Genomic DNA, 70484 nt, shown 5'->3' on the forward strand with positions numbered 1-70484 from the left:
AAACAATTTAAGGCCAAAATGGTCATATATCACTGTTTGGAAAAATATATATAGATCTACCACTGTTTGTGAAAAATTTAGCAATCTACCACTTTTTTGAAACTTGAGTTTGTGAAACTCGAGTTTGCCATGTAACTCGAGTTCCAGAAACTCGAGTTCTTTGAAAAATTAGCCTTCAAATTTGCCGTACTATTTTTTATAGAACTCGAGTTCCTAAAACTGAAATTACATAAAAAAAATTCAAAAATTTTCCATGGAACTTGAGTACCATGGAAAACTCGAGTTCCCTAAACTTGAGTTTCCAATTAGTGGCAGATCCCTATATATTTCAAAAATAGTGATAAATTATAAAATATTTTTAAAAACAGTGATATTGCCATTTTGGCCAACAATCAATATATATATATATATATATATATATATATAAAAGTTTAAACGTATCATTTATTGTTGCTACGCTCCAATTAAGCCACATCAGTGCCATCATTTATTTTCTTTCTTTCTTTCTTTTTATTTTTTGTTTTACTGATTGCCATTTATTGAGTCTCTTCTTAAATTTAGGTGTTACTTTATCTCCAAATCTATCGTGTGTCTCTCCATTAACCCAAACTTTTGAGATGCCACTATTATATGGAATTCTTAAAGTCACTTATCTCCAAATCTATTGCGCGCCTCTCTATTAACCCAAACTCTTGAGATGCCGCTATTATAAGGAATTCCTATAATCACCGATAGATTGCAACCTCCTCACCTCGTCATCTCTCATTTTTTTTTCCCTATAAATTTTTATTTGTTCTCTCTTTACAAATTGATTGGTATGGCCTTCAATGGGATAGTTTCTTGAGTGTTTTTTCTATTCTTTCAGTCATGGCTCAAGTCTGTCTACCAAAACCCAATCAAATGAGTGCAAAAGACAAATAGTGACTCTAGAGCTTGCAGACGAAACTAAAGCAAATGAGAGGTGAACATTAATACCCCAAGTCCAAAGGGTATAAACTCAAAATGAGTTCTGCTATTTATATTATTCTTTTTTTTTTTTTTTTATTCCCATCTCATTAAAATATTTTTTTTTCTCAAAATTAGTTTTGCTATTTTTTTTCTTTTTTTTTTTTTTTTATGGTTGCCTTCTTTAGATTGTGGGAATGTTACTCTCAATATGTTTGCTATAATGTATGATAATTAAATTCAATGTGATGTTTTATTTTGGTCTTTGTTTTATAGTAAGAGTGTTATTCATTTTCATCAAAGAGAAATTGCTTTTTTCTTTTTCCAGTTGTCTTTTATGTTGAACTAAATTTCATTTTTATCTCTATTTCGTTTGTCAATTCCTCGACAGATGTCAATGATCAAGGCTCGCTATCATTGGAGGCTTTTTAATCTATTGAAGGTCATACTAATCAATTGGTAACCATTCTTTTCTTAGAACCTTTTGAAGGAAAAAGGAATGAATTTGTTGCTTTTCTTGGGTGGTGCTTGATAATTTGCTTTTATGGTTCAATACACATCAGCTATAATAGATTTTCATTTCCTTATACTAATAATTTGTTTTATTGTTTAATTTGACTTTTTGGTGTCCCAAAAATTGTGGGAAAATGGAAGAGAAAAGAGAGTAGAGTTTGAATCTTCTTCTCTCTTTTTTTTTTTTTTTTTTTTTTGTTTAATCTTAAATTTTTAAAGGAAATTCTAATTCTTCAAAGTACATCAACTTAAGTAGACTATTGTGTTGTGGCTAGAATTTTTGTGTTTGGGACCTTATAAGTTGGCCTGTTTGGTAGATGAATAACTGTGGGGATTGTTTAACTTATGAGAAAATTTTTGGTATTTTAGGAGTGAGGAAATTCAAAGAACTGAATTATTTTAAATTCTATTAGTACCTAACTTTATGCTAATTGTTGTGTGGATAGAAAAACTAATTGGTTCTTGATTTTTGAATACCTATCTACAATACTGTGTACATGAACAATAATTGGGTTTTTAGTTTTAGAATTTGAATTATGCTATTTTTTCAACAACTTGATTTTATTTTTAGAATTTTCTCTTCTTGAATATGTAGAATATTATGTACATGAGTTTTAGACAAAACTTAACAATACTATTTCTTTTGGATTTTTCTATTTCTTTCCTTATCAAACACAATATGATATAGCCGATGTGTTCCAATGAAGGTAGAAGCAATTGCTATTTTTGGTGCATAGCAACTGATACAATATGATAACTTCCTGTAGCCATTTGAAATTCATAACCTGGAATGCTAATATACATATTCTCCGAGGCAAGAACAATTGGCTGAGTTTAGCAAGTTTTCCATCAACTTTGACCATGTTATGGCAATACAGGTGACTCACTTACTTACAATTTGTATACGTTCTATTTTGATTTTTTGTGGGAATTCAGAACAATGACAATTGAGTGATTTGTACATGGACACATTGGTAAAAGTCTATAGTGGACATGGGTGGAATCAATGGCACATTACAATTTGAAAATTTTGTTTTTGATGGAAATTGATTTAAGTGAGTGTCAATTAAATTTGATCATTTTGCTAAAGTAAGGTTTGTTTAATATGTATTTTATTTATTTACCTTATTGTAAATAAGTTTTTGTACATGATGATTCTAACCTATAAAACTTCACTTTACTTTCTTTTTTTATGGTCTTATTCTTTTCTGTTGGCAACTAATTAGACATCACTTTTAGGAATTATGGATTTAGCAACTGATATGAAGGTTGCACCTCAAAATTTAGAAGAATTAAAATATGATACAATCTCATCATGGGAAGAAAAATAGGAAATCGAATGTTGTGTTGGCATGTCCCTCCATTATTGGGTTACAAATATCATATCTAAAAAAAAAAAACCAAAATAATATAATGATATATTTGTAGAGATAGAGAGTTGGAAAATACTTTTAGAAATAGTTCAATTTTTTAGGAGAAAACTATCTTCAATAAATTTTAGAAAATAAATTATGGATTATATCATATTACAAAATAATTATATATTCTCACGCATCGCGTGGGTCTGCGATTAGTATATATATAAAAGCAGAGGCATCATGCGGGAGAGTTTGAGGTCCTGCCATGTGACGCTCTATTTGAGCTCTATTAGAGCAATTATTGCATTTGACCTTCCAAATCACCTTCACTTGAAAAATAAATTATAACTTCCTTTTAGAAATTGAAAAAACACATTACTTATTGCTTCAGCAAAATCTAACTTAACATAAAGGCTTTTGTCCATGAAATGAAGTGTGAGAGAGAGAGAGAGAGAGAGAGTCATGTTTGTTTTCATCATGTTCTCTCTGTTGCTCGCCAACCTGGCCCATCATAGAGACTTTTCTTTGAATCCAAGTGTGACACACTCAATATTCTGATATCCTTTTTTGGCAATGTACTCAATGTTCTGATTTGAGTGCCACAGAATACGACCAACCTAATATGTTGTGCATGTTTCTTAAAGCTGCTGTCATTTTCCACCCACTCTCACTCGCATAAAGCATCCCACACTTTCTTAAAAGTTGTGGAAACACATCAAATATTCCTCTCGGAAAAGAAAAACAAAGAAGGAAAACATTTAGCATTAGCAACACTTTAAAGACTTCATTCAGTACCCACAAATAGCAAATACAAGGAGTAGCAACCAAACTCCATGAGAAGAAAATTCATTAGCTCATCTACAGAATTACCATGTTCGTTTTTTTCATCCACTATGTTTAGAAATTGTACCATGTTGATCTTTTCATACCATGTTCTATTCTCTCTTAGGTTCATGTTAGCTTTGTCCGTCTCATTAGCTCCATCAACCATATACCTTCTCGAATTCCGTGATAGCCTTCCCAAACATTCTCAGAATCTCTTGCCATGGAACAAGTCCCATTCACCTTCTTCACCTTGCAAATGGCCAGGAGTTTATTGCTACCACAACAATGGCTTTCAAGTCAAGGCCTTAAACCTCTCAGGCTTTGGACTTTCTGGTGTCTTAAACCATTCCATTTCCTATCTCTGCCTTCATAAAAATTTGCTCTCTCTTGACCTCAATGGCAACAATTTTACTGGTGGCATCCCTCAGTTGCTTGGAAACTGTGGCCAACTGAATACTATTCTTCTCAATGACAATGGCTTCCAAGGACCAATCCCTCCTGAGATTTTCCAATCAAAGAGACTTTTACAGCTTGATTTGGGCTATAATTCTCTCTCTGGTAATATTCCTCCTGAGGTAAGCCTCTGCATCAACCTTGAATATATTGGATTGTACAATAATTATTTGAATGGAGAGCCTCCAAGTGAACTGTTCTATCTACCAAAACTGAAGCATCTTTATTTGAACACAAACAACTTTACTGGATCTTTACCAGATTTTTCACCTTTATGTGCAATATCTAATCTTTGGATTCATGAAAATGCATTTTCTGGATCTTTACCTCATACTTTGAGCAACTGTCACAACCTCACTATGTTTATGGCATCCAATAACAAGTTTGGAGGTGTCATTCCACCAGAGATCTTCAAGGGTCTTTTGCAACTTGAAGTTCTCCATCTTAATGAAAACAATATTGAAGGGGAAATACCAGAGACTTTGTGGGGTCTTGAAAGATTGCAAGAGCTTGTTCTTGCAAGCAACAAGCTAAATGGAACTTTATCTGAAAGAATTGCTCAATGCCAATGGCTAAAAACTATTGCTCTCTCTGATAATAAGCTGGTGGGTCAGATTCCTCCTTCAATTGGAAACTTAAAAGATTTGAACAATCTGTTTCTCTTTGATAACATGCTTGATGGCTCATTACCTCCTCAGCTTGGAAACTGTTCTTCACTTGTTGAACTTAGGCTTCAAAATAACTTAATCAGAGGAACAATTCCTCAGGAAATTTGCAACCTTGAGAATCTTGAGGTCCTCCTTCTGTTCAATAATCATATTGAAGGCCATATTCCACTACAGATTGGTAGAATGAGTAGTCTTGTGGAGTTGGCTCTGTATAACAATAGCTTGACTGGTAGAATCCCATCTGGAATTATCCATTTGAAAAAGCTCACATTCCTGTCCTTAGCTCATAATAGTCTCGTTGGACAGGTGCCATCCAAGCTTGGGAAGAACAACTCTCCTGGTCTAATTAAATTGGATTTAACTGGGAACAATCTATTTGGACCAATCCCTTCTAGTATATGTACTGGCAATCGTCTTTCGGTTTTGGCACTGGGAAACAACCAGTTTAATGGAAGTTTTCCAATTGGCATTGAAAAATGTTCATCTCTTAGGAGGGTGATTCTTAGAAACAATCTTTTACAAGGAAATATACAAGCTGATTTGAGTAAGAACTCTGGAATATCTTTCTTAGAAGTTCGAAATAACTTGCTCGTAGGAACAATACCTCCAGTATTAGGTTATTGGAGCAATTTAACAATGCTTGATCTTTCAGAAAATGGTCTATCTGGCACCATACCTCCAGAGCTCAGTAAACTCGAGGATCTTCAAATCTTGAGACTTTCTTCCAATGGACTAGCTGGAAGTATCCCTTCTGAGTTGGGACATTGTAAAAGATTGATCAAACTGGACCTGAGCAAGAATTATCTTTCAGGAAGCATTCCGTTGGAGATCACCTCTCTTACAAAACTGCAAAACCTTCACCTTGAAGAGAACAAATTCAGTGGAGCTATTCCTGACACTTTCTCTTCCCTACATAGTCTGTTTGAATTGCAACTTGGAAGCAACATGCTAGAAGGCACTATTCCTTGCAGTTTGGCTAAACTTCATCATTTCAGTTCAGTTCTCAATTTAAGCAACAATAGGCTCTCTGGTAGTATCCCAGCATGTCTTGGCAATCTAGACAAGTTACAAATTCTTGACCTATCAGGTAACAGTTTCTCTGGTGAGATACCAACTGAACTAAACAACATGATCTCCCTTACATTTGTGAACATATCATTCAATAATATCTCAGGAAAACTCCCTTCTACTTGGTTAAAATTGGTGGCTTCATATCCAGGATCTTTCCTTGGAAACACAGGACTTTGCTTGCTTGGTATTGAAGAGAAATATTGTGTTGAAGCTAGAAATATTCATAAAAGGGGGCAAGTGTTGGCTGGTGTGATTATTGGTGTTGTAATCTCAGTGACACTACTCTGTGCTCTAATTTACATATTAATGGTTAGAGGCCTTGGGAAGAAACTTACTCCTGATCAATCTCTTCTTCATCATTGTCGATCAATGACCGAAGATTTACCTGATGATCTAAAATTTGAAGACATTATGCGTGCCACAGAAGGCTTGAGTGACAAATATGTGATTGGGAGAGGCAAACATGGGACTGTTTACCGCACAGAATCTGCAAACTCCAGAAAGCACTGGGCAGTCAAGAGGGTGGACTTGTCCAAGTCAAGCTTTAGACATGAACTGAGGACATTAAGCTTAATTAGGCACCGGAATGTGGTAAGAATGGCAGGGTATTGCATCAAAGATGGATATGGCTACATTGTCACCAAGTACATGCCAGGAGGAACCCTTTCTGATGTACTACACCAGAGTGAACCCTGCTTGGCTTTAGACTGGGACACTAGATATCAAATTGCTTTTGGTATTGCACAAGGTCTTTCCTACCTTCACCATGATTGTGTGGTACAAATTATCCATAGAGATATCAAATCAGATAACATTCTAATGGATTCTGAATTGGAACCAAAGATCGGAGATTTTGGGATGGCAAAATTGGTTAATGATTCTGATTCAAGCTCCACAACCACAAGGTCTGTAATTGTAGGAACCTTAGGCTACATGGCACCAGGTTGGTCACAAATCAGTATAACGACTTACATTTTATTGTCAACATTGATACATTGATAATAGAAGCTAACATTCTGTCTTCTTTGCCTTTGTGCTTTTCATTTACATTTTAGAGAATGCATACTCCACTCGGTTGACAGAGAAATGTGATGTATATAGCTATGGAGTCATTCTACTAGAGCTTCTTTGCCGAAAATTGCCAGTGGACCCTTGCTTTGAAGAAGGCCTAGATATTGTCTCCTGGACAAGGAAGAACCTGCAGGAAAATGATGAGTGCATTTGCTTCCTTGATGAGGAAATCAGTTACTGGGATGGAGATGAACAACAGAAGGCATTGAAGCTGTTAGACTTGGCGCTTGAGTGCACTGAACAAATGGCAGAGAGAAGACCCTCCATGAGAGATGTAGTAGCATTCCTTATCAAGATGAACGATAAGCATGAAAGAACCATACATGATAGACAGAGTTCAAGGGTTTAGAATGGAGTTTGATACAAAATCTTCTACAGCTTTCACGTTGCTTTTTATGTGAAGAAAATTATAATATTAAAAAAACAGTGAATTCACTAATAAATTGTGCCTTTCTGCAGCGCACGCGAATCTGAGCTTCTTAGAATAGAAAGATAGCTTTGACACGCATCATGCACTCAGGCCTTTGCTCCTGAAATTTTCCATGGATTTGTATGGTGACTTCCTATATATAAAGTTGAAGGTTTAAGATTCCATCATTCACATATTCTATCATTTTCACTAGAAATCTTCACAAACAAATTCACCATTAGCTTTCAAGGGTTATAAGATATTGAGGTGTACCCTCCCTTAAGCATGAACAAATTCGCCATCAGCTTTTAGGGTCATTTCCTACGTGACTATGCTTCTAACCCAAGAGATACATGTTAATAGCATACCCCGTCAAATAATGCAAAGATAAGGTTTGTCATTCAATACATTTCCAGCTTAATTTCCCCATAATCTAGAATGGAGGTGTACGCAATCCAGATACTACCACTTTATAACCAAAAGGTGTGCAATTTGATACCACAATAGTGTAGGGAGACAACTTTTGCCACAACTTGATAAAGTGATGGAATGTGAGCATTAGAAAATAAATTATGTTCATGTCAAAGCAATTGTTAACCACTCATAGACACTGCTTTAACAAGTTGTGACAAAAATTGTCTTTAGAAGAACTGAGCGCAATTAGCCCCCAAGTGGATACATCATCTGCACCCAAAACTGTGCATCAAATGGCATTAAGGAAGCCACACTTTTTTTAAAGAAGCATTTGACATCACTACATGATTAAACTCTAGATATTTACAGATTATTTGCAAGGATTCATAAAATCAGGCTGCTGAATATTTCTACATCTTATTTATACATTGCCATTCTCAGGGATGTCTTGCTCATTCAGATGCTGCAGTTAACTTTATAGTGCAATTTCGTTATCATTAAACAACTCCTCAACCACAAATAAAATAACTAATGGAGATGGTGCATCACTTCTTGCAGATAGCTGCTGAGAACAAAAGCTACAACAAACACAATTTGAATGCCATGAACATCGCGATTCAAATTCAGCAGAAGTTTTCATCCAATACAAACACAAGAACTCAAGTTTTTAATTAGATCGAGTATGCCAAAAGACAAGTAATTATTCCTCAAGAGAGGGAGAGGAGAAAAAGGGGGTGGCGGGATGTTAACTACTCTGCAACCATTTGCATACTAAGAAAAATAATGCTGGGAGCCATAACATCAAACTGCAAAAGCGGGCCTCAATACACCTATTCTGTTGCTTCCACGCTTTGTGAAGTTTCATTTTCTTTCAACTTTTCCAATGCTGAAATCCGTCTATCCAGTGACTCAGTGAGGCCTTTCACCTGAAGAGAGAGAGAGAGTCATAATTAAGGATCATACAAATATGTTCTCAGAGGAGCAAAAGACGAGAACAAAGGCCATTTTTATTCAGGCCACCCAATGAAATGCCTAAAATAAATTTCAGTATAGTTCATATAGCCAAAAAAAAATACAAGAGACCTTACTGCTATGTTTTCTCAGAGAAAAGCAAAAGACAAAAGAACAAAGGTCATTTTTATTCAGGCCACCCATTGAAATGCCTAAGGGCCTGTTTGGTAAGCGATTCCAAACAACAGTTTTCAGTGTTTAAACACCGAAAATTGTGGAGCCAAAAAAAAAAACATGTTCGGTAAGAGTGTTTATTTTGGAGTGTTTAGTCACATTTCTCAATTTAGGGTGTTTAAACACTGTATTTAGAGAACTCATCCATACCAATTTTTAGTTTTCAAGTAACATTGTTCACTGGCATTTTTGTAAATATTTAGAAAAGTGTGGGACCCACAAACTGACTTGATTTTGACTTTAACGCAAACGTCTCTCTCTCACAAACTCATACTCATATCTCTTTCTCTCTCTTCACTCAGACCCCTCTCTCTCTTTTCTCTTCAATCGGCTCCCTCTCTCTCAACAGTCCTGGGCTTCGCCTTCATGCAAAACTGTCGAATAAGGGTCACTGGCAATGACCACAACCATGCCACTGCTAGCCAAGATCCTTAAGCATTGGACAAGGAAGCATAAATTTTGGGGCTATGGTTGAAATTTCTTTGGGTCTCTGATCTAACATGGGTCATTGATTTTGTGTGTGTGTGTGTGTGTGTGTGTGTGTGTGTGTGTGTGTGTGGGGCTATGGTTGAAATTTCTCTTGTTTTGCTGCTGCTGTGTTTTGGCCTTGTAGGTTGTGTTAATTTGATATGTGGTATATAATTGTGGGTTGCGTTGTAGTTTGGATTGTTTTTGGAAGATCAGAGAGGGAGATGGGATGAGCTAGACGAAGAGGAAGCAGAGAAAGGAAGGAGAGAGAGGGAGGAGCTGCTGTCTTGTCTTTGAGTGGAATAAATAAATAGTTATTTTACTATTCATGTCAGAAAAGTACTTACTTTTTCTTAAAAATATATGCACATACCAAACACACAATTATATTTTTTTCATTTTTGAAAAGGCATTATTAGAAATATAGTACCAAACACATTTTTTGCATTATAAGTACTTTAAATACGTGTTTTCATAACAATTTTTAAACCACAATTTTCACATCATTTTGAACAACAATACTCAAACACCTCTACCAAACAGCTCCTAAATAATTTTCAGTATGGTTCATATAGCCTGAAAATACAGGAGACCTTACTGACCTAAAATGGAAACAATCCCTCTTTGTACCACATGCTTTAGGCCGTGACAAAAGATGCAAAATGAACCTATCTAATGCACAAATTTTTTTTTTCATTTTTTACTCCAAATACAATCTTACTCAAAATCATTATAAACCAAAAAAAAAAGGACATCCAATACAGTTTCATATGAAGACTAATAATTTTTGGCAGTTTGTCATTATATCGCAGAGCCTCTTTCAGTAATCTACTCCTGTTTTGTTTTTCCAGAAGTAATTGGATTCTTACAGGTTACATTGCTGCATACATGCATGTCTCCATATATGCATTAAATGGTTTCGTGTCATAGGCACTGGCATGCTTTGATGAATCATTTCAGTCACATCTTATTAAAAGCACAGTCATGCATTGCCTAATCACATTAGCACCAAATTTGAATTTGGAAATGCTTTCTAATGGCTTTACACAACCTGGAAACACAGGTAGTTCAGGTGGAGTACATGAAATTTTTTAATAAAAAGTAAGCACTTCTATAGTCCAAGGATGAATATAGGTATAGGGTTGAAAACACATCGGGAACATGGCTTAACAATACCAGTTAAATCTCATTGCATCTCTCAGTTTTAGTGAGCCTCTTAGTGTACTCATTTACTACTACCGACATGGCTTGGTTTTAATTGCCCCAAATCCCTACTTTTCCAAGCCAATGAACTCTAACTCAAATTGCACCTCGTTCCCCAATAAGAGCAAGGTGTAAGGTGAGGACATAAGTTCAAAATCCACCGGGTGCACATGGAATCCACCAATTAAAAATCCATAATTTTTCAAATCCATACTATTCAATCCAAAATGGTGTTTTATCATGCACCAGAGGAAGATCCCAATCCTATTCCATTGGTTAATTGTGCAGTGTACACCACAAACCAATGCCATAAACACCTAAAGGAATTCTAAACCCCAAACTCAACCAAACAAAAGCAACTCACTGTACAGCTCATTAGAACTCATAAACACGAAGATCAAACCAAAATGGTAAGAATTTTACGCAGTTATCAGAATCCACATCACATATTCGCCTTTACTGAACCATGACAAGCAAACATTCACCACCTCCAATACTTCTACCAAATTAAACAAACATGAAATACACACAACTTCTCCCATATACTTCTAGTTTCACAAAAAGGCAAAAAGCCCACAAATAAACTAACAAAGCCTATCTGGAAGGAAGCCAAAATGTTTGTTATCTCAAACTCTCAACAATCATTCTCCTCCAAAACCCCAATTATCCAGTCTATCTAGCTTGCTTCAAAATAAAGCATACCATTTATCCACACATTCATACAACTTTTTACATATAAAAACTTGCTAAGCATCAAGCATAGTCTCCTATTATTTGCAAATTCATGATTTATCAATCAACTAATTATCAACCTAGTTTCTAGCTTCACTTCTTGATATATATTTCTATTCTTCCCAAATGTTAGAATTCCCGTAATCCACGAAATGGGTTTTGTGAAATACTACAAAATGAGTAAAAATTTTGAAAACCCACATTCAGAAATCGAAAATTTCATTCATACAAGCAAAATTCAACGATACTCACCAACAAATATCAAAAAAGTTTTGATCTTTCGGGGTTTTGCTTATACCTGTTGGGAAATGGAGTCATGGGCAACCTTGTAATCATTGTGAAGAATGTAAAGCCCCAGAAACGACGCCACTGCAGCTCCTGTGAAGAACGATGCCAATCTCACTCGAAGAACAAAACCCATTTTTTCTTTTTCGTTTTTCTCTCTCTCTCTCTCTCTGAGTTTCTGACCTGATAGTTATAAAATGGGTAATAGCACTCGTAAAGTCGTACCAACCAAAACGACAGCACAACAAGTTTTTAGTCTTATATAGTACAGTACATTCTATATAGTAGGGTTGTGAATAGCTCGGAGGATTTTTTGACCCAACCTATCATGGTGGGTCAAAAAAATTTAACCCAACCCAACCCAATTCAAGGGTCGGGTTTAACCTTAGGTTGGACAATTTTTTTATTACTATTATTATTAAATTGAGCAGAAAAAATATATCACACTTGTCACCTGAATTAATAAACAAAATATATATTAATATATAAACTAATATTTCAACTTAGTTGTAAACAAAATATGTTTAAGTATCCAACTGTGATTCTCAAAAAAAAAAAAAAAGTATCCAACTGAGTTAATCAACAAAATATAAATGAACTAGTATCCTAATTTATTTATAAACAAAATATACACGAGTTCCTAACTCAGTTATAAACAAAATATATCTAAAATTTTTAAATTTTTTTAATTATATAATATATTTAAATACATATTAAAAGAATTAATAGGATTTTATATTATATATGATAGTAGGAACCGAGGAAGTGCTCTATAGCTTGTTTCTTAAAAAAATTTATTAAATATATAATATATTTTAAACATATATTAAAATATAGGTGGGTCGGGTCAGGTTTGTAATTTTATGACCCAAACCCAACACAACCCGACCCGCTATATAAAAAAATTTATAACCCAACCCGACGGGTTGAGTTGGATCAGATCGGATTTAGCGGCTTGGCGTCTAGCATATAGTCACTAAAACGACACCGTGTCTTCAAAGGGAGGGTGTGTTTGTCTACTTGTCTTGGAAGTAGTAAATATTGCCTTTTTTTTTGAGAAACGTAGTAATAAATATTGCCTTGGCAACACTGTTTTATGGGTATATTCACTATTGTTATTGTCACTGCCTGTCAGGAGAGTTTTAATAGATGAAATAATAGTAGAGTACGGCGACTATGTAGTAGTATATGCTATATGGTACTAATACCACAATACAAACAGTTTTACCTGTGGGCTCTGGGTGTGCGTGAGGGTCCCATTGAAGTAAACAAGGTCTAGGGTTGGTTTTTTTGTTTTTTTTGGGTAGTCAAAGATTATAGAGGACAGAAATGCAGCAGCAATCACCAGATATGTTGAATAATGGTGCACCTTCAATTCCTGCAAATACTAATATCACCACTGAGCAGATTCAGAAGGTACCCTTTTTTTTTTCTTTATGTATGTGTTATATGTGTGCATGTATGTAAGATATGCAATATGATACAAATTGTGTCAGAACCCAGTTAGCTATGTGTTGAAATCTTATAAGTCATATTGATTTTTCTTGATGGGTATTAATTTTTTTTTTAAAGGTGATCTCTTTTTTTTTATTTTTTTTTTTTATTGGGGGTGTTGAGGTGTTAATGCAAGAACCATGAAAATGATCCTGAGCTGTTTGATATATTGATTGTATAAAATCCACTTCTTTCCTAGAGGTTTTGGACGCTGTCTTGTCTCACATACAGCGCCCTGGACCATGTCCTTTTATTCAATTGCATAACTTTGATGAGAAAGGTAACTTGTGATGTGGTCTGTATTTAATTGATCTAGGACCATATGGTTGTGGTTTTCTGGTCCATATTGTAGGCGCACAGAAAGTGACACTATAAGCTTGTTTGGGTGGGTGGGTGGGTATTGCATCCGAGCACAAGTAACAAAACTAAGCTTAATGTTAATTTTCTCCAAATTGGGAACTGCAAGCTCCTTAATATATATTCTGATGGGTGGCTTAGTTAATCACACTAAAAGCAGCAATTTTTGCCAAGAAATGCAGGTGTTTAGGCATTCATCATATAGCAATTTGTGTCTCAATCTGATTTTTCAAGTGGGCTTGCATATAACATATGTACTTATATACTTCCTGTTAATGTTTTTATATGCATGAATTTTCAATCAAATGCGGTATCCACATGTAATACCCCAAATTATGTGGAGTGGATTGGATTGGATACATGTGTGTTGAGTCTTACATCTTACTAGGCCGAAGTGAGGTATATAAGTGATTCCCCAACTGCAATTTGACTTGTCATTTTGGGGTATAGAACAAATATGGATAACACTTCATCATCTCATTACAAATAATATCAGAGCTGACTTGGTAACACCATGTGGCTCAAGGGTACTACAACACAATGTGGGACCTGACGATGATGTCAAGAATTTAAGTAGGGAGATTGTGATTCCTTAAATTATTTGGTTGATTTGATAAGTGTGTGTTGTGTGAGCATGTGTTGAGTCCCACATTCGGCATTTACTAGGTTGAACAGGACTAATGGTTACATAAATGATTACAAGAAACCCCAATTGTAACTTAACCAGTCATTTTAGGGTATAGCATAGATGTAACTAGCACTTCCTTCTTATTACTCCATTAGTGGTGGATTTTCATATGTTAGCATGTTTTGAAGACTGCCCTCCCTGTTTCTTTCCTTATTGCTGGTATCTGATTAATGGTTTTGTCTATAACAAGTTCAAATTTTCTAAGTTTTCTCATATCATTTAGAATTGGATCATAAAGAAGTCTGGACAGAAATGTTTTGGTGCAAGTTCAATTTGTTGCAACTTAAAAATTCTTTGATGGCATGATATCTTAGTAGAAATTTTCACTCTGCCTTACATTGAACAAGGAACTCCCTTTTACTCACTCATTTATAGATTTTGATCTCTTATGCTTGGTGCAGTACCTGGACGAGAATAGAGACTTGATTCTGGCAATAATGGAAAATCAAAATGTGGGAAAATTTGCCGAGTGTGCCCAGTAAGTGTTAAACTAACTAGGATGTTTTTCTTTTGCTTCTTTCCAATATTCCACTTAATGGTAGCTTCCATATTGTTTTCAAATTTTTATTGTGAGCTGATTGTTTCAGGCTAAATTTGAATTCCTTAATAAGCATAGGCTCTTTTTTTCTCTCTTTTTTCCTTTTGGTTGGTCAAATTGTGTCCCATAACTTTTTTGACTTTCCATACACTCATTTGGGGTTAAGGAAAAGAAGATCTATCATGTACTGTTTGGAAGCAGCAGCATCTCACTTCTGCACCTCAGTTACTGTGTATTTGTTGAGTCTTAAACCATTAGATTTCTTTAAAGTTTGAAAAACACACCTACTAAAGACCGAAAAACCAAATAAGAACATGCATATTTGGATATATTACCTTCTTATCATTTAAAGTTTGAAACAAGCTTAAGCCAGAGCTCCCTTCTCCAGAAAATTTTGATATTGTTAGTACTAGCATACATATGTCACTCACATTCATAACAACTTGAATATGTAAACTTGGCCAATACACGTCATAACTTACTTATGAATCTTCAATGAGGAGCAAAATTATTTGGGAAAAGACCAAAGTATGAGAACAATCATAGAGAATTGTTTGGCCACTAATCAAAAAAATTTAACCAAGGAATAAATTTTCTCATACTTGATGGGCTCTATAATTATGTTATGTGCGGGTTTCAGATGAAATGGACTCAACTAGCTTATCAGATGTTTGAACTACTACTGGAGAAACAAGCAGGATTCTTCTTATATAAGACTTGACTATTGAACTTTCTTTTTACTCCCATTTCTTATGGTTGAACAGGTCGGAGATTTTTTGGTGTACTTTGATATACTAATGTTGTTGTTTTCAGCTTACAAATTCATTGCTGATGTAAGTGCTCACTCAAAACTATAAAGAGAGGTCCTAAAATGAAATGTTTTAGTATAAGAAATTGTATTGCATGCAGTTCAAGAAAGCTAGAAATAACAAGGGAGTAGTAAATATTCAGGGACAAAAGATGCTTAAGGCTAACTCTTGTATAGCTTATGCATGGATAAAAAAATTTGCTATTACTTTAAATACTGTTTTACGATCATGAAACTGCATGGCCATAAAATGAAGGTTGAACCTAGTTGTTAAAATGGATAAGTGGTGGGATGAGAAAGGGTGAATGAATGCATTTCAAATATATATATAAAGGAATGACTGCATTTGTTCGACATTAGATGTACCACTAATTTAACACTAGATATGAAAGTAACTTATCAAAAAAAAAAAAAAAACACTAGATATGAAAGTAGGATGAGACAGTTCAATTGTTGAACAAAGACCATTTTCTTTTCAGTCAAAGGTGCTGCAAGTACAAGGGCAAGAGACCCAAGTTTGGCAACTAATGACCTATTCAATGTGGCCATAAATTTAGTTGCATGGTCAAAAGAACTTCTGTATTCAAGGTTACTAAGATACGGTTTTGTTGGGTTTTAAGCCTATTTTTGTCTAGAGCTGTCTATATCAACACAAATCTCTGTAGTTACAATATTTGCATGGTAACTCATGGAAATATTGAAATTTGAGTGCAATATATCTTCTTGTATTTGCACAAGTTTCACCATCTTTTGTGTTTCCTACTTGGTCAGTGCTTCAGCATCTAAACAGAGACATAGAATATATGATGTCTTAAGTTCCTATCAACTTCACCATTAGTATTCATAGTATTAATATCAATGGACGTCTAGAAATTATATAGCATTTAATACATCTCAATTTAAGTTGTATGCAAAATTATCAGGAGATTCAGGATCAGAATAGTGTTTAAAGGTGCATGATTTGTTTGTTTTGTTTGAATCTCAAGTCAAAACTAAGTTGCTTCAATCTTTATTTTTTTTAGGATAATATATGTTGGCTTATGTTCCTGGTATCATCATCTTCAGCATAGCTATGCATTGTGAACCTGTCTAACCATCATCTGACATTTTAAATGATTTAGGTATCAAGCCCGACTTCAGGATAACTTAACATATCTAGCTAAAATCGCTGATTCCCATCCACAGCCACCAGTGCCTTCTCAGGTAAATCATACATCCCCTTCCAAAACATACCATTGGATAAGTATTTTTTTTTTTTTTTTTTGTGCTTATCATTTTAAAATATTTGCAGATGCCCTCTCAATCCACAGGGCAACAAGGGCTTTTCATGCAGCATCCCCAGGCAACAATGTCTCAGCAGCAACCAGGTCTTTTCACCCCAAAGTTGCCTTTCCAGTTGAATGATCAGCATCAGCATCAGCGTCAGCAGCAACAACAATCACACTACCTCCAGCAACAGCAACAGCAACAACAACAACAACACTACCTCCAGCAACAGCAACAACAACAACACTACCTCCAGCAACAGCAACAGCAACAGCAACAACAACAGCAACAGCAACAGCAATTCTTCCAAGGGCAGATGGGTCTGAGACCAGGGGGAATGTATCAGGCCATGCAGGGAAGCAATTTGTTTGGTATGCAGGGAAGCAAACAAGATATCTCAGAGGCTGGTGCTGGAGATTTTCTCGGAAAGTTGGCTTCCAGACGTGATGAAGGCACAGATTCGTAAGCAAGACGGATCTGGTCATTTACAGTTTTTCGTTTTCTCTGCATTTACCCGCTTTGGGCTGCTACTCTAGCCATCCCAGTACATGTGCCGAAGTCTTTTCCTCTCAACACTCAAGAAGTGGTTGAAGTATGTTGCACAATCATGCTTTTGGCGTAATCTTGTTTGTCAATTACAAATTTGGGGCAAAGCGTTTTCACTTATAGATGACAAACTTTTTTATTTTTTGCCTTCATCTACTTTAGTTTTTACAGCAAGGTACATTGCCAATGCAAGTGTCTATATTCTAAATCTACTTCAAGATTGCAATTCATTTGGATGTGTGGGAAGATCCATGGATCCTCACAATTCTTGATTTAAACCAAAACCTAATCCAGCTTTACACTGTCAAACAAATCGGGTGTCTGATAAGATCAATACAAAATACAAAACTCCTTTAGGTGGGATAGATTAAAGGTTTTTGAAACTTTTGACAATACCTCAGCAACGGAGGAAGTGAGAATTCATCTTCCTCAACAACCAATTAAGGGACCTTATATTTAAACATGTAATGTGAGTGGTGAATCAATGGTGTATATTTGCCAATCTCCTTGATACAGCTTTGCATCTTCTCTTACAAAAGTAGATTGGAATCAAATTTAGAGCTCAAAGATTCATTAGATATTCAAACTATTTATTTGAAAAATAGCCTAGAATTCCCTTTCAACCGAAGATATGATCAAAGTAAAGATTTTTTTTTATTGAGGATGATAGTTATCCCTTAGGCAACGTTGAAAATGAAACACTTAAAAACATATTATAGCTCAAATTATGTGGTCTGACCAATTAAATTTCATGAAATGGGCAATTTGAAATTTTATCAATGATGAGCTTTCCTTTAAATGTGACTAAACTGTTCAAGATATCCCCATAGGAAGCGCATAACTTTCTGCTTAATGCAATTTTTGTTGTCAATGTGTTGTGAATGTTAAGAAATAAGCATATCCGAGAGCTAAAGGAGACCAATTCTGTTGTAGTAGCAAGGGATATCCAAAAAGTAAATCTCTCTCACAATAAGGCTTGGGAGATAGTATTGCACAAACAATCTTTATCTCTCTCTCTCTCTCTCTCTCTCTCTCACATCACAAACTTTGTGCTTTGCATGTGCTGTTCGTAAAGGACCAAAGTGGACCGAAAAGGACCAAAGTAGACCGAATAGAACCAATGTGGACCGAATGGGCTAAATAGGAGCAATGTGGACCAAATAGGACCATTGTGGACTGATTCGGACCAAAATGGACCTAATTAGACCGAAATGGACCGAACAGAACAGAATAGACCAAAGTAGACAAGTAGACGTAATAGGACCAAAATAGATTGAAAAGGACCGAAATTGACCGAATAGAACCAAAGTGAACCAAAAAGGACTGAATAAGAGCAAAGTGGACGGAATTGGACTGAATAGACCAAAATGCTAGGCCAACGTGGCTCAACAGTCAACAGGAGCTTACTAACAATAAATACTACACTTGAGCTTTTAGATATACATTGCATGAAAATTTTTTATTTTAAAATTTATAAATATTTGTCTTTAGACACCTAATATTTTTTTTTATATGTTATTTCCAAGAAATATAAAAATTATTGTTCAAGGATTTGAATTTTATTGCTTTTTTTTTTTTTTTTTACCTGTGCCACTCCTTATTTGTTTATTTATTTATTTATTTTTACATATATGTTATGTGCATGACTCCAGTGCAATATGCGGGGTTTTTATTAATTAGTAAATTAGACCATATAATATGATATAAAAAGTTAACCTAAAGTATAATTATTCAATATTTTGAAACCATATGGTTGAAAGAGAACCACTCAAATTTGTCAACAATCTTCTGTATTAAATTTTATTTTTATAATAATTAAAAAAAAAAGATAATAATATTTCTATAAACATAATTTTGTGAATTTCACAACTTTCATATGACAAAATATATTTTCAGTACTTCTAAAATGCTTGAATAGTTGAATTTGCAAAAGGTGCCCTTACAAATTAGAGAGGAAGAAAAAGCTTCTAATAATCAATAATTGTATCAACCAATAAACAACTTTTGTAAAATTTATTTTAAATATTCACCAATAAATCGGTAAGAAGTACCATTACGAGATTTTGGGTGATATTCATCACAAAGAGTAGGGATGTTTGGACTCCATCAAGTCTAGTAAAGTTTTCAAATTTGATATAGCAGTGCAAAATTCCTCAGTAATCTTGGCAATAGTTTATGGACAAAATTTAGGTATAGTACCTTAGATGTTATTTCTTAGGTTCCCCTCTTAAGATTCAATCATATGACTACTTAGCTAAAAAATAGACTTTCATCTCATGAGAAAAATTCCACATAACAGAATTTTTAGAGAGGAACCTAAGGAATAGCACTTAAATATTGTACCTAAGTCTTGTCCATAGTTTATAGAGACAGTAAAGAAGTGCTTAATGTCTAAACCCTTTTGTGTATTGGATTCACATTTTTAAACCCCTTAGTTTTTTATTGTTATACCTTAATTATATGTACTATACTTGATTACTTATTTAAATTACAAAATACTTCATATTAATTTTCTTTACACAAAAAAAAAAAAAAAAAAAGGTTTTTGTATTAAAAGTGTTTCTTTTTCTCTTAAAATATTATCTAAATTTCCATTTAAAAAAATATAATTTAGTATAAAAGTGCTTAGCACTGCTTAAATTTTATTAAATAGAATTTTAAATGTTCAATGTTAAGTGAACTCAACCCGTTTAAAATTCAGTTTCAAAGTTTCTTCTCATCTCCGTAAATTAAAACCAAAACATACCAACCACAGGTGACAAATCAAGAAACCATGTACAGAGTACACTTCTCTTTGTGAAAATTATTTGATAGAGTAATCCCAGATACACAACAATTGAAAAGTGTTAAAAGATACTACCAATTTTACAAAATAAGCTTACAAAAACTGACGTGACAATAAATGTCAGCAATGGGCTTCAACCACCAAATGAATATGTTTAAATTATTTTTTAATAATTGGTGACATCAAATTGTAAGTTCTGTACAGTAAAATTAATAATATCCCCAATAAACAATTTTCACTTTTTCACATTAGTTGAATTGAAGTATTATTACTGGTTTTATCAAGATCCTTCACATCATTTTTTTTCTCTGCCAATAACAATTAGTCAAATTAACAATTGTGAACTTTTTGCACCTTTAGTCTTATTGTATTTGATGTGAGAGCTTCTGAAAAGCTAATGCAGATCAGCTTAAATGCTGAAAAGTGAGCTGGTGCATTCATTCTTTCGGTACCATGTACATTACCAACAGCAACGGAATTTAGTTCCCCCTCTCTATGATATAGTGAAGAAAAAAACTCTATGAAGAAGTTGTTATATTTGTGTCATAATTAAATGGTTTTGAATTTGCTGAAGAATAGGTAAAAGAATCGTAGCAGGAACAAAAGCAATTACCATCTCTATTTTTTTGGGATAAAAATTTATCGTCTCTTAACATGAATTTAATTAATGAGACTTACTTTTTTTTTTTTTTTTTAACTTAGTAAGAAATTCCTAAATATAAACCTAGAGCTCAAGAAATTATTGTGCTCCAGGATCACCGAATAATAATTATCCGTTATTAACCTAGTATTAAATTGACAACAATTAAAAATTAGAGAATTGAAATGACAAGATTGAAAATTAAAAGACTGAAATGAAAAAAAAAAAAAAAAAAAAATGAAAGGTAGATGGTCAGTTACATTTTTACTTTCTTTCTTTTTATTTTTTTGGATAAATTTCACAAACTACCTTTGAGATTTGTGATAATACCAACTAAATCAAAAACATTTTAAAACCTACCAATTTCGCCCTAAAACACAATTTTGTGGCGAAAATGGGTAATTACCCATCAAAATCGAACTATTTAGTTAATAGGGTCCGTTTGGAAACATATTGGCAAACTAGCAACTCGAGCCTCAGAGGCTCGATTTTGGGCCCCTAAATCGAGTTTCTAAGGCTCGATTTTCATGCGTCGTTCCTCTCCGTTGTGGTGCTTTGTCCAGGTGGCATCTACATGGAAATCGAGTCTCTAAGACTCGATTTACATTTAAAACGAAAAAAAAAAAAAAAACTAAAGGGCAGCAGGAAAAGAAAGCCCAGAAACAGAGAAGAAAACCAGAGGAAAAGAAAACCCAGAAACAGAGAAGAAAGCCAGAAAACCACAACGCGTTCATCAGAGAAGAAAGAAAAAAAAAAAAAAACCCAGAAACAGTCGCGCGGCGAGGCGACCTGGGTCGCGCGCGGCGACCTGGGTCGCGCGCGGCCTGGATCTGTCGCGCGGCGACCTGGTCGCGCGCGGCGACCTGGGTCGCGCGCGCGCGGCGAGCGCGGCGACCTGGGTCGCGCGCGGCGACCTGGGTCGCGCGCGGCGACCTGGGTCGCGCGCGCCGACCTGGGTCGCGCGCGCCGGACCTGGGTTCGCGCCGCCGCGGCGACCTGGGTTCGCGCGAGGCGACCTGGGTCGCGCGCGGCGACCTGGGTCGGGCGCGCGACTGGGTCGCGCGCGGCCTGGATCTGTCGCGCGGCGACCTGGTCGCAGCGCGGCCTGTGTATTTGTGCCCATCCTTCTTCTTCTTCTTTCTTCTTCTTCTTTCTTTTTTTCTTTCTTTCTGCATTTTCTTTCCGCTGTTTCTGCATTTTGGGTGATTAATATTTTATTTTTCGGTGGAAATCGAGTCTTAGAGACTCGATTTTCATGTGGACGCCACCTGGACAAAGCGTCACATCAGAGAGGAACAATGCATGAAAATCGAGCCTTAGAAACTCGATTTAGGGACCCAAAATCGAGCCTCTGAGGCTCGAGTTGCTAGTTTGCCAATATGTTTCCAAACGGACCCTATTAACTAAATAGTTCGATTTTGATGGGTAATTACCCATTTTCGCCCAATTTTGTCCCTAATCTTAAAAAAAAAAAAAAACGCTGTTACTTTTTTTTTTATTCTCTTCTTCCTCTATCTTTTGTCTCTTTCTTCTTCCCCTTTCTTCTCTGAATTCTCCATCTCAGAACTCTCTCTAACGGAACCTTAGTCACAGCGAAGAGCCCATGACTTGATCACCGGCATCAACAGCACCACCACGCAAGGTCTTCCCGATTCCCACCGCAAGATTGACCCCATCAGCGCCGTCAACGGACTCTCGCCCCTTCTCTCTTAAATCGGAACCCACACGGTGGTGGTGGTGCTTCGATCTAGATCTTGCCTTCAACGGAGGACTCTCTCATCCTCTTTACAGCGCCGTTGTGGATCGTGGCACACCATATCACGAGGTTGACAGTTGGGGTTGTGTTGATTTTGTATTGTTTGGCTGAGATTTTTGCTGGTTTTTTGGGTGGGTTTTTTTTTTTAAGTTCAGGGACAAAATTGTCTTTTAGGACGAAATTTGTAGGTTTTAAAATGTTTGGGATTTAGTTGGTATTATCACAAACCTCAGGGTTGTTTGTGGAATTTACCCTTTTTTTTATTTTTTATTTTTTCTCTTGGAACCAGATTTGGGGAAATTGGATTAGGATTTTAGGGTTTCTTCGTTGATTTTCGATTCCGCCATTGAAGGCAAAGAAATCAAATCCATCACAGTACAACACAGCTACAAATCTCAATGGGGAAGAACGAGTTCCTAACCCCAAAAGCGATCGCGAATCGGATCAAAGCGAAAGGGCTCCAGAAGCTCCGATGGTACTGCCAGATGTGCCAGAAGCAATGTCGCGACGAGAACGGTTTCAAGTGCCACTGTATGAGCGAGAGCCACCAGCGTCAGATGGAGGTCTTCGGCCAAAACCCGACCCGAATCGTCGAAGGATACTCCGAAGAATTCGAAAGCACTTTCTTGGACCACATGAAGCGTAGCCACCGGTTCAGTCGCATCGCCGCCACCGTCGTTTACAACGAGTACATCAACGATCGCCACCACGTCCACATGAACTCGACCGAGTGGGCCACGCTCACTGAGTTCGTCAAGTATCTCGGTCGAACCGGCAAGTGTAAGGTCGAGGAAACCCCTAAAGGTTGGTTCATTACGTATATAGATAGAGATTCGGAGACTTTGTTCAAAGAGAGATTGAAAAATAAGCGAATCAAGGCCGATTTGGCTGAGGAAGAGAAGCAAGAGAGAGAGATTCAGAAACAGATCGAGAAAGCCGCGGAGTTATTCACCGAGCCTCCGAAGCCTCTCGAGGCTGAACCTGTTAGGGAATTGAAACCCGAAGCTGGTGTCAAGATCGGTTTGAAGCTCGCATCGTCGAATTTGAAGCCGAAAGAGAGGGGAGAGGGTTCGAAATTGGTTTTTGATGAAATGGAAACCGATAGCAAAGCCAGTGTGGCGAAGACTACGAATAATAATAATAATAAGTCGGTTTTGGGGGAGATGATGAGGGAGGAGGAGATGAAGAAGGAGAGGATTAATAGGAAGGACTATTGGTTGTGTGAGGGAATTGTTGTTAAGGTTATGAGCAAAGCTTTGGCAGAGAAGGGTTACTATAAGCAAAAAGGGGTTGTGAAGAAAGTGATTGATAAGTATGTTGGGGAAATTGAGATGCTTGAGAGTAAGCATGTGTTGAGAGTTGATCAGTTGGAGCTCGAGACTGTGATTCCGCAAATTGGGGGACTCGTGAAGATTGTGAATGGGGCGTATCGTGGCGCGATTGCCAAGTTGTTGGGGGTTGATACGGAGAAGTTTTGCGCCAAGGTGCAGATAGAGAAGGGTGCTTATGTTGGTAGAGTGCTTAAAGCTGTTGAGTATGAGGATATTTGTAAACTTGCCCAGTGAGTTTGATTAGAAAAATGATAAATGGATTATATATTGGCTATGTTTAGTTGTTTGTCAAAATTTCATTCTGTTAAGAAACTTTAATCTGTTGAATGAATGTATGACGTTTCTTGTGTTCTTAAATATGTATGTTTCTCTTGGATACTGTTTGTGAAGGAAATAATGGAGAACCCTGTTTTAGAATTCATTTAGTTTCCTTAATTAGATATCTGATAGAATATCTAGCCTTATAGAATTATTTTTAAAGAAAACTAATTAACAAGGGAATTTAGTATGTTAAAAGTGGCAGTTTTACGAGTAAGTAAATGTCCAATCTTGTTACTCCATATTTTGTAGATGGAAAATTTTCGTGTGAACTGAATTATGTTTATAGAGTTTCTCAGGGTTTATCTATGTGTGTGTGCGCGCGTTTGTTGTGTGTTTGGGGGGGGGGGGGGGTGTAAATTACAGTTAAATATTAAAATGGCACCACAAAAAGGGCACAAGGTGACTGTTTGGACAACTTGAGGAACAAGGTTGAGAGTAGGAAGGACCAAATGGAAGAAGACTAGTGCATTTGGATGTAGCTTTTCGCTGAAAGTTGGTTAAAGATTGAATCTTAAAAATCTGTACATAAGCAAATAATTTAAAAAGTTAAAAGAAAAAGTTGTTGCCTAACAAACACTTAGGGCAATTGGATGAGAGAACTATATATGAGGTAAGGAATCTGATATCAGAAATATCTTGTAATGTCTATGAATTATTGAAAATGAAGATGATTTGCTGTTTTGTCAAGGTGCAGCAGGGCAGAGAGCCACTTGATGTCAGCTACTGTTCAATCACAGTGGATGGTGGCTTAAATGATGAACTTTTACCACAGAGACTTCATAATCTTGCTAGACAAAGAGAAGAGTTGCAACGGATAGAGATTGAAATTAAAGCCCAGCTAATTTCAAGATCTGAGATGGTGGAATTGCAAACCACCTTTGATGCTCGGATCAAAGAGCATGCTATTGCCACTGCAAAGCTTCAAGTATGACTTTATAATTGGATTTAGATTATAATAGGTCTGCCATAGGAGTGCAACTTGATTGAAATTGTTATTGTTAAGTAGTTATAGAAAGTAACATCAAGCAATTAATGTCATCATACGTCAATGTGACTACAAAATAAAGCTGGCGTGACCGAAAATAAAGCTGGCGTGACTGGTTTTTCGTGTGAATTATTACGGGGATTCTTTTAAGCTAAAAGAAATCATATGTTCTTTTGAAATTACATGCTGATACAGGCTTTGATCTCTGAGACCAAATTCCCTAAATATGCTTTTAATGGCCAGTCAATGTCATGCTTCTAAATGTGGCTTTATTTGGGCAGGAGCAACTCCGCGAAAGGGAGCAGGCTGTACATGAGTTGGAAAGGAAGATGGAAGAGAAAGATAGGGAGCTGGATGCAATCAAATTGGACAATAAAGCGGTTTGTTGAGTGCTTGCTTACTTTTGATATATTCTCTATGCTGACGAATGACCTATTTTGATAAACTCTGAAATTACTAATATTGATTGGGTTGACTGGGCAGGCCTGGGCTAAAGAGGACCTTCTTAGAGAACAAAATAAAGAACTAGCACCCTTCAGGTATGAATTTGCATGCATAACCCTTTTTCTTCAAGTTGTAAGCGTGCATGTATGTGTGTGTTTTATGCCTTTAGTCCTTTCCTCTTCAAGTATATCATTTTTTTTTTGGTTCAACCTCAACACTCGGTTGACTATGGGCGTTTACTTGAACAAGAAAAAAATTTCCATATATACTATTATGATTTCAACAACAGTGTCTTGATATATTGCTTCCCTGTTCTATTTATTGCCATTATTGAAATTAAGGTTTGAACCTTTTGAACAAATTTGGCTATATTGCTTTCTTCTGCAGAAGAGAGTGTGATCATTCTGAAGTTGAAAGAGCCCAACATATAAAACAGATGCATGATCTTCAAGAACGTATTCAAGAAAAAGAGAGAAAACTTATTGAGTTGCAGGATCAGGTTTGTTATTTGCATTTATGTTGTACTGAAAGGCATCTCTAAATTGCACACATATGTTGAATAAATCATTGTTTTCTTATTCAAATTTACCTAATATTAATAATAAATGTTATTGTTTGGGAAATGTTACCATTGTAATGATAAATCATCTTCATGTTTTTTTCCCCACTTTCCCTTTTTTATCCTCCTGGAAATTATCACAGGCTTGGTATTGTTTAGGAGGTTCATTACCTGATAATGATCTTATCTTTCAGCATAGGGTGGCTCAAGAAACCATTCTTTATAAAGATGAATAGTTGAGGGAAACCCAAGCTTGGATTGCACGTGTCCAGGAGATGGATGTCTTACAATCAAATACAAACCATTCATTACAGGCTGAATTGCGAGAACGAACTGAACAATATAACCAGCTGTGGCTTGGTTGTCAAAGACAGGTAAGCTTGCTTTGGGATTCTATTTTTTGCACATTTATGGTGTGTTGAATTGAGAATTACAAAGCAGTTCAAGTGTGACCTGCTTTGGATTGTCAAAGACAGGTCGTCTTTTTTGTAGATGAACTTGCACATATAAATGTACACATTCTATACTTTTTGTTATTGACTTTAAATCTGATCTCCGTGACTGAACTTTCAAATTTTCTGTACCTATCTTTGCATTTCTCGGCAATATTTAGGTCAATTGATGTTGACTAACACATTCTGCACAAAATGAAATGCAATGCTGTTTAATTTCTCTTAAGTTTAATCTGTTTGTTGTGAAGATTTTGAGTTCTTGTTTTCCTTTTGTTGGGGAGGGGTGGTATTTCACACTAAGATTATCATTTTTATTATTGTTTGTCTTTTGGGTTATTTTATGTCAGTTTGCAGAGATGGAAAGACTTCATATGCATACGATACAACAGCTTCAACTTGAGCTGGCCGATGCACGAGAAAGGAGTGGAACATATAGTGACGAGTCACGTATATCCCAAACAAATTCAAAGGATGTATCTCAGTTTGGACAAAGCAATGGAAACCAGCTAGATGCAAATGGAGGAGGTGGCACATCAGGCGGAAATTCTGGGGTCCTTCCAAATGGGAATTCTGACAATGTCTCATCTTTTGCTTCAACTGGCAATGCACCAGCCCAGGTAAATTGCACTTCTAGGGATTGTCTTTCTTTATTTTTCGACAATTAATAAATGTGTACATTGAAGGAAAACCTGGAGTATATAAATATGCATGCAAAAGATTCACCTAAAGAATACATGCCAAGTTCAACCCAGTCTATGGAATCTAAAAAAGAGACTGGATGCAGCCAAAAGCAAGCATGTACTCATACAATGATCTCAAAAATAAAGACTTAAGCTATATATCATGGAGGTTCCACTCCATTAAATGTCTTGTCATTTGTTTTTCCAAAATAGTCCACATGGTACATAGAGTAGCACGTCAAATTGATACCTTGGGGCTTTGAGCTTTGAGCTTTAAGTGTGCTTTTAACAATGGCTACAATCATATGCATTATGCTACCATTTTGGTTTATAACGTGTGTTTCTAATTGTACCATTTCATTCATTATTTTTTTAATTTTTTTATATTATAAATTTAATTAATTTAATTTAATTTTTTAAATATTTTAAATTTTAAAATTTAAAATTTATAGGTGTCATTTCATTCTTTCTTTTTGTTGCTATTTTGCAATTGGTTCCTTCAATTTATTTTGCTTGTTTTTTTGTAGGAATGTAACATTCTTTAAAGTGGTATGTTTTTGCCTGAGTTGACTACAATTATGCTTTGCTTGAGTTGGCCATAGATGGGTTGGCCGCATCTTTCTGCCTATCCTATCTAAGACCATATTCCTTAATTAACATGTTTTTTTAACTACTTCTATTAGTGTTATTTTAGGTCTTCTACATTTTTTTGTTCCCTCAACTTGAATCAAATCACTCTTCCTCACTAGTGCATTAATTGCTCTCCTTTGCATATACCAAACCATCTCAAATGATTTGTTATTTCCTTGAATTTCTACTTATCCATCTTAATATTCTCATTTCAACTACGCTTATTTTATGAAGACGTGGTTTCTTGATAGCCCAACAATATATATAAATATACACACACACATATCTATATATATAATTAGAAAGATACTATTATAACTGAAAACTATTAATTTAAATCATAAATATGGAAGAAAATGAAATATGTTTTAGTTTGTTTCATAACTAAATCCAGCGTTGTGCAGAATTCAAAAAGGCAGCAAATAAATAAAGCTAAATAATTGAGACTATGGTGGCCGGATATCTAGTGATTGATCAATGCTTTGATCCTTTAGTCTCACTGGGAAGTTAGTTCTGTAGTTTGATTAGCAATAGAGTATATAGAGATAGAACAGAGAGGGAGAGTAGGGAGAGATGACAACATTGATGCTGATTGACATAGAATGGCATGTGGGTGTGGTTTATTACAATTTTATAAATGTAATTTGAAGGAAATTTATGTTATACGGAAATATCTATGGAATTATATATTATAAAATTGAAATACTTTTTTTTCATTAATTTGTTACTTCAGAAACATATCTCTGGATGTTCAGTGGATAATTTATGACAATTTAGCATATATGGCACACACGTACACATGTACATATGTATGTATTCAACTGGTTTTTTATTTTTTCAATTGGAAATTGGGACTTAGTTGTGGATTCTCTGTTTTGGAATACAGTTTTGGTGAAAGGAATGATTTTTTTTTCCCATGGATTGGAAGTGGAATGAATAATTTCAAATATGTTTCCATAGCATTTGATGTTCTTTTGTGTTCACTTTTAGCCCGATCATGTTCCTGGTGTTCCAATTGCTCCATCCTCTCTGCTCGGAATGCCTACATACCTTCCACCTGGACAAATGACTGCTTTGCATCCATATGTTATGCATCAACAAGGGGTTCCCCATTCTTTGCCATCACATGTTACTCAATCTCATATTATTATTATTATTATTAGATCACATGTATTCTATAAAGGTGTCATTCGACCTATATATTGGGCTGGGGCATGGATTTGCATGTATAATAAATTACATGGGTTTTAACTTCTATCCATAATCCCAAAATTGTGTATTAATATTTTTATTCAAAAATATGTTGATTTTCTGACAAGAATTTTGTAACTCAATTGATATTTAATAATTTCATCTGAAACTTCAAAGTTGAAATCCATCTCTAGCAACTAAGGAATTATATTATATATACTCTTAACCAAATATGGAATGTAGGGCGATAAACGAGTCAAGCCAAGTCAAGTATTAAAAGTTCAAATTGTTTATTTAATATTTTTTTTTTCAAAACAAGCCAAACTTGAGCTCATTATATATCAAACAAGATTTTATGCTCAAGTTTTGCCCATTTTCTTATCGAGCAAGCTCAAACTTGTTCACTAGTTACTTGATTGACTTACTCTTTCTATTTATATTGTGAAACTATGACTAAAATATTTTATTTATTCACAATCCCATGAATTTTTATTATAAATAGATTGTATATATCATTAATAAACTACAAATAATAATTTAATATCATATGAACCTATTAACAAACTTATACAATCTAATTTCAAGTCTATATTAATATATTTTTATACAAGTATACATATAAAATGTTATATTATATATAGTTAAATCGAGCTCTCATATTAACGAATTTATTCACGAACACACTATTATGTTTGAATTTGACTTATTTAATAATCAAGTCTAAAATTGAGGCTTAAACTTTACTTGTTTTCTAAACAAATAAATAGAAGTTTACTTGTTTTCTTGAGTCAATTGTTCACAAACAACTTGGTTTATATACAGCTATATGATGGGAAGGGAAATTTGAAGAGTAGACAACAAAGGCAACACTTGTCTTCACTCTTCACATCTCTTGGCCAAATTTAATAAGGTGGGACCTTTGGTGATATGTCCCAAGCTAAGTTGTTCGAGGTTAGAAGTTAGAAGTTAAAACCTGGCCCACCAGTGTAAAACCCTGGTTATAATATAACTTAAATTGTTATTTCCAAGAAATATAAAAATTATTATTCAAGGATTTGAATTTTATTGCTTTTTTTTTTATTTTTTTACATATATGTAATGTGCATGACTCCAGTGCAATATGCGGGATTTTTATTAATTAGTAAATTAGACCATATAATATAATTTAAAAAGTTAACCTAAAGTATAATTATTCAATATTTTGAAACCATATGGTTGAAAGAGAACCACTCAAATTTGTCAACAATCTTCTGTATTAAATTTTATTTTAATAATAATTTAAAAAAAAAAGATAATAAGATTTCTATAAACATAATTTTGCGAATTTCACAACTTTCATATGACAAAATATTTTGTCAACACTTCTAAAATGCTTGAATAGTTGAATTTGCAAAAGTTTCCCTTACAAATTAGAGAGGAAGAAAAAGCTTGTAATAATCAATAATTGTATCAACCAATAAACAACTTTTGTAAATTTTATTGTAAATATTCACCAATAAATTGGAAAGAAGTACTATCAAGAGATTTTGGTTGATATTCATCGCAAAGAGTTGGGATGTTTGGACTCCATCAAGTCTAGTAAAGTTTTCAAATTTGATATAGCAGTGCAAAATTCCTTAGTATTCTTGGCAATAGTTTATGGACAAAACTTAAGTACAGTATCTTAGGTGTTATTCCTTAGGTTCCCCTCTTAGGATTCAGTCATATGAGAAAAATACATTTTCATCCCATGAGAAAAATTTCACATAACAGAATTTTAAGAGGTGAACCTAAATACTATACCTAAATCTTGTCCATAGTTTATAGAGACAGTAAGGAAGTGCTTAATGTCTAAACCCTTTTGTGTATTGGATTCACATTTTTAAACCTGTTAGTTTTTTATTGTTATTCCTTAATTATATGTACCATACTTGATTACTTATTTAAATTACAAAATACTTCATATTAATTTTCTTTACACACACACAAAAAAAAAAAAAAAAAAGTTTCTATAATAAATGTGTCTCTCTCTTAAAATATTATCTAAATTTCCATTTTAAAAAATCTAATTTAGTATAAAAGTGCTTAGCACTGCTTAAATTTTATTAAATAGAATTTTAAATGTTCATTGTTAAGTGAACTCAACCCGTTCAAAATTCAGTTTCAAGGTTTATTCTCATCTCCATAAAATAAAACCAAACATACCAACGACATTTGACAAATCAAGAAACCATGTACACAGTACACTTCTCTTTGTGAAAATTATTTGATAGAGTAATCCCAGATACACAACAATTGAAAAGTGTTAAAAGATACTACCAATTTTACAAAATAAGTTTACAAAAACTGATGTGACAATACATGTCAGCAATGGGCTTCAGCCACCAAATGAATATGTTTAAATTGCCCATTGAATATGTTTAAATTATTTTTTAGTAATTGGTGACATCAGATTGTAAGTTCTGTATAGTAAAATTAGTAATATCCCCAATAAACAATTTTCACTTTTTCACATTAGTTGAATTGAGGTATCATTACTGGTTTTATCAAGATCCTTCGCTAACATCTATTTTTTTTCCCCTACCAATAGTCAAATTAACAGTTGTGAACTTTTTGCACCTTTAGTCTTAATTATTGTATTTGAAATTTAATGTGAGAGCTTCTGAAAAGCTAATCCAGATCAGCTTAAATGCTGAAAAGTGAGCTGGTGCATTCATTCTTTCGGTACCATGTACGTTACCAATAGCAACGGAATTTTGATACTTGGAAGTGCAGGGAAACCGAACCAATTGGGTATAAGATATCAGATGCACAGCAATTGTGTGCATGAGTATCACTGCTGGTGCAGAGAGTTTGGTTTTGAGTATAAAATAAACACTCACAAAAGTATTTTGTTTCCCAGCAAAGCAAAGGTAAGAGAAATGAAAGGGAAGCAAAATAAAAATAAATAAATAACAGTTCCAATCAGAGAATTCTATGAGATGAATGCTGACAATTTAATCAGCGATAATTCATTCGCCCACAAATCCGGTAACCATCCAAAACATCTCAATCTGCAGAGTGGTGTGTACTCTTGGTCATGAGATTATCTACTTGATTTCCATGTCTACTCCTGTCAACAACAAAAGATACTTGATAATTAAAGTACTCTAGCAAAACCAACTATTAAGCAGTAAAAACAAAACAAGTCAAGGTTGCATTCAAGTTCCTACCACAAAATACTAAACTACGTTAGGCTGACTGAATTTTGTTGAACTTTCTCAAAGTATCCAATCAATTATGGCATACACGACCAAAAATGAAATACTTGGATAAGTTGTACACGGTAACTGACATTAAACTTGGAAGTTTCCAAAGACGTGTAAAATTATTATTGCTGAATCTCTTCCGGAACACAAAGATCATGTCGCAAAAGTTGCAACAAGACAACCAGACAAGAAGCCCCAACATTAGTTTAGAAATGTAAAATGTAAAAAGTACAAGGACCCAATTAGAAATACCAAAGACCACATCAATGCTTGTGCACATTAAGGAATAGGGGTGGGGGCTCTATAATGACTTGCACATTAATAGATCCAGATATTGCAGCAGCCCACAGAACGATGGGGCATCAAATTTGGGCCATTTACCTTAAACAATCTTTTGGTAGAATCCAATACTTGCATATATTGGTAGATGAAAAATCTTCAGAATCCACCAACAAGCATGTAAACCTCAAAGACAAAAATGTCTTTCCATAATTTTAATTATTTAATGTGTAAGTGATGGCTGATACAAACAATACACTGCACCTCTTTTGATTTTTAACCCCTTGAATGCAACACAAGCAGGTATTAAAATAATTGATTATGTAAGGCTAAGAAAATAACATATTGCAAACATAACAATTCGGCACGACTATCCAAGAAAATGTTGCAAATAAATGTCAAAGTAAGCATACGTACTATCTTCTGGAAGTAAATGCAGCACCAGTCATCCTGTCAAGTTAGGACACAAATAACTCAATAAGCTTCAATAACCATGTGCCCAGGCATAAAATTAATAAACTGCAGTTTGCTAGAATATTTCAGCCGTACCTTCCCTGCTGTTTTCCAGCAAAATTCAAGTTAGCTCTCCCATTAGCTGAGCCCACGCTTTGGGTACCACTCAAACTTGACCTATCAAGATTTGATCCATTCCCAACTGTCAAAAACGTAGACTGCACATGCCTATTTTCAGGGCCATTCATTTCTCGAGGTTCTTTAGATTTGCTCAAAATTTTAACATTTGTGAGACCTCCAGGAAGACCAAAATAAACACCATTTGATTGCTGATTCTGGACCGCAGAGAACTGTGATGGCTCATCAGTCTTCACACTTTTTGAATCAACAGATGGAACCTTCTTCAGTCGGTGAGATTGCGCCATTGGGGTAACAGCCACAGAAGGCAAAAAAGAGGAGTAAGGAGAGGATGCCGCAGCAGCTGCAGCAACTTTGGCAACAGCTGCTTCAGCTGCTATCATTTCTTGTGCTCCTTCTCGAAGCTGAATATAGTCGCCCTCAATCACAAAAAACTGATCACATTTCAAGGTTCTCAGATTAATTATACGTCTAAATAAACCAATAGAAAATAAAAATGCGAGCGTGTACTCTGAAATTCCAATGAACTTACTTCAGGGTGACCAACCACAAAGTCATCAAGCTTTCCATATTTTCTTTTGTAATCATGCCAGTGTAAAGGTGCAAGCATCTTGCCCAGCCTGTTTGGAAGCTGTCTCAACACAAATAACAAATCATAAAACTCACCCAAAATTAAATAAATAAAGCCTGCACACTACAATGGACTAAGACTACACACTAACCGTTGAACTGATTCGAATTCGACCACCAGCAGGAACTGTGCGAACTATGCAAGCCAACAGTGATCTTTCATCAAGAAGAGCAGGCTCTGAAGTCTTTCCCACTGCCAATGTATTTGCCTGTCCGGTTGAAACAAATGATTCAGACAAAGCTGCACCAGTGGCATTGTTTACAGAAGTTTCACTGAGATTAATAGAATGGCTTGAAGTATCAGATGCTGATGTGTTGGCAGCAGAAGCTGGTTGTTCTGCTGTGAAAACTTGGCCTTCTAACCCATGATTAGTTGGCGTTAGAACATTCTGCTCCTGTGACAATTCAAGTACAAGAGCATCTTAATCACTGCCAACTTACCTGCTGCTATAAAGAGTAACCAGATTGACCGCATCATAACAGAAATACCAGCAACAAATAATGACAAACCTTGTTTTCACTGTTCTGCTCAAGAGTATCCAATCTTAAAGCATCACGAAATTGAGAAGAAATTTGTTGCAGGCTCTGCTCAGATTGGGGGACAACCATGTAACCTCTATCAATTGACTCAAGAACCTGAAACAAAAAAATTTGGTGGGTCCTGTCACATATTGCATACAAAGCCAAAAAACAAACTATTATCAGAACAGCAACAATTTTATTCACAAGACCTGTGCTGCTTCCACAGTGGATGACGAGATTCCAGAATCAGGCATTGCCCCTTGGCTGTTTTGAACATCCAGATAGTCTTGACGTAGACCTTGTCCATTAACAGAAATTTCATAGTTGTAGTTTGCATCTGATCTCAATAGGTTTTGATCAGTTTGGGATGGTGGAAGTTCATTCTGCGCAGATATCTGTGAACCATCTGATGCAGCCTGAAAACCAAAAGGTCAATAAGAAACACATTATTTATTATTACCATAGTAATACTGATTCATAACAACAAGAACAGTAAAAGTGCTTTCATTTGTCAGGACCTGTTGGTTCTGCCACTGTTGGAGGGAACCCATTGCAGGTATCGAGTGAAAATGCCCAATATGAGATGGAGTAACATGTGATGGCAAAGAATGGGGAACCCCTTGTTGATGCATAACATATGGATGCAAAGCAGTCATTTGTCCAGGTGGAAGGTATGTAGGCATTCCAAGCAGAGAGGATGGAGCAATTGGAACACCAGGAACATGATCGGGCTAAAAGTGAACACAAAAGAACATCAAATGTTATGGAAACATATTTGAAATTATTCATTCCACTTCCTATCCATGGGGGAAAAAAAATCATTCCTTTCACCAAAAATATATTCCAAAACAGAGAATCCACAACCAAGTCCCAATTTCCAATTGAAAAGATAAAAAACCAGTTGAATACATACATACGTACATGCGTACGTGTGTGCCATATATGCTAAATTGTCATAAATTATCCACCGAACATCCAGAGATATGTTTCTGAAGTACCAAATTAATGAAAAAAAAAGTATTTCAATTTTATAATATATAATTCCATAGATATTTCCGTATAACATAAATTTCCTTCAAATTACATTTATAAAATTGTAATAAACCACACCCACATGCCATTCTATGTCAATCAGCATCAATGTTGTCATCTCTCCCTTCTCTCCTTTTCTGTTCTATCTCTATATACTCTATTGCTAATCAAACTACAGAACTAACTTCCCATTGAGTCTAAAGGATCAAAGCATTAATCAATCACTAGACATCCTGCCACCATAGTCTCAATTATTTAGCTTTATTTATTTGCTGCCTTTTTGAATTCTGCACAACGCTGGATTTAGTTATGAAACAAACTAAAACATATTCCATTTTTCTTCCATATTTATGATTTAAATTAATAGTTTTCAGTTATAATAGTATCTTTCTAATTTTATATATATAAGCGTAGTTGAAATGAGAATATTAAGATGGATAAATGGAAATTCAAGGAAATAACAAATTATTTGAGATGGTTTGGTATGTGCAAAGGAGAGCAATTAATACACCGGTGAGGAAGAGTGATTTGATTCAAGTTGAGGGAACAAAAAGATGTTGAAGAAGACCTAAAATAACACTAATAGAAGTAGTTTAAAGAACATGTTAATTAAGGAATATGGTCTTAGATAGGATAGAGTAGCAGAAAGATGCGGCCAACCCATCTATAGCCAACTCAAGCAAAGCATAATTGTAGTCAACTCAAGCAAAAACATACCACTTTAAAGAATGTTACATTCCTACAAAAAATCAAGCAAAATAAATTGAAGGAACTAATCGCAAAATAGCAACAAAAAGAAAGAATGAAATGACACCTATAAATTTTAAATTTTAAAATATTTAAAAAAATTAAATTTATAATATAAAAAAAATTTAAAAATAATGAATGACATGGTACAATTAGAAATACACGTTATAAACCAAAATGGTAGCATAATGCATATGATTGTAGCCATTGTTAAAAACACACTTAAAGCTCAAAGCTCAAAGCTCAAAGCAGGTATCAATCTCTATGTACCATGTGGACTATTTTGGAAAAACAAACGGCAAGACGTTTAATGGAGTGGAACCTCCATGATATATAGCTTAAGTCTTTATTTTTGAGATCATTGTATGAGTACATGCTTGCTTTTGGCTGCATCCAGTCTCTTTTTTAGATTCCATAGACTGGGTTGAACTTGGCATGTATTCTTTAGGTGAATCTTTTGCATTCATATTTATATACTCCAGGTTTTCTTTCAATGTACACATTTATTAATTGTCGAAAAATAAAGAAAGACAATCCCTAGAAGTGCAATTTACCTGGGTTGGCGCATTGCCAGTTGAAGCAAAAGATGAGACATTGTCAGAATTCCCATTTGGAAGGACCCCAGAATTTCCACCTGATGTGCCACCTCCTCCATTTGCATCTAGCTGGTTTCCATTGCTTTGTCCAAACTGAGATACATCCTTTGAATTTGTTTGGGATATACGTGACTCGTCACTATATGTTCCACTCCTTTCTCGTGCATCAGCCAGCTCAATTTGAAGCTGTTGTATCGTATGCATATGAAGTCTTTCCATCTCTGCAAACTGACATAAAAAAAACCCAAAAGACAAACAATAATAAAAATGATAATCTTAGTGTGAAATACCACCCCTCCCCAACAAAAGGAAAACAAAAACTCAAAATCTTCACAACAAACAGATTAAACTTAGGAGAAATTAAACAGCATTGCATTTCATTTTGTGCCATATGTGTTAGTCAACATCAATTGACCTAAATATTGCTGAGAAATGCAAAGATAGGTACAGAAAATTTGAAAGTTCTGTCACGGAAATCAGATTTAAAGTCAATAACAAAAAGCATAGAATGTGTACATTTATATGTGCAAGTTCATCTACAAAAAGGATGACCTGTCTTTGACAATACAAAGCAGGTCACACTTGAACTGCTTCGTAATTCTCAATTCAACACACCATAAACGTGCAAAATAGAATCCCAAAGCAAGCTTACCTGTCTTTGACAACCAAGCCACAGCTGGTTATATTGTTCAGTTCGTTCTCGCAATTCAGCCTGTAATGAATGGTTTGTATTTGATTGTAAGACATCCATCTCCTGAACACGTGCAATCCAAGCTTGGGCTTCCCTCAACTGTTCATCTTTATAAAGAATGGTTTCTTGAGCTGCCCTATGCTGAAAGATAAGATCATTATCAGGTAATGAACCTCCTAAACAATACCAAGCCTGTGATAATTTCCAGGAGGATAAAAAAGGGAAAGTGGGGAAAAAAACATGAAGATAATTTATCATTACAATGGTAACATTTCCCAACCAATAACATTTATTATTAATATTAGGTAAATTTGAATAAGAAACCAATGATTTATTCAACATATGTGTGCAATTTAGAGATGCCTTTCAGTACAACATAAATGCAAATAACAAACCTGATCCTGCAACTCAATAAGTTGTCTCTCTTTTTCTTGAATATGTTCTTGAAGATCATGTATCTGTTTTATATGTTGGGCTCTTTCAACTTCAGAATGATCGCGCTCTCTTCTGCAGAAGAAAGCAATATAGCCAAATTTGTTCAAAAGGTTCAAACCTTGATTTCAATAATGACAATAAATAGAACAGGTAAGCAATATATCAAGACACTGTCGTTGAAATCATAATAGTATATATGGAAATTTTTTTCTTGTTCAAGTAAACACCCATAGTCAACCGAGTGTTGAGGTTGAAAAAAAAAAAAAAAAAGGATATACTTGAAGAGGAAAGGACTAAAGGCATAAAACACACACATACATACATGCTTACAACTTGAAGAAAAAGGGTTATGCATGCAAATTCATACCTGAAGGATGCTAGTTCTTTATTTTGTTCTCTAAGAAGGTCATCTTTAGCCCAGGCCTGCCCAGTCAACCCAATCAATATTAGTAATTTCAGAATTTATCAAAATAGCTCATTCGTCAGCATAGAGAACATATCAAAAGTAAGCAAGCACTCAACAAACCGCTTCATTGTCCAATTTGATTGCATGCAGCTCCCTATCTTTCTCTTCCATCTTCCTTTCCAACTCATGTACAGCCTGCTCCCTTTCGCGGAGTTGCTCCTGCCCAAATAAAGCCACGTTTAGAAGCATGACATTGACTGGCCATTAAAAGCATATTTAGGGAATCAGGTCTCAGAGATCAAAGCCTGTATCAGCATGTAATTTCAAAAGAAAATATGATTTATTTTAGCTTAAAAGAATCCCCGTAATAATTCACACGAAAAACCAGTCATGCCAGCTTTATTTTCGGTCACGCCAGCTTTATTTTGTAGTCACATTGACGTATGATGACATTAATTGCTTGATGTTACTTTCTATAATTACTTAACAATAACAATTTCAATCAAGTTGCACTCCTATGGCAGACCTGTTATAATCTAAATCCAATTATAAAGTCATACTTGAAGCTTCACAGTGGCATTAGCATGCTCTTTGATCCGAGCATCAAAGGTGGTTTGCAATTCCACTATCTCAGATCTTGAAATTAGCTGGGCTTTAATTTCAATCTCCATCCGTTGCAACTCTTCTCTTTGTCTAGCAAGATTATGAAGTCTCTGTGGTAAAAGTTCATCATTTAAGCCACCATCCACTGTGATTGAACAGTAGCCAACATCAAGTGGCTCTCTTCCCTGCTGCACCTTGACAAAACAGCAAATCATCTTCATTTTCAATCATTCATAGACATTACAAGATATTTCTGACATCAGAGTCCTTACCTCATATATAGTTCTCTCATCCAATTGCCCTAACTTCGAACGCTCCAACTCCTGTGCATTAGAAAAAAATCTAATTAATGACCAAAAAATTCACCACCAAGCTTCAAATCTTGCTCTAAAATATACAAATCCCCAATGCTTTGAGCTCAAGTTCAACCCACCAAGTGAAAATATTACTTATAATGTGGTGTATGAAATGGGAAGAGAAATTTCAAATTTCAGACTTTCATTATTTCTGACCCAGGTAAAACTGAAAGATACGTTTTCATTATCTTTTTATTGGTAAGTTACATACGCACCCAATCGGTTTTGTGCCCTCTTCCTATAACTTATAAGGGGAGGAGATGCCAGTTGAGCTAGAGCTCATTGGCCATAACTTCGACCAAACAGCATAAAATTGTCATTGAAGCTCAACAACACAAGGTCCTCTCCTAAATTACCTCAGGGCCGCGTTTCTAACACTTTCCTTTTCCCCTCTTTTTTTTTGGTTTACCCACATTTCAAATTATCAACTCAGCATTAAAATTTCATATTCCGAATATGAATTCAAATCCCTTTCATAGTTTCGGCCCTGAAAATAGTCCAGCCAACTTAACATTATAAGATCACCAGCTCAGTAAAGCAGTGGCATTCATAGTTAAGCAACAAATTATTGAAATTAACATACTTCACCCACTGTGACAAACATCTTTAGCTCAATGCCCGTAACAAATCATCAAACTTAACTCAGTGTTTGGTTCCAGTGAAAACTAAAGCTTTTTAAGAAAATTACCATAAATAAAACACGGATAAAAGAAAAAGAAAAAAAAAAAAAAAGCAATATCACCGATAAACCCTAACCCTAATCATCAAATTTGCGTCGAGTATAGCAAAGAAAGTTCATCACTTTATTTAATCCCACAATCTAACAACGTTCAAAACCCTAAAACTCACACTCCAGTTTCCCACATTTTCCAGCTGCCCACAAACAAAAAAAAAAAAAAAAAACCAGTACCTCATCACCAGCGTTTCGATGCTCCGAGACGGCGCGCCACTCCTTGCGAGCCGCAGAAGACGACGAGGACGACGACGGAGGAGGAGGAGGAGGCATCGAGAGAGACGGACCGCGCGTAGAAGCGGAGGCGGCGACTCCGGCCGAGACCTCCATTGGAATCAAACAAAGCTCCGATACTGCTCCAACTCTCTCTCTCACTCTCTAACGCCACACACAAACCCTAGGTTTCGAAAAGAGGGGCTCCCAAAAGAAACCCTAGAATTGGAGAAATTTACGATGGAGGGACTTTTGTGGCGGTGATGGAGATTGGTGAGAGAGAGAGAGAGAGAGAGTAGTGTAAAGGGTTTTGGATTTTGGAGGGTTTTGAAGAAAGGTTTGGGACTGTAAATTATGGAGTGAGTGAGAGAGAGAGAGAGACGATTGGGCGAGTGAGAAACTTCGACCCCAGCCTAGGCTCCCGCCATTTATAGGGCTTAGTTCATCTCCCTGATGGGCTTTGTCACTGATATTTTCTCACGCTTTTTGGTGGCGCGTGCATCTTACCTTTCTTATTATCTTGTTTTTCCTTTTATCGGTTCTCGCGGCAACGCGTGTGGTCACTGTCTCTGTTCTCCGACTCACTTAAACTCTAGTACTACTCGTGGATGGTGTGGAATTGCTTGTGGATATTGCTCGAACTTGTAACTCCCGAAACTCGCAATGTGGTACGTCACGAGGGCTTCCTGCCATGCTCTCGGGTAATTAATTTTCGTTTGTTTTTTAAAATGCAATGCAGTTATTGCATTTATTTAGATGATCTATATAGATAGATTTGATATTTGTATCGATTCCATAAAGTAATTCGACCAAAATTCATAGTTTTTAAGAAATTTATGATCATTTAATTGTACATTCTGGGTAAAAATACACTTTACACTATGAAAAATAGCTAATTATGGTAAAAGTTGTGTAAATAGTTATGATCTTAGCATTGTTTTTACACCATTTACCTTTGATCAGTTGTTATCTTAGTCCACTAAGTTTAAAATTTGTCATTTTAGTTTATTAGCTTTGATAATATGATCACTTTTTCCTTCCTTCCATTGATGTTTAAAAGTTTCCATTAACTCTCTTAAAGCAATGTTGTTTTACATTTTTATCATTAAAATCAAATTTAGAGATTATTTTATGAATTTACTAAACATAAAAAATAAATTAAATTAAACTTAGCAAACTAAAATGATAATTGTTCAAAATTAATAAGCTAAAATTAAAAAAAAAAATTAAACTTTGTGGATGACACTTGATTATAGTTAATCGACTAAATTAATAATTTTTGAACTTAATGGACTAAAATAACAATTAATCAAAGTTATGTGGTGTAAAGTGTTTTTTTTTTCCTAATTTTTTATTTATAATATGAGTTTCCCAAAATTTGAAAAGTTATTTGTTAAAAATCATTTTCATTCTTAAATGTTACAATGGGTTTTGATATGTGTTGTGGATGCCTTTGTGTTTGAACTTTGAACCCTTCTCCCATTTCTCATGTGTGTGAGAGAGTTAACTACTTACCTTTAACTATATTATGCTTATAGCTCAATGTTTTTTTTTGGATTGATTCCATTATAAAGAGTATCTGGAACTGTGTCTAGTCTTTGATCTCTCCTAAATCGAATAATGTAATTACTTGTTATGAGAATGTTCTTAGCACAAGCCGTTTGGCTTAAGACTTCATTTTGGAACACATTCAGGTTGACTATACATATTTGGTTTAAGGAAAGTCAGAGATTCTACCCCCTCAAGAATTGTACTCTAAGAAGATATCATGCGCTGTGTAAAGAATGATATGGAATTGTTCTGATGCTTATGATCACAAGCTGCTACTTATTGTTGAATTAGTGGATCTTTTGAACTCAAAATAGGATCTGTGTCATTGGAAGTGGCTTGGATTCATGAGGATATTAAGCTAATATAGGAATATTTTGTTAGTATATCATTTGTAATTGTTTCTTTATGATATATTCATGTTTGCTCTAGCTTTTACTAGTGCTGCAAAAGAGATTGAGGAGAATGTTCATTTTTTCTCTTTTCCATTGTATAGTATGTTATATTAATAAAGTCTACTATCGTTTCCTCTATAAAAAAAAATAATAAAAAAACTAAATAAAGCTAATTTTGCTCTTTTAAAAAAAATTTTATAAATTAGTCCCAAAATTGAACAAAGTATATGAAAATTAAATTGTGGGTTGCTTTCACCAGTCTTTCTTTATTTAAAATAATGATAGAATATTTAAAGTTTTAAACAGCCAAATTGTGCATATGAATATTTCACAACATCCAATAAATTTGTAATTCATTACATGTTTGGGAAAAATATCAACATAAATAAGAGTTTGTTGTACTCCACTAAATCTTATTACCACAACATATATTATATACTAGTATATTACTATATTAGGACCATTGACATTGATATATAAGGCGTGTTACTTTATATTTACAATCCCTTAATCTCCAAGCATTGACATTATATTAATAAGGTGTCTTCGATGGCATGTGAAGATTCTTTGAGCATTCACACTGTGAGTCACATACAAAAACCATGCTGCATCTCACTAACCCCTACTTAACAAATGAATGAAAATGCTACTCGGTTTCAAGTGGTCTATTCAAAGTGTTGATAGATAACAATTTTTTTTTTTTTTGGGGAATTTTTTTTAAAATGAAGTTTTAGTGGGCAAAATATAATGATGAGTATTACTGTATAAGATAAAGACGAATCAAATGCAATATTTTATTTATTTATTTTTTTAAAAAAGCACTATTTTAATGCCATTTTTTTTTTTACATTATTTTGAAAGTTAAATTTTCCTCTCATTGTAATAGTCATTAATTAATCAATATTTTTTATATGTAATCAAAGTTGATTTTCGTTTATGGAGTGTCAATATAGGATAGGATACCATAGTTTTATTTATATAAAGAATTTAGAATTGCCTTGTGCTTTAGAGCGAATGAAGATTATTGCGAAATTTGTAGTACACCACCTTAGATGTTAACTTCAAACTGTATTAAAAATAGTAAATATGTTTCATTTATTTATATTGTGTTAATATAGAATACGTTTTATTTTTCAATAATTCATTACAGAATATTTATATGTTTCTCATTATTAAATGGTGAATTTTTTTTTATTCATACTTGACCCTTTAAATGAAATCTTGGTTCCATCCTTATCCAAACAGATAGTTGCAGTTGTTGTTTTATGACACTTATTTTTATTAATTTCCACTCATATGACATGTTTTTGGTAAGAAAAGGTTCAAGCCTAAGGCCTCCATTCAAAAAAAGGTATACTCTCTTTGTAAAAAAAGGTCCATCCCATAATAAAAACACCCAAAATTACAAAGTGATGTAAGGGAATTAGAATGATGTGTTACCAATAATTAATATTTAAAAAGTCATTTATTAGGTGTTTAAAACCCACCTATCGTATTCATTAGCACATCAATGTGTATGTTTCATATAGAAAAATTTATAGTGCCTTTAACAATTTTCAAATTTATATAATGACAAGTGGTTTTAACAACAACAACAACAAAAAAAAAAAGAAAAGGCATGCATTATTTTTTTCTCACCTCTAAAAAAGTCTCCAAACTATTAGACTAATAGAAACTCAATCCAATTGAAAATCATAAACTGTATATCAATATCATACATGGTAGATTGTCAATATTAGTCGCCTAATCTCTATAAAAAATAAAATAAATAAATAAATGTCCCATATGACTACATACTAAACAATTTCTATTTCTTTCTTGACACCGAAAATCATAATTGAAAATTAGTTCACAACCTTACTTAACGATAAATCGTCTTATCCAAGATAAAGTAATCATCTTTTGTAAAATATTAGTAGTTTTTATTCTTCTTCTTTTGGGTTAACTTTATATGTGAACCATAGTTAGCATTATTTCATCAAAAAATAACATTGCTCCTAAAAAAATCAAATTAACATTGATTTGAATAGTATTATATAAATTTATTTAATTTATATTTAAATATAAATTATCCACTTAAATTTATCGATTTAGTCCCCAAACCATACATAATTGACCTTGCTTCCACCATATTTAAAGAAGAAACCGCTTTCTAAATACTATGACGAACTTTGGATTAGCAATTTTTACAAAAATGTATGAAAACAATTTTCAAAAAATTGAAATTGAAATTAATTTTCAAATAATAATTTTTACATTATACATGTTTGGCTCTCAATTTTAAAAATAATTTTCAAAGTACTGAAGAAAAAAAATGTTGAGAGACCATTTCTACTTTTAAGATTTTTTTATAAAAAATTAAAAGTAACATGTAGATTATTATTATTATTATTATTTTGGATAATGATAAGGGAATAGAGCTTATTTATCTTTCTTTTCTTTCTTTTTGATAATAATAAGTTTCAAATTTGAAGCATGTGAATTTTTATGTGATAAAGATATGCTCCTTAATTCAAGAGATAAAAGAGTTTGGACTCTGGACAAATCTATGATATCAAAAAAAAAAAAAAAAAATCTTGAAAACATTCATTCACTGTTTTCAAAATCCTATTTTGAACTAGAAAAGTAGGAAACAATTTTCTGAAAGAGAGGTGTTACATCCATAATATTTTCACAATATATCATAGATGTTAAGTTGTTGTTGATTCTAATTAGAATCTAACATTGAAATTACTTTTTTGTCCACCAATAACAACCTGCCCCTTACGAATTGTTGCGGAAATGTTGTAAAAAATATTGTGGATATAACATTTATTTTTCTGAAAACTATATTTAGATAACATCAACCAAACAATAGATTCAAGTATAAGACCCACCATTTTAATGGTTTCCAAAACAAAAAGTTGTATTTAAATCCCCTTACTAAAGTATTCAAAAAAAATTCCCCTTACTAAACATGTTCTATAGTTTCTGTAATTTTATTGGACTGGTATAATTCGAAAGAGTCGTTGCCATTTTGGGACTATTTCTCACTGGGCTAACTTGGGCTTCATTGTTCAGTTCTTAAGGTCTGTCAACACTCCTTAAAAGCTTTATATGAGTCCAACAAGACATGTTCCAAATTAGGTCCATAAGTGTAACAAATCAATGCATCAGAATCAAACGCAAAAAACTTTCTATGACATCATACGAAAGTTGTGCCAAAACTCACATCATCGGCCTAATTTGCCAACTGTAAGAAAGGGATTGATAGTTTTGGAAGTCAAACTTCGAGAGATTGTATTGTAAAGCAAACCTCAAATACATAAAAGGAAATGTCATTTTTTGAATAAAACTTTGTATTGAACACTGAAAGAAAACAACTAGGAGTCGGCACAAAGTGCTTTGCAAAAATTGGGAGCAAAGGCTGGGCTCAACAAAATGTCATTAGAAAAGATCTCATTTCTTTCTCAAAAAAAAGAAAGAAAAAAAAGATCTCATTTACATCATTTATATAAGGGTCATGTTAATGAGTACTCTTAGGACAATTATTAATAAAATTATTTTTATAAAATTTTGACACCACTTTAATGAAAAATATAAAAAACTGTCAAAATATTTAAATTTTCTTTCCTTATCTCATAAATACTTTTCTAAAATAATTCATTAACAAATGCCCTTAAGGCATTTGTTAATATTTTCCTTTATGTAAATGGGATCCCAAAAATGTAACATAATGCATGAGGAGCCGAATTTGCCTCCTTAAAAATCTAGTAAAAGTTACAAGAAACAAAAGAAGAGGTGAAGTTGATAATATCATGTATAAATTCACTCACTTTCCACCTAGATTGGGAGCCCATTTATTTTATGTTACTTTTTGATGAAAGAAAGAAGGATAGGACAAATTGACCACTTCCCATTTATTTCATTTTCTTAGGTGATGATTGAATTTGGATGAAGGGAATGATGAATTTCAAGAAAATTATTCAATACCAAACAGGGACTAAATTTTAAATATTTACATAAATATGTATTATAACAATTTTTCATTTTGGTATGGTATGTTTGGGGCATATATACTTTGAAAAGTCCATGACATGTGGTCCTCTTCCAAAAAAAAAAAAAAACATAAAACATTTTTTTAAATTGTTTTTTAACATTTTCTTGCTGGTCATGAGCACAAGGTCAACAAGACTACTGAATAATAAAATCCATTCATTTTTCATTTTGGTAATGGTATGTTTGGGGCATATATACTTTGAAATGGGTGCCTAGTCCATGACATGTGGTCCTCTTCCAAAAAAAAAAAAAAACATAAAACATTTTTTTAAATTGTTTTTTAACATTTTCTTGCTGGTCATGAGCACAAGGTCAACAAGACTACTGAATAATTTTCCTAAAATCCATTCATTTGCGTAACATTAAAGTCATTATTTGTGATAATCTAATGGTAATGACAGTATGACATCCTTTATGATATTTTATATTTGTATTTCAAACCCCATCTTCCCCCTATTTTCTACTTGTCAAAAAATTATGCCAACATTCATTTTTATTGGATTCATTCACCAAGCTGGTATCTATTTGGATTTCCTAGTTAGTTTTTATATATTTTTAGTTTAGTTTATAAAATGGGAAGATATTATTAAAGCAACCAAAGTCTTAGCTAACTGGGTGAACTATTGGGCACTCTTGGGTATAGCCCACACCCATTGCATCTAACATAAAAGATTGAGATATAAAAGTAGGACATTGGGGGATATTCTCTTGCTCTTCTATTTTGGTATCTGCCTATCCTAGCCAAAATATAGGCATTTGAAATAGACACACCAATTGAGAGGAGAAATTGATCCCATTGATTTGATTCTTTTGTGCCAAAGTGAAGGCAGTGAATGATAACACTAAAGTAGGGTCTCCTACATATCTAAGTCTGTTTTGGTAAAAAAAAAAAAAATTATTAGTACAATGACATTGTTGAATACGCCAAAGCTTTGGGACAACTATATTTTAGGGACAAAAATGATATAGTTTAGGTTTTATTTTTGCCCATAAAATATCATCAGTGTTTTGTTTTTTTCCCTGAAACTTAATTTGAGTAAATTGAGTAGATAGATAATAGAATCATAGAAAGAAGAAACGTAGAATATTTTTTATTTTTAGAGACATCAAAAAAATTAACTTTTCTAAAATAGATCATGTTAATGAGTGCTTTTAGAACAATTGTTAATAAATAATTTTAAGAAAATTTTGACACCAGTTTCATGGGAATAATAAAAAACGGTCAAAAAAATTAATTACATTTTTGTTTCCATAAAAATTTCCAAAACCAATTCCCTTAAAACATCCTTTAACTTTTCCATTCCAAAATTGATTTTAAAAACAAAGATAAGATCTGAACCATATTTTAATCTTTTACATATCTAGACATGGATAATTGAATCGTTTCAGTTGGGAACATAATCTATCGTGACACTTGGATGAGTATCCTAATCTATAAGAAGAACTATACTTTTTATTATCCTCCAAGTAGCAGAAGAATCCTCATTCAAAAAATGCCAATTTTTCTGATGGGTGTCCTCAGACAATATAAAATTATTGTCAATGTAATGTGTTTCAACGTTCAAACCTTCCTATGTCAACCAGCTCAGTCGTCTTTGCATAATTATTTTTATTTTGGTGCAATAATTTATTAATCCATCACCTGTGCATAACTATTTTCTTCACTAATTGTTCAGAAAAAGTTGTTGACCTTTCATCTTCATTCCACCAGATAATATGATTCAATCCCTTTTTTGTAACTATCGAGTTATGGGGAATTTTAAAAAAAAATATATATATATATATATATTTATATATATATTAAATAAGGAAACTTAGTGTAAATTCTTTAGTTTACACTATTCAATAAAGTAATGTCACATCATCGTATTATTTAAACATAAATACATCTCAAAAAACACCATATTTCGAGTTTTATGTAAAATATTAACATGATGTTATTAGGTATGGTAAAATATATTAAATTTTAAGTAAAAAGTTGATGTGACAATCTTTTATTGAATTGTATAAAACATGGATTTTACATCTTATATTTTACACAATTTAATAAGAGATTGTTACATCAGTTTTTTTTATTTAAAACTTAGAACACGTTTAATACATTGAATGGAGATTACATTAAAAATAGTAATCTTTATTAGTATAAATAGAAGATATTGTAATGGAATAACCATTACTGGTCATAAGTTTGGTTGTAACATATATAAAGCTTGTAAAAGTTGATATATAAGGAAATTTTATATTTTTGAAAATATATTAATTTTAAAACCTATTATATACATACACTAAGGAATAGTTATTACATCAATTTTAAAGAGGAATAACTATTCTTCAATTTAAAAAATAGTTATTCCTTTGTAATAACTAATTCATGTAATATTGAAGCAAAAAAAAAAAAAAAAAACTAATCTATGTAATAAAGATGCAACCAAATGATTAAATTGCTATTACACATGAATAGTTATTCCATTACAAGAGCTATTACACCATAACAAACATATCCTTAACACATTCTATCATACCTAATAACACCACATCGATATTTTACTTAAAACATGAAATATGGTATTTACTGAGATGTTATCATGTGTAATCGAATGTATTTATGTCTTAGTAATATGATGATGTATCATATTCTTATTGAAAGGTGTAAACCCTTTAGTTTACACCAATCCTTATAAAATTTAATTTCAATTTAATAAAGTAACTTGTGAATGAAATTGTGCCAAATTTGAGCAAGTAATATAACTGATGACGGACTTGAGCTTGGTTTATGTTCAAAATTAAATTAAATGAATAATAGAGACATTTTTATACTTGGCTCGACCCAATTCGTTTACAACCCCTAGATGATTAACAACCAGCGGGGAAAGGCATTTTTGCACAAAGCCGCACACTTTCATCAATCATCAGGTGCTGTTGTTGTAGCTCATTCATTGATAAGGAAGTGTTTTCACTTCTCATAAGCCAAAAACCATGGAATTCAAACTATTCTTTTACTTCAATAACTTTACTTGTAAGGCATAAACTATTGACCCAAACTCTTAAACAATCACGAACCTTCTTAATCATCAATTCCTAATTGGCTAAGCAACAAGTGCCCCTTATTCTATTCTAGTGCTCTTTCATTTTTTTGCGCTTTCTGCTTTCTTCTTCATTAGAATTTTGGGTTGTTAACGAAAATGACAACCCTATTTTTTGGCCTGGGCCTAGACTTTGCCATTCATACCAAACGATCAAAGACAAGTTCATGAACTTTGTTTGAGTGTGTTTGGGAACAACTTAAATGCAGTTTTTAAAAATTTCACTATCTTTTTACTTTTTCTCACTTTTTCAAAGTTTAAATATATTCTAACACACTTTTAGGAAAAAAATTTTAGCAAAAAAGTTAAATAAGTTGTTCACAAACAAGCACCGAGTATGAACTCAATTGAATTGCCGAGTTGGGTTGGTTCAACCCAAATAAGTCAGAGTTTCCAACCTTTTTTTATTATTATTTGGGTCATTGAGAAACTCTCTAACTTCACACAATCCCACTGCAATTCTAGATGGGTTTTTTTTTTGGTTACCTACCCTTTGATTAGTTCCAAATTCTCATGTGCATCATGACTTATGAAGATGACCAGTGTAAACTAAGGACTGGCAAAACAAACAAATAAAGAGTGATGCAGCCATTGTAACCTTCAAGCTTACTCACAATTAAGCATATTCTAATCCCAACAATATAAACAAAACCAACAGCGATATGTTCAAAGAGAGATTTAACTTAAAATGCCAATTAGAAAAATACAAAGTGGCCCTCATAAAGTTCAACGGCAAATCTGTCTTTAGTTTCTCTTAAACAACTTTTTTTTTTTATGGGTTAAACAACTGTTTTTTGTTTGGCTTTGTTTTTAAATACCAATTATAATGGTTTTTATGCACAACATACATGTTTAATAAAATAAGTCAACATTGGATTCTAGTTAGCTCAACCATCCCTTGAGGTTCGAACCATGTTTACACCAAAAATCAATTAGTGTTTTAACATAATGTTAAAGTGCAAATATCATAGAATAGACTTCATAGACAAGCTGGCTTAACCTAGGGGGAAAAATGTTAAGGAGTTTTATAATATTTAGATATTAAATACTGTCTATTCGACTTTCTAAATTATATTATATATATTTTAAAAACCGTTTTTATTGTTTTTCAAGATATAAAATTGCTAATTAGGTTTTAGTATTTATATTTTATTTTTATCTCTTTTACAAGGTGGGAAAATTTTGTCAAAAATTACTCAGTACACTCAAAACATTTTTTTATATTTTATTTGTGAAAGTAGTTTTATAGTTTCAATTGAGTTGGATTTATATTGACTCAATATATTGGAAGCCTCCTTAGAGGTGGGAAAACAAATTCAAAACACACCTTTTTTTTAATTAAAAAATTAATTATCATTTTAAAATTTTGGGATTTTTTTTATGCAACAGGGGTCTTGAGGCCCTTAAAAAAAATTGGGACAAGTGAGGCCTCAGGCGTAGGCCTTGAGCTGCTCCTAGTCAAAGGTTAAAATTCTATCAAACCTTAAATAAAAAATAAAAAATAAATGATCTGGACTCGGTTTTGTTAGGGGAAAATATTACAGGTCTCATAGTAGATTTATTAGTGAGAGTACTAAAGTAGATGGGGAAAAAAAAAATTAACGTGTTTTACAAAAGATTTTTTTTATATATAATTTTTTTTAATAAATGTTACTACAATTCAATAGTTTTTTTATTTTTTTTATGGAATACTACAATTCAATAGGTAGACATATAAATTGACCATACGTGTATATAAATTGACCATACAATTTGAGTCCAATTATAACTCATTCTAGTACTAGAACACGGGACATTAATGTGTTTTATACAAGGTTTTTAGACATATAAATTGACCATACATATAAATTGACCATACAATTTGAGTACAATTATGACTCATCTCCATGGTGGTATCCGATACCATGTGTATCTATGAGCTTGGGGTACTATCCCCCATAATTACCTAGCCCAAAAAAAGGTAGTAAATTATTAATAAGTAATATTAGTTTGTCACGTAGGATTTGTTATAAAATTATTGTGAAAATGTTGTTAACACATCTTTACTCATAATATACACTAGTGTATAATCTTGTGCATATGTACGGGCACATTTAAAAACAATTACAATTACATACATATGAGTTCAAATTATACTTGATATTAGAATTACAACTTACATAATTTTTAAGCCATAGATTTTTAAAATATGTAATAGTTTCTCATATCATATATAATTTAGAATCTAATTAGATTTGAATTTTTCGATTTTCGCACTCAATAATTCACTTTTTACAATTAAAAAAAAAAAAAAGATATGACACATGACTCAAAATTGAATTCCAATTGAAATTCAATTTAGAATCTAATTAGATCTAAACTCTTTAATTTTGCACCTAATAATTCACTTTACACAAACATTTAAAAATTAAATGAGATATATAGAGAGTGTTTGGATTGCGTCTGTGTTTTCATGCAGACATGTTTTCACTTTACACCAAAAATATAGACGCGTTTTTGCCTTATTATTTTATTTTTTATTAACTAACGCCTATTGCACTGTTCATAGGACATGAAAATACAAAAATGCAAATGAACATTATTTTTGGTATAAACAGTAATTCAAAATTTATTATTTTTAATTTTTAATTTTTAACAAAATAAACAATATCTAAACTCACACATAGTACAAAATTGGAGTCATCAACGACTTTCTCCGGAGTTTTAGGTTTCACGGTATAAAATGTACATAGATTGTGGCATGACGTGGGTGCCCTCGTCATTTCCTCATGCGGTGTCCGCTGATTACAGTTGATTTTATTTTTTTTGGTTTTTTTTCTCAAGTTCATGAACATGAAGGTTTCTTCTCATTTAGCACTCACAAATTAAAAAGTAAAAACAACAGCAATAAAATAATAATCAAGGATGTTTAAGAAAAATAAATCTAGTCAGAGTCAGAGATTGCAGCTTAGGCACCTTTTTTTTTTTTTTTTTTTTGAAAAATTCAGCCGAAAACGTACTCAAGATAAAATAACACATAAAAAGCTAAATAAAAAAGCTATTTAATATAAAAAAGTATGAATAAAATCACAAACACACACATTTTTTATTTTTTTTATCGTAAATGAAGATCTCATATGTCAATTAAGGAGGATGAAAGAAAGGAGAGTGATTATTAATAAATAAAGTCTATTATTGTTTTCTCTTAAAATAAATTAAGAAGATCCTTTAAAAAAGAAAATTAAGAAGATGAAAGAAAAGAAAATATAATTGAACTTTTTTTTTTGGTAAAAAAATAATTAATTTATTGAGGATGGATAACCGATCATAACAATTTTAACCAAAAATACCATATGTTGAAGAGTTTATCACCAATTTTGACCAATAATACCATCTTTTTTTTTTTTTTTTAATAACAAATAAGACCATTGTTAAGTTGTAAATTCAATGGATATAAGCTTTCCTTAAAAATGAAGCAAAGTTTATTATAAATTGAAGCAAAATATAATTCACACTGACACGGTCATATTCACCACAACTAAACTCAATTTAAGTAAAATAAAATAAGTTGTGATTTCAATTAAATTAAAGTTGGTTATTACTAAGGACTTTATGGTAAAGCGGATATCTCCCTTTAATGGGGGGAGATACTTTGAAAAAGTAATTTGTCTATATGAGATGAGGCTACAAATCCTGTTCCATCAAAATACTACCTTTATAAACAGATATGTAAAGGTTTATTAGTTTCATTTTCATTTATTTTCCCCTTTTTAGAAATTCTTAATTCACTTAAAAAACACATTGCTCTAGGAAGTAGACCTTTTTTTTGTATAAATTTTTAGTTGTACATTTGTTGTCATAGAGAGTGTTAACCAAAAAATGAAAAGAAAAGTATGTGGGTGAGTTGAGGATTTGAACTTGAATGTTTCAATTGAAAATGCTAAAGGGTGCTAATTGAACCACAAAACTTTTGACTTCATGCATTTTCTTTTAATATATATTTTCACACTTAAATCCAGTTAATTCAAGTAATGACCAAAGTTTTATTATTATTATTATTATTCAATGGTTGGGCATAGTGCTATTTTGAAAAATAAATATAACCATTTGGGTAAATTCATTATATTTATTCACAATTGGGAACAATGGGCTAATGTGTTTAATGTAAAACTGAAAATGTAAACTCCAATTTAAAGATATTTACAGCTTTAGGGAGGTCGTTAAAGCTCTTTTATTACCAAATGTGAAATAGATTTACTAAAGAGTCTTAAGTACCCTTGAAAGCTCCTCCTTTTTTAATTTTTTATTTTAAGTACTGTTTGAAACATGAAATTTCAATATCAAATGCTATTTAGATTATTACTCCAAAAAAAAAAAATGCTATTTAGATTAATCAAACACATTAATGTATACTTTCTTGAAACAAAATTTAACCAACCATGATGTGAATTCTAATTAGTGTGTATAGATCAAATTCAATAATTTAAACTTTTCATTTACCAAAATAAACACCATGAATTGACAAAAATAGATTATATTGAATATAAAATAAAGGTCTTATATAATAGTAGACAAAAAAAGAGAGCCCATAACAGATAAAACAAAAAACATTGTCTAAAATTTATTAAATACTTAATTATAAATTACACCGTTTAACTTTTATTTATTATCAATTTCATACTTTAAATTATTGAGAAGTGCCAACTAATTGAATTATAAGCTTAAAAGGCTCTTCCCTAATTTGATGTGTTTTTTCTATCTTTTATCTTTAAAAAATAAAAAGTATTGCTTATATATGTAAAGGAAAAGAAAAAAAAAAAACTACCGATATTTAATAGGTATAATGTATGCACTTACCAACTCACATTGATTATTGACTCATTGGCGTGGGAAGTTAAAAACATAAAATTGGAAGTAAATTGCTAAGTAAAACAATAACTACAAAATGTAATGACTTGAATGACCTTTATATTGGTCCCTTTTATGAATCCCTCTAGAAAAAGATTTAAATTAAATCACAAGCTAAATCATAAATGCCATTTATGCTGTACAACTCAAAATTTCCCCTTAAAAAAAGTCAATAAAGAAAGAAAAAACCATAGCAATCACATCAACTATATATAGATTATTCCACTTTATTTATGAGACATACTAGAATTCCTAAGAACATGAGACTTTTTGGTTTATGTAAAATTGGTCCATTTTATGAATCCTCTAGAAAAATATTTGAATTAAATCACAAACTAAATCATAAATACAATTTATGGCGTACAACTCAAAATATCCCCTAAAAAAAGCCAAAAAATAAAGAAAAAACCATAGCAACCACATCAACTATATATAAATTATTCCACTTTATTTATGAGACATATTAGAATTCCTAATAACACAAGACTTTTAGATTTATGTAAAATTGAGTTTATAATTTTATATAAACAAAAAATTTAGTTACAAACTTGGTTGTAACCTTAGGCTACAACCTTACTTAATATATTTTTATTGGAGATGGATTTTGACAAATCCACCATTGGAATACATTTTCTTCTTAATCTTTTATGTTTACAAAATTTCTAAAAAATTAAAGACAAAAAATTACGTCATCAATAAATTGCTCAAATTGTGAGTTTTTGTAGTTTACAATTATGCATAAATTATAAATGTATAGACCATATAGTAAATAATATCCGATTGACACAAAATTTAATATGTGTATTAAGAGCGTAAAGAATATGCAATTCAACGATTAAATTTTCAAAACATTCTTATATCCTTCATGCTTGCAAAATTTCTAGAAAATTAAAGATAAAAAATTACGTCATCAATTAATTGCTCAAATTTCGAGTTTTTATAGTTTAAAATTATCCATAAAATATAAGCGTATAAACCATATAGTAAATAATATTCAATTGACACAAAATTTGATATGTGTTTTAAGAGCATAAAGAACATGAAATTCAACAGCTAAATTTTTAAAACATCTAATAATATTTATTTCTTAGAGTATTATTTATTGGGTTTTAATAACGTATACTCATAGAGCATATATTAATAAACTATTAAATTTTTTTTTTTTAAGGAAAAAAAAGTGATAAATTCTTTTGACAAAATTTTCAATTTTTCATAAAAAGTCTTTTTAAAATAGATGATTAATATGTGCGTTAAGAGATATGATTGATTGAACCTTTACATATTTTTAAGTTTATATCTTATTCTATACAAAAACTTTAAAAAGAAAAAAAATTAAGTTTTTTTTTTTATTTTTTAAAAATTTTAAAAATTTAAAAAGTGACTTTCATTCATTAAATGCGCACATCTAACTGTCACATTAGCTTAAACTCTCCTACTTTTCAAAAACTTTTATATAATACTACCATTTCAACACTCTCTTCTCTCAATTTCTTCTTCCTTCTTCTTCTTCTGAACACCTCTCTCTCTCTCTCTTCTCTCTCTTGGCGGTGTAAACTTCTAAACTCTCTACCTCAAGCTCTCTCCACCGTCTGATGCTTTGACTTTTTCCCGCTGGTCAAACCTCCAACCAACGATGGGCCATTGCTGCAGCAAGAGCACCCCCGTCGTCAACACCGACGAATCCCCCACCGTCAACGGCGTTTCCACCGCCGGTACACCGTCGGCGACTTCCCAACCGCACTACGCCAACTCCGCCGTCGCTGCCGCCTCCGGCGGCGCCACCCCCTTGCACTCCTTCGCCGCCAGTCCGTTCCAGAGCCCACTCCCCGCCGGAGTAGCTCCCTCGCCGGCGAGAACTCCGGGGAGGAAGTTCAGATGGCCGCTCCCGCCTCCGTCTCCGGCGAAGCCGATCATGTCGGCGATACTCCGGCGGCGAGGTCCGGCGAGGGAGACGGGAGGACCGGAGCCGATACCGGAGGAAGGAGGAGCAGCAGTAGGAGGAGGAGGAGAGGGAGAGAGAGGACTTGATAAGAGCTTTGGGTACCCAAAGAACTTTGGAGCAAAGTATGATATTGGCAAAGAAATAGGGCGAGGGCATTTTGGTCATACTTGTTTTGCTAAAGGGAAAAAAGGAGAGCTTAAAGGTCACTCTGTAGCTGTTAAAATTATCTCCAAAGCTAAGGTGTGTTTTGGGTATGTGTTTATTTGGTCATGCATTGTTTATTATTGGTAAAAATTAGTACTTTATGTTTATTTAATTGAAGTGGGTGATTAGTAATTAAAGCTTGAATTTTTATTATTATTACTTTTAGTTGAGTTTAGTGCTTATGTGGGGAAGTGAAGGTTTAGTTGAAAAGTTGAAATCTTCGTTGCGTCACTCAAAGATTGGAGAAGAAGAGACAAGAAATATGGAGGTTGAGGTGGCATTCAGTTAAATTTTTTAGAGCTAGATTGTGTTGGACTCATTTGATCCAGAGTGAAATTGGGGAAGTGGGTACTCAGTAAAATTTTGATTGATTTGTTGGGTTATGATTAAATTTTTGAAATTTGAAGTTTGGGTTGAGAATTGAGGTTGGAAACTATGGGAGTGGTTATTGGGTCTCATTAAAATAACAGGAAAAAAAAAATAGAGAGAAAAGATTATCGGGTCTCGGTTTTGTTGTCATATTTCGAAAAGACTTGGGTGCTCTGTGTTTCTTTATGCTTTAAAATTTCAATGGTGGATAGGATAGTGTTTTGGAACATGTTGAGGTGGTGGAAGTTGCTTTAAACTGTGATTAGTAATACGGAAAGATGCTTGTTGGTTATTGTCCGTTGGGGTGGCTCAAGAGTCAAGTGTGTCTCTACCCTCTAGTCTCTACTTATGATTAGGTTGTAGAAGTTGATGAACATGCTTATAGCAGAATGGGGATAGGAGACTGGCTCAGCTCAAGGATTACGAGGCATTTAAGGAAGAGAAATGTTTGCAGGGAAAGTGAGTATGGTGGGAAAAAACTGGTCATTGGAAAACTAGTTACACCTCTCGGTTTACTTTTGACAGAGTTGAAAGTATATGTGGTTCGGTGGCTGCCATTTTTTAAGCTGCAACTGCTGCACCATGTTTTGCAAGGACAAGTTGGCATGCATGGTGTTGAAGTTTTCTGAAGTAGTAAGATATTTATACTAGATTGAGGAAAGTAAAGGACACAAAGATAAGCAGAGGAAGATGTTTTTAGGTAGGGGATGGGATGTGATGACTGTCAGGAATGCACTACCTATGAACAAGCATGAAAAGAATAAGTTGATTGACAGAAGCTTGATTTCCTTTATGATCATTGACAAATATATCAGACCTTTGTTTTTGGTTCATACTTAAGAAAGCAGTGAACACATGGTTACATTCGCATAGGCACATTCTCAACTATTCAGGAAGAATATTCATGACTCCATTGGACTGATGACAAGAGCAGGAATGATGTTCAATTCAAGTTGCAAGTTTTTAGTCTTGAAAACAGGGTATTAAGAGCTCATTTTAAGTTGAGGGTATTGATCTTATTAGTATGCATGAGTAATTAAGTGCTCCCTGCAATGGCACTGCATGATAAAAATTACCTAGAACTTCATGGCTGTTACTCATCTTTTGTTTGCTGATGTTAGTTTTTGAACCTTTATTTTTTTTGGAAAATTATGTGCACCAAATACTCTTATGTGCGTTGCTTTGTTGACTCACTTTATAATTATAAGATTAATTTTTACTATTGGTACTGAATTTTATAGGGATGAAAGAAAGATTATCAGCCAGAGGGAAATTATTGGTTGATTTCAAATTTATGTGCTAGGGGAAGTATTAGCTACTTTTTTTAATACTTTTGAGCTAAGGTTTTCTTGGATGATACATCATAAGCTTAATAATAGTTCTGGCTTTTGTTCATGTTTAACTATTTAATTTCCGACTCTTCTTATTCTTGTATTATTGAGACAAAATTTTATCTTAATGAAAGTTAATTGATTGATAAAGATGACGCCTCTGGAATTAGTAGGATTTTAGTATCTAACAAAGTGTTATGTGGCAGATGACAACGGCAATAGCGATTGAAGATGTTCGCAGGGAAGTGAAAATATTAAAAGCCTTATCTGGGCATAACAATCTGGTCAAATTTCATGATGCGTTTGAGGATGCCAACAACGTGTACATAGTTATGGAGTATGTGTATCCTTGTTGGAGTGTTATTCTAAGAAGACTTAATTCATGGAGACAATTATTTATGTTTTTCTTTGTTATGTGAGGAAACCTTTACAATCCTAGAGTCCTCATGGATTTAACTTATATAAAATTCGAAATCTTGTGAAGAAGAATCACGATAAAGCTAAATATATAGATGGGTTAGTGACACAGGACAAAACCAAATCAAGTACAACAATAGCAAAATTTGAAGAACAAAAATAATAAAAATTACCTAGGAGTCGGCAAGTAGGGTTGGCTGGAGTCAGCACCAAAAATTTCCCAACTCTAGGAAATTAAGTAGAATATTGATAGCCTAATTAATAATAATTCCTAAGATAAAATCCAATTGGTGGATAAAAATAAATTTGACTTTTAAAATTAAAATAAAATTTTCTTTGTGCTTTTTGCATCGGTTACTCTAGGCAAATTTTTTTCATTGTTGGTCTTAAAAGTTTGATCTGAATTATTTCTTTTTTCGCTCTGTCAGATTGTGTGAGGGTGGAGAACTACTGGACAGAATTCTGGCAAGGTAAAAATTGGCTGCTTATTTTCGCTGCCCTAATTGAAGTCAATTTAAGTCTTATTTTTCTATTCGTTTTGTTTGATTATATCTCTCTTGAAGCCTTATTATCCTTTGATGTAGAGGTGGAAGATACATGGAGGAAGATGCTAAAACAATTATTGTCCAAATTTTAAGTGTGGTTTCCTATTGTCATCTTCAAGGTGTTGTGCATCGTGATCTAAAGCCAGAGGTATAGCAATGCTAACAAACTAATAATCTTTCTCCAATTTATTACTTTTCTTGCATTTGGAATTATTGATTGTGCACACTCACACACACATGCATGTTGTAGTAGTAGCAGTAGTTGTTATTGGTTATTTTATTTTATTTTATTATATATATATTTTTTAAAAAATTTTATGCGTTTTTAATCGTTGTTCCTAATTCCAATTGATAACTATGGATGCCTTGATTGCTTGGCAGAATTTTCTTTTTGTCACAAAAGATGAGGATACTCCAATGAAGGTTATTGATTTTGGTCTATCTGATTTTATTAGGCCAGGTAACAGTTGCTTATTCTTATACTATTATTGGAATACTAATATGAATAAAAGTGGGAGATTAGTTAATCATTTTTTATTCTAATAACTTGATTGGATTTTGTTTAACTGCTGTACAAGTTTTCTGATATTCTGATCTTCCATTAGTAGCTTATTGCCAGACCCAAGTTAGGTAGGCCTCTATTTACACAAGGAATACTTTTGGGTATCCATTTTAGAATCTTTTCCAAGTATTTTGTGAAATTTTCTTTCCTAGAACTGTTAAATTCAAAATGTTTTTCCTTTTTCAATCACATTTTCAACTAATCATGGCTTGATGAAGGGAGGGGGGGATTTTATAAGAAAATCTTTTCGAATAATTTTATAGGGGCAGATAACTATCTATTCCGTAGTGATATACTTCTTGCTCCAAATACGGTCATGGCAACAATATAGCATTAGGTTTTAAGTAACTTCAATCACTTCCTTGTGGATAAGGGTTCAATTTTGATTGACGCATTTTAATATCTTACAATGGATCTATGCTTTGACTAAGTTCTTACTATTTTTTGTTCAATTTTTGCTTGTAAAAGCTTTTCTCTCTTTAGGCTGCATTTGGTTAACAAAAAAGTAATTCTCAAAAAAAGTGAAGCGAAAAGAAAGGAATTTTTTTTTTTAATAACATTAGAAAGGGATCCAAAAAGAGTTAGAGCAGTAAGTAGACCAAACATGCCCAGAGAAAGCCTCCCCATGAATATTGATCTGCTTCCTGGCATTGATAAAAATTGATTTAATTCCTACTCTGGTTTGTGAAGCTTTTCAATTTTCCTGATCTTTCATACATTTGACCAGTAACAACTGGGAAAAAAGCCTTGGTAAAAGGTGACAAATGTGTTTCCTGCAACTGTTTCGATTGCAAGATATTTTTTTTCTTTCTCAATAAAAAGTTATAGCTTGCCTATGATGCATAATCTATTGATAAATTATCAATTGTTCCAAAAGTTTAAACATTTAATAAATGGTGAGTTTAATCATTTAACTATTATTCTAACACTGCTCTTCACCTGTGGGCCTAGACTCCCCCTTTTACAAATGGGGTCCAACACTTGAGATTTTAACTTTTTAAATGGGAGTTAGGGTGGAGATAGGGTTCAAGCTTAGGAGCACCTGCTTTGATTCCATGATGGATTACCAATTGTCCCAAATGTCAGAGTTGTTAGGAAATAGTGAATTTAATTACTTGACCTTTATTCTAACACAATTAAAAACGTAGGATGAGATTTGAGGGAGAATTTTTCCTGCAGGAAAGTAGTTAGTGGTGAAAACAGTTTTCTGACAACCAAATGCATGGAAAATGCTGAAAACAGTTTTTATTTCTTTTTTCCTTTCCTTTTCTTGTCAATCAAATGGAGCTTAAGTTGTGGAGTGCATCTCATATTTGCATTGTATGTGTATAAATGTGGCATGCATTTGTTTTTGCCGAGATTGTTTATAGTTTTGGGTCTTTACTTTGAACACTCTTTGTGAAAATGCCACTTTTGTTTATATATACTTCTTCAATAATTGCTTGCCTTTTATTCATGGTCACTGAAGGTCTAGTTCTTGTACATGTGCAGATCAACGGCTCAATGATATTGTTGGTAGTGCGTACTATGTTGCACCTGAAGTGCTTCATAGATCTTACAGTGTTGAAGCAGATTTATGGAGCATTGGTGTCATAACATATATTTTGTTATGCGGAAGCAGACCTTTTTGGGCACGTACCGAATCAGGAATCTTTCGTTCTGTGCTAAGGGCTGATCCTAATTTTGATGATTCACCTTGGCCTATTGTGACACCAGAAGCTAAAGATTTTGTTAGAAGGCTTCTGAACAAGGACCACAGGAAAAGAATGACTGCTGCTCAAGCACTAAGTAAGTTATATTTGATTTATGAAGATGTCCTTAATTTGATTCTCAGTTGTGAAAATTTATACTCTCTCTTACAGTATAACTTCTGAGTTTATATGATTTGTCTAAATTTTCTCAATTAGTCATAAGTCTTTAAATTTCTTATCAATGGAAAATAATATTTACCTAATTACCTCCATTTCTGCAGCTCACCCATGGTTACGAGATGAAAACCGTGCTGTGCCTTTAGATATTTTGATCTACAAGTTAGTTAAGTCATATATCCGTGCAACACCTTTCAAACGTGCAGCATTAAAGGTAGTTGTCTATTATGTAATTGTTAAAAATTTATTATTATCATTTTTTTTAAAGTAAGCTTTGGCCCCAAGAGGAGGGGGAAGGGTAGATTTGATTATGTAATTCTTAAAACACGTACCGTTATTTATGGGAGAAGCTGACTTCCACCCCTTTCTTTCCAAATTTTTTTGAAAAAGAACCTAGAACCACACACACATACAAAAGGTGGCCTAAGATTTAATGTGTAGGCGTTTGCCTTTGCATGCCACTACTTTTCAGTGGCATGTGGCACACTGCTTGGGGCAAGATAGCCTTTCACTTGACATTTTAAGTGTGCATTTTTTTCTGGTCTCTGCAGCATATTTCTTTTTTATTTATTTATTTACTATTTATTTTTTAAATAAAATTGCAGGCTCTCTCAAAAGCTCTAACAGAAGATGAGCTGGTGTACCTTAAGGCTCAATTTAGGCTCTTGGATCCAAAAAATGGATGTGTGTCCCTCGAGAATTTTAGAGCGGTTAGTTGGTGCTTCCTTTTATTTAGAATCCTTGATGACATTTAGATAACCTTTTAAACATAAGATTTTGTTATCAAGTAACACAGTATAATATAAGCTTTTTGATTAATGAGTTGAGTGACTTGTATTTATGTAGTAATGTATTTTTTTATTTAAATAATTTCATCATGACATTTTAATTATTATGAAGAAAATTGCAGGCTCTCATGAGAAATACCACTGATGCCATGAAGGAGTCGAAGGTTTCTGACATTTTGAATTTGGTAAGATAACTTGACATGCTAATTAGCTTTCAAGAACAAATATAACTTCAGATTAACGTATGGAATGTGGGCTTTCACATTGATCTTGACTCATTCTTTTACTTCTTTAAAAAAAGGAATAAAAATGCACTTTACACCAACCAAGTTTGGTACTGCTTCTAAACCAGTCTCTCGACTTTCAAAACTTAAATTTTCAGCCTTGACTATTACAGTGATGTCAATGTATCCCTTGTACTATGTTCTGTCAGTTTCTGCCATTAACCTATCTAAAAGGACAATTTTGGTCTAAAATGATGCTGTTTATGGGTGGATTAATGGCAATATGACGGAAGGGGAATTTTGACATTGTTGTAATATTTGATAGTATAAATTGTAAGTTTTTATGGTCAATGGACTGATTTAGAAGCAACTCAATGACCCTAATTAGAGGGATATAAATTGCATTTTAACCAAAAAAACAAAAAAAATCGTATTAGTTTGCATAGTGGGTACTAGTGAGTCCTTTCATAATTTTGAGATGAGTTAGACATGCATAGCCAGCCTAGTTCCTAAATGCGGGTACATAATGGAAAACGAAAATGGTTGTACACCACCTCTTTCCATATTGGATGCTGTTGGATCTTGTTCCTATTGGAGACATTCATTTGACATTCCACTACTAGCTTGTTCTCCCTATTGACAAACATAGCCCTAAATGCAAAATGGATTGGATTGATAACATGAACTGTTAATATTCTTTCTTTGTTTGTTCAATTTGAATGCTTTTCCCTATAATACTTTATGCTAACTGTTGTAATGAGTAATTTCAGATGGATCCGCTCTCTTATAAAAGAATGGACTTCGAAGAGTTTTGTGCTGCCGCAATCAGTACCTATCAGCTTGAGGCTCTTGAAGGATGGGAGAACATTGCAAGTTCGGCTTTTGAGTATTTTGAACAGGAAGGAAACCGGGTCATTTCAGTTGAGGAACTGGCACAGGTATGGACATCCACGCTTGTAAGATCAATATAATGATCTGACTTTCATCCCACCTAACTTGATAAATAATCTCTACAGGAACTGAATCTGGGTCCTCAAGCTCACCCTTTACTTAAGGATTGGATCAGAGACTCAGACAGAAAACTCAGCTTCCTTGGATTTACCAAATTCTTACATGGTGTGACAATACGTAGTTCTAATACAAGACACTGATTGCATGTATAAACAAAGAATTTTCAACAAAACTTTCATTGAAATGGTTTCTTGTCACTTATTTTTTCACCCCCAGTTTAAAGAAAAGAGTGTAAAGATGAATGCTTCAACAGGTTGAGAATGAGCGATTTTAGCAGGTTCTTTGTAACCTTCTTTTGTAAAAGGAATGTTCTAAATTATCAACTTTGAGTGTCTTGAGGCAGTAAAGATAAGATTGTTTAAGATTTTTTTTTTTTGGGAGAAAGAAGATTGTTTAAGTTGATATACATATATTCATTCAAGTATATGCCCTTTATGAATTTTATGCACATTATGTCCGATAAGATATGATAATGCGAGTTTATTGCTTTAATTATGGTCCTTAATCCAAGAGCATGCATTTCGAAATGCCTAGGATAGAGTTTTTTAGTCCAGCGATTCAGTCATAACCGTTAATTTTATATTGAAAAGATAGTTGGACATTATATCGACAATGCAAATTGCTTGAGGCTTAAGCGCAATTTTTGTGCACTGCTTTTATGAGAACATTATCCTTCCAGTCACCATGTAAATTTTTACTACTTTAGCTTTGGACAAGATATGGATAATTTTAGACAAACTGAGGTCAGGAATGAATAGTAGAGCTGAGCCAAGTTGAGTCGAGTATCAAAAGTTTAGAATTGTTTATTTAAATTTCTTTCAAACACAAGCTGAGTTTGAGTTTATTACCAACTAAATTACAAGTTCAAGATTGATTTATTTTCTTGTTGAACAAGCTCGAGTTAGTTTATGAACTACTTATTTTTTTCCCTTATATAGAGACAATTTAAATTATTTTTACCCCGTTCATAAATCAAAAAAATTAATCACTAAATTATAAGTGAAATTATATTATAGGAGTTAATTAGATAGAGTGGTTTTTGTTTATGCAATTATAAAAATTAGATTCAATAACCCTATATTTTGAAAATTGCATATAATTTAACTATCAAATGGATTATTTATATCATCAATAAATTACTAATAATAATTTGTTATCTTATAAACTTATTTACAAATTTATATAATTCAATATTAAGTCAATATATATTTTAAATAATTATACATATAAACATATAATATAATAAATACTTTAATAGAGCCTTATACTCACAAGTATATTATTATGTTTAAGCTCGGCTTTCTCAGTAGTTGAGCCTAAACTTAGGCTTGAGTTCAACTTATTTATCAAGTAAATGAAAAAAAAAAAAAAAAAACATTTTATAGATCCGAGTTCGAGCTACTCCTAATCTTCTTGTAAATTAAAAAAAAAAAAATTGGTGAAATTTAAAAAGTATATATATAAAATTCACCTCGCTTAAGAAGCTTATTGATGTCATTGACCTTTAGTTCAAATGACAATTTTTTTAGTATTTTTAATGGAGAGCTTTAAAGTTAGAATTTGTTTTCTTCAATTTTTTTAAAATGAAATTTATTGATGATTTAAGGTATTTGGTATATACTATATATACTGTATACTTCTCACAGCATATACCATATGGTATGGGTCTTACCTTAAAGAGGACGTGAATCTCACAGTATGCATATGGGTCTGAGTCTCACTTTAAAGGTAGTCCACACCAAATGCAGAATTGTTGGCGGATTTTAATGTCAAATGTGTTGAACTCATTATACATTTGTACCTAATAAAAGGTTGGCTTAAGTGTCATCTAGCCTATAATGTTGATTGTTGAACATTCATTCATTCATGTACCTTAAAAACTAGGTCACACTAGTTCCGTGCAGCCCATAAAGTTGTATGTTCTGAGTTATGAACCTTATCTACTTGTTTATGGTAAACAACCTAGTTGTTAGCAAGTAATTTATCTTCTATTTATTTTTTAAATTCAACCCAATAACTTTATCTTTTTAAAACTTATTCTATAAGGTTCCAATATATTTTTTTAACTATATTTTCGGGTATATGTAGTTTTCCATCCCATACACACCAGGTTATTAAATAATTGAATTTCTTGAGGGTGGCATCAGGATACAAAAACTCATAGATATCATAAGACTTTAAGAACCACTTAATTAACATTTTTGAGGTTTTGTTATCTCTGACAATTTTGTGACATCTTTTCTTAACGTCAAGGGTTGTCTTTTGAAGAATGGAAAACTGGTTTGAGTTATTGTGTTTTTGTCAAAGCTCATATGAATGCTGATTTGTCGCAAACTATACATATCCAGAGGAGATCTGAGCGAATAGACCCAAATGGAAAGAAAAGATGGCTTCAAAGTCAAACATCGAAACCAATTATTTTTGACAACTAAATATCGGCGCGTTTTATTATTTTATATATATCTTCTCAATTTACACATGGTAAATAAAAATATTATCCAAAAATCTTGAATCTTTTACAGATAAGTAACACGTGATAAAAGTTTAATATTATTAAACGTTAAAAAGACAAAAAGACGTGTTGTAAATAGTTTTACTAATACTAGTAATATTATCGAATAGGACTAGGACTTTAAGAGATAAGGCTAGACCGGCCTTACCATATATACCACAGCTTTTACTTAAGCTAAAAGATTATAAAAGGGAAAGCAAATTTTTATTTTTCCTCCTTAAATTATGAGATCAGTTGGTGATAAACCTCACAATTTTAATTTTCTTTAATTTTCATGTGTTTTTTTTATAGATATACATGTAAAATTTAAATTTAAATATTACAAAAAGATAACAATTTTCTGTTCTGCTAATATTGAGAGGATATTGAAACTAATCACATAATTGTTTAGTTTGAAATTTTAAAGGAAACATTCCCAAATGTTACCTATTATATATTAATCTTTTGACCTAACCTTACCCTAACCTTACCTAATTATATATTGCAAACCACAGATATTTAAATCTGACCTTATTATAAATTTAAACTACTAATACATCTCTTATTTAATGTTTTTTTTACATATAACAATAGAATTTTTATAAAATAACCAAAAACTAATTTGTGACTTGGCATGATAAAGAAAATAATTACTATAGAGCGGATGCCATAAGTTAATATCCTATGTATAAAAAAAAATGTCTCTCTTAATATATCACTTTGGTCAGTTTGGTGTAAGAACATACTTAAATTTGGTGAGGTAGTACTTCAGATATTCAATTTTGGGTTAACTTGACTTGATTTATTACTTTGATCCAACTCTTGATACGACAATTTACACGACAATTTACTTAAAAAAAAAAACACTCTTGAGTTTGGATGTTTCAAATTTAGTTATAAATGAGTTTGGGATAAAATTTATAAAAAAATTAATAGGATTTGGGGAGGTGAGGGTTTCATAATGTAAAGTTGTCATTTATTTATTTATTTATTTTTGAGAAGAAAGATAGTACATGTCATTAAAGTAGGCCGTTAAAATCAGCCTGTAGTATAGAGATAACATCTTTTTTTTTTTTTTTGAGAGTCAGTATAGAGATAACATCTGGTAGTACATTTTCTATCCAGACTTGATCAAGTGATCATGAGAAATAAAAATTGCTCGTCTTGCTAAAGAATGAATACCTCCGTAAATGGGAATAATGTATTTCTAAAAAATAAAAAGCAAGGTACTGTATGTTTTTAACTATGTGGCCGAAGTGGGATAACGTGTAAGAACTATTTTGGAGTGCTGTGATGAATACCTTTGAATCCCCTTCCAAGATCACCCTATCAAAACCTATCTCCAAAGCCAAAATTAAAGCTCTCCTAGCTGTCATAGCCTCGACCTCAATGACTGTGAAAGGGAGCATAGTTCTTTTATTCAAAATAACAAGGGACAGGTGATGTAAAGATATTTTTGTTTTCAGTCCCAAATTTGACACGTTAGCATTTGAAAAACATTAACATAAAAATTACTTGGAATTTACTGCGAAACATATTACTAAATTTTTTTTTGGGATTGTCGATGCACGTTGTTTTGTACGTATATGATTATGAATAAAATATGCAATATAATATAAGTAATAAAAAGAAATTATTAAGGTCAACGCAATCAGGTTCATACACACCAATTTAATAAGCTGCATCTCCAATCATGAGTTTTTTTTTTCCAGTTTATTAGGAGATGAGACCTTCGCAAGTTAAGCGGCACAAGATGGCAAATTTACAATAAGTATATGTTTTTAGGAAAAAGAATACAAACCCTACATGGTTTCTCCTTTAAATATGATATCCTTGTGGTTTTGAATGCCACACTTCATCCCATTGTTTTATGTGCAAAATAAAACCATTAACATATGTAAAACGTAATGGTGAGCTGTTCATGAAACTGAAAAATGTGTATAAAATGTATCTTCTTATTAAATAATAGTAAGAATTTCATAATTAATGGTTCACACATAAAACATAAAACGAACTTCATGAAGACGCTTTTGTTAAAAATATTGATAATTTAATAATTACAATGGAGGCAGAAGAACTTAATATCATGACTTTAATCTTGTCAAAATGTTAAATATTTCTCTCTCAAAGAAAAAAAAATTGTTAAATATTGCTTATTACCAATTTTTCGCCAAATGCAAGTTATCAAGTTAATTTACAGTTCTTTTTATTTATTTATTTATTTTTATAGTAGTTATATACTGTTCATTTGACCTAATTCAAGGAGAACGACAGTGTACATGCGCAGCATGAACTGGATTTCCAAGAATCCTTCACACTAGTTGCTACCTATATGTGTTGCGTCTCAAGAGAGATCGTAGCAAAAAATACTTGTATTTTAATCAATTAATATTAATAAATTAAAAAAAAAAACTTACATCATATATATATATTTTTCATAAAATAATACTAATTCTTTTTGTTTTTACAACAAAGAAGGTTTTTTTTTTTTTTTTGAGAAGAAACAAAGAAGAAAATTTAATCCTTCTATGTTATACACTTATTATTATTAACATGGATATCGGATTATCATCATATCTTGAATTTTGAGGCTATTCACTTTACTTTCCTTGTGTCCAGGATCTAATCTCTCCAAAGATTAATTTTTTAAAATAGGTATATAATAGTTCATTTGACCTAATTCAAGTGAGAACGACAGTGTACATGCGCAGCATGAACTGGATTTCCAAGAATCCTTCACACTAGTTGCTACCTATATGTGTTGCGTCTCAAGAGAGATCGTAGCAAAAAATACTTGTATTTTAATCAATTAATATTAATAAATTAAAAAAAAAAACTTACATCATATATATATATTTTTCATAAAATAATACTAATTCTTTTTGTTTTTACAACAAAGAAGGTTTTTTTTTTTTTTTTGAGAAGAAACAAAGAAGAAAATTTAATCCTTCTATGTTATACACTTATTATTATTAACATGGATATCGGATTATCATCATATCTTGAATTTTGAGGCTATTCACTTTACTTTCCTTTTGTCCAGGATCTAATCTCTCCAAAGATTAATTTTTTAAAATAGGTATATAATAGATTTATATTTTCTTGCCCAGCATATATAGGAAGAATTTTCAGGGCTAAGAGGCTGATTTTTCAGGGTGTCATCAATACGAAAATGATGAACCAAGTTTTATGGGTGCAAATTAACCATTCTATCAATCTATTTTCTAGCTAGCCCCATCTGAAAAAAACAACAGAGAAAGACAAGTATGAACCACTGGGGGGCCTCTTAGGCTCAGACCCATTGGTCCACACCGACCCACCTAGCCGTTTCCATTACCACATGCACCAAACACACAAGGAACCAAATAAAAATCCAACAACATATTTATTTTTGTGTCGAGGAGGGACTTCATTCTTATCCCTTGAAAGTCTTTTCTTGCCCAGCATAAATAGGAAGAATTTTCAGGGCTAAGAGGCTGATTTTTCAGGGTGTCATCAATACGAAAATGATGAACCAAGTTTTATGGGTGCAAATTAACCATTCTATCAATCTATTTTCTAGCTAGCCCCATCTGAAAAAAACAACAGAGAAAGACAAGTATGAACCACTGGGGGGCCTCTTAGGCTCAGACCCATTGGTCCACACCGACCCACCTAGCCGTTTTCATTACCACATGCACCAAACACACAAGGAACCAAATAAAAATCCAACAACATATTTATTTTTGTGTCGAGGAGGGACTTCATTCTTATCCCTTGAAAGTCTTTTCTTGCCCAGCATAAATAGGAAGAATTTTCAGGGCTAAGAGGCTGATTTTTCAGGGTGTCATCAATACGAAAATGATGAACCAAGTTTTATGGGTGTAAATTAACCATTCTATCAATCTATTTTCTAGTTAGCCCCATCTGAAAAAAACAACAGAGAAAGACAAGTATGAACCACTGGGGGGCCTCTTAGGCTCAGACCCATTGGTCCACACCGACCCACCTAGCCGTGTTCATTACCATATGCACCAAACACACAAGGAACCAAATGAAAATCCAACAACATATTTATTTTTGTGTCGAGGAGGTACTTCATTCTTATCGCTTTGAAAGTCTTTTAATTTGCCACCACAAACACACAAATTCAATGGCCCCCAAGCGAGCCCTTTGCCCCCTTCTATGTCCCAACCGTGTCCTATACGTTTATCTCTCTCTCTCCAACATGTACTCCTACACTTTCATGTGTTCACATTAACAATTAAACATTGGATACTTCAAAAAGATAAAGAAAAGAAAAAGAAAAAGCAAGAATCAAATTGAAATTTATGTAACTTTTTCTTCTTTGTCTAAGGGATCCAAATATAGCAAAAGCAATAAATCATATCATCCAATTCTTCGTCATCATCATCAACAACTACATCAATCTTGGTACTCAAAGAAAAATTTCCTAGAAAAAAGAAAAAAAAAGAGAACAAATTTACATGACTGCCAACATGAAATCAAACCCTAAAGCACCAAACATGGTGGTGGTGCTGGACTGATTGCTCCTTGTCAATCATGCCTTGGACGGTGCGAAACTCCTCGACATGGCAAGGTATGGTGATGGGTCCCTTCTGGTCAAAGCCAAACTCTTTCTCAGCTTCCTTCAACAACTGCATGAAGAG

At 33.1% G+C, this 70484-nt stretch overlaps 8 protein-coding genes across 16 annotated transcripts in view; 5 read left to right on the forward strand and 3 right to left on the reverse strand.

Annotated features, from left to right (window-relative positions):
- The first annotated feature begins 3547 nt into the window (after window positions 1-3547).
- On the forward strand, window positions 3548-7408 carry LOC115960934 (probable leucine-rich repeat receptor-like protein kinase At5g63930). The gene is made up of 2 exons (XM_031079970.1): window positions 3548-6776; window positions 6889-7408. The coding sequence occupies exons 1-2, from the start codon at window positions 3650-3652 to the stop codon at window positions 7251-7253; spliced, it is 3492 nt and encodes a 1163-aa protein (XP_030935830.1). The 5' UTR covers window positions 3548-3649; the 3' UTR covers window positions 7254-7408.
- An 802-nt stretch (window positions 7409-8210) lies between these two features.
- Window positions 8211-11834, reverse strand: LOC115959250. The gene is made up of 2 exons (XM_031077589.1): window positions 11614-11834; window positions 8211-8653 (listed from the first exon to the last, which is right to left on the reverse strand). The coding sequence occupies exons 1-2, from the start codon at window positions 11734-11736 to the stop codon at window positions 8558-8560; spliced, it is 219 nt and encodes a 72-aa protein (XP_030933449.1). The 5' UTR covers window positions 11737-11834; the 3' UTR covers window positions 8211-8557.
- An 896-nt stretch (window positions 11835-12730) lies between these two features.
- LOC115960646 (GRF1-interacting factor 2-like) lies at window positions 12731-17436 on the forward strand. Its single transcript, XM_031079589.1, has 4 exons — window positions 12731-13016; window positions 14541-14617; window positions 16607-16688; window positions 16777-17436. Exons 1-4 carry the CDS (start codon window positions 12930-12932, stop codon window positions 17215-17217), a joined length of 687 nt encoding a protein of 228 aa, XP_030935449.1. The 5' UTR covers window positions 12731-12929; the 3' UTR covers window positions 17218-17436.
- Window positions 17437-22221: 4785 nt separating this feature from the next.
- On the forward strand, window positions 22222-25965 carry LOC115959924 (KIN17-like protein). Of its 4 annotated transcripts, XM_031078595.1 has the most exons (4): window positions 22222-24039; window positions 25397-25495; window positions 25599-25654; window positions 25947-25965. In XM_031078595.1, the coding sequence occupies exons 1-3, from the start codon at window positions 22877-22879 to the stop codon at window positions 25642-25644; spliced, it is 1308 nt and encodes a 435-aa protein (XP_030934455.1). In that variant the 5' UTR covers window positions 22222-22876; the 3' UTR covers window positions 25645-25654; window positions 25947-25965. The 4 variants fall into 4 exon arrangements, with proteins under 4 accessions (XP_030934455.1, XP_030934454.1, XP_030934456.1 ...); XM_031078594.1 differs by lacking the exon at window positions 25947-25965 and having other exon boundaries at window positions 25397-25648; XM_031078596.1 differs by lacking the exons at window positions 25397-25495; window positions 25599-25654; window positions 25947-25965 and adding an exon at window positions 24819-24989.
- A 387-nt stretch (window positions 25966-26352) lies between these two features.
- Window positions 26353-29212, forward strand: LOC115959925. The gene is made up of 3 exons (XM_031078598.1): window positions 26353-26492; window positions 26918-27187; window positions 28871-29212. Exons 1-3 carry the CDS (start codon window positions 26394-26396, stop codon window positions 29129-29131), a joined length of 630 nt encoding a protein of 209 aa, XP_030934458.1. The 5' UTR covers window positions 26353-26393; the 3' UTR covers window positions 29132-29212.
- Window positions 29213-31786: 2574 nt separating this feature from the next.
- Window positions 31787-40759, reverse strand: LOC115959773. 4 transcript variants are annotated; one of them, XM_031078337.1, is made up of 16 exons: window positions 40097-40759; window positions 39103-39153; window positions 38788-39015; window positions 38348-38446; window positions 38189-38244; window positions 37782-37893; window positions 37348-37527; window positions 36654-36923; window positions 34839-35051; window positions 34530-34736; window positions 34309-34434; window positions 33891-34193; window positions 33701-33799; window positions 33127-33602; window positions 32995-33027; window positions 31787-32162 (listed from the first exon to the last, which is right to left on the reverse strand). In XM_031078337.1, coding segments are annotated over exons 1-16 (2607 nt in total). In that variant the 5' UTR covers window positions 40250-40759; the 3' UTR covers window positions 31787-32161. The 4 variants fall into 4 exon arrangements, with proteins under 4 accessions (XP_030934197.1, XP_030934196.1, XP_030934195.1 ...); XM_031078336.1 differs by having other exon boundaries at window positions 38788-39018; XM_031078335.1 differs by having other exon boundaries at window positions 37782-37890; window positions 38788-39024.
- A 14810-nt stretch (window positions 40760-55569) lies between these two features.
- On the forward strand, window positions 55570-63792 carry LOC115960136 (CDPK-related kinase 3-like). Of its 3 annotated transcripts, none has more exons than XM_031078866.1 (11): window positions 55571-56265; window positions 58136-58266; window positions 58775-58816; window positions 58931-59039; window positions 59273-59351; window positions 60945-61241; window positions 61426-61535; window positions 61927-62031; window positions 62232-62294; window positions 63104-63271; window positions 63350-63792. In XM_031078866.1, the coding sequence occupies exons 1-11, from the start codon at window positions 55717-55719 to the stop codon at window positions 63482-63484; spliced, it is 1788 nt and encodes a 595-aa protein (XP_030934726.1). In that variant the 5' UTR covers window positions 55571-55716; the 3' UTR covers window positions 63485-63792. The 3 variants fall into 3 exon arrangements, with proteins under 3 accessions (XP_030934727.1, XP_030934726.1, XP_030934728.1); XM_031078868.1 differs by having other exon boundaries at window positions 56188-56276; XM_031078867.1 differs by lacking the exon at window positions 63350-63792 and having other exon boundaries at window positions 55570-56265; window positions 62222-62294; window positions 63104-63187.
- Window positions 63793-70122: 6330 nt separating this feature from the next.
- The window catches only part of LOC115959261 (auxin-responsive protein SAUR32), an 849-nt gene continuing 487 nt past the window's right edge, over window positions 70123-70484 (reverse strand). Inside the window, exon 1 of the mRNA XM_031077602.1 lies at window positions 70123-70484. This exon is cut by the window's right edge and continues 487 nt beyond it. Coding sequence (XP_030933462.1) covers window positions 70320-70484 — 165 coding nt within the window. The 3' untranslated portion in view covers window positions 70123-70319.

This window comes from Quercus lobata, chromosome 9 (genome assembly GCF_001633185.2).
Source record: "Quercus lobata isolate SW786 chromosome 9, ValleyOak3.0 Primary Assembly, whole genome shotgun sequence".
In the NCBI taxonomy this organism is placed as follows: Eukaryota; Viridiplantae; Streptophyta; class Magnoliopsida; order Fagales; family Fagaceae; genus Quercus; species Quercus lobata.

What these genes read in the sequence shown, in the direction of transcription:
- LOC115960646 (XM_031079589.1), top strand. Translation starts at nt 12,930, where the DNA reads ATGCAGCAGCAATCACCAGATATGTTGAATAATGGTGCACCTTCAATT. An exon ending in CCACTGAGCAGATTCAGAAG is followed by an intron (nt 13,017 to 14,540) that starts GTACCCTTTTTT and finishes TGCTTGGTGCAG; the next exon opens with TACCTGGACGAGAATAGAGA. An exon ending in AGCCACCAGTGCCTTCTCAG is followed by an intron (nt 16,689 to 16,776) that starts GTAAATCATACA and finishes AAATATTTGCAG; the next exon opens with ATGCCCTCTCAATCCACAGG.
- LOC115960934 (XM_031079970.1), top strand. Translation starts at nt 3,650, where the DNA reads ATGAGAAGAAAATTCATTAGCTCATCTACAGAATTACCATGTTCGTTT. An exon ending in CTTAGGCTACATGGCACCAG is followed by an intron (nt 6,777 to 6,888) that starts GTTGGTCACAAA and finishes TTTACATTTTAG; the next exon opens with AGAATGCATACTCCACTCGG.
- LOC115959773 (XM_031078334.1), bottom strand. Translation starts at nt 40,249, where the DNA reads ATGGAGGTCTCGGCCGGAGTCGCCGCCTCCGCTTCTACGCGCGGTCCG. An exon ending in TTATTGAGTTGCAGGATCAG is followed by an intron (nt 37,528 to 37,781) that starts GTTTGTTATTTG and finishes CTTATCTTTCAG; the next exon opens with CATAGGGCAGCTCAAGAAAC. An exon ending in TTGTGGTTGGTCACCCTGAA is followed by an intron (nt 33,603 to 33,700) that starts GTAAGTTCATTG and finishes AAATGTGATCAG; the next exon opens with TTTTTTGTGATTGAGGGCGA.
- LOC115959250 (XM_031077589.1), bottom strand. Translation starts at nt 11,736, where the DNA reads ATGGGTTTTGTTCTTCGAGTGAGATTGGCATCGTTCTTCACAGGAGCT. An exon ending in ATGACTCCATTTCCCAACAG is followed by an intron (nt 8,654 to 11,613) that starts GTATAAGCAAAA and finishes CTCTCTCTTCAG; the next exon opens with GTGAAAGGCCTCACTGAGTC.
- LOC115959925 (XM_031078598.1), top strand. Translation starts at nt 26,394, where the DNA reads ATGGATGTCTTACAATCAAATACAAACCATTCATTACAGGCTGAATTG. An exon ending in GGCTTGGTTGTCAAAGACAG is followed by an intron (nt 26,493 to 26,917) that starts GTAAGCTTGCTT and finishes ATTTTATGTCAG; the next exon opens with TTTGCAGAGATGGAAAGACT. An exon ending in CTGGCAATGCACCAGCCCAG is followed by an intron (nt 27,188 to 28,870) that starts GTAAATTGCACT and finishes GTTCACTTTTAG; the next exon opens with CCCGATCATGTTCCTGGTGT.
- LOC115960136 (XM_031078866.1), top strand. Translation starts at nt 55,717, where the DNA reads ATGGGCCATTGCTGCAGCAAGAGCACCCCCGTCGTCAACACCGACGAA. An exon ending in ATCGTGATCTAAAGCCAGAG is followed by an intron (nt 59,040 to 59,272) that starts GTATAGCAATGC and finishes ATTGCTTGGCAG; the next exon opens with AATTTTCTTTTTGTCACAAA. An exon ending in ATCTGATTTTATTAGGCCAG is followed by an intron (nt 59,352 to 60,944) that starts GTAACAGTTGCT and finishes GTACATGTGCAG; the next exon opens with ATCAACGGCTCAATGATATT.
- LOC115959924 (XM_031078594.1), top strand. Translation starts at nt 22,877, where the DNA reads ATGGGGAAGAACGAGTTCCTAACCCCAAAAGCGATCGCGAATCGGATC. An exon ending in GATATTTGTAAACTTGCCCA is followed by an intron (nt 24,040 to 25,396) that starts GTGAGTTTGATT and finishes TTATTTGGGCAG; the next exon opens with GAGCAACTCCGCGAAAGGGA.